Source organism: Zalophus californianus, chromosome X, assembly GCF_009762305.2.
Source record: "Zalophus californianus isolate mZalCal1 chromosome X, mZalCal1.pri.v2, whole genome shotgun sequence".
NCBI classification, from domain to species: Eukaryota; Metazoa; Chordata; class Mammalia; order Carnivora; family Otariidae; genus Zalophus; species Zalophus californianus.
The window spans coordinates 29,822,216-29,893,863 of record NC_045612.1 but is presented as its reverse complement, the minus strand read 5'-3'; the positions used below and the strand labels follow the sequence as shown (position 1 = coordinate 29,893,863).

The 71,648-nt window shown below is 43.2% G+C and overlaps 2 protein-coding genes across 5 annotated transcripts; one reads left to right on the top strand and one right to left on the bottom strand.

Annotated features, from left to right (window-relative positions):
* The first annotated feature begins 13,713 nt into the window (after positions 1-13,713).
* Positions 13,714-18,045, top strand: LOC113930895 (testis-expressed protein 13D-like). Of its 2 annotated transcripts, none has more exons than XM_027608501.1 (4): positions 13,714-13,763; positions 14,376-14,577; positions 15,103-16,127; positions 16,927-18,045. In XM_027608501.1, exons 3-4 carry the CDS (start codon positions 15,140-15,142, stop codon positions 16,977-16,979), a joined length of 1,041 nt encoding a protein of 346 aa, XP_027464302.1. In that variant the 5' UTR covers positions 13,714-13,763; positions 14,376-14,577; positions 15,103-15,139; the 3' UTR covers positions 16,980-18,045. The 2 variants fall into 2 exon arrangements, with proteins under 2 accessions (XP_027464302.1, XP_027464303.1); XM_027608502.1 differs by having other exon boundaries at positions 15,100-16,127.
* Positions 18,046-25,861: 7,816 nt separating this feature from the next.
* Positions 25,862-65,112, bottom strand: LAMP2 (lysosomal associated membrane protein 2). Of its 3 annotated transcripts, none has more exons than XM_027607730.2 (9): positions 64,874-65,112; positions 53,817-53,935; positions 52,952-53,168; positions 48,690-48,848; positions 47,590-47,777; positions 46,044-46,166; positions 41,976-42,039; positions 41,286-41,450; positions 25,862-28,641 (listed from the first exon to the last, which is right to left on the bottom strand). In XM_027607730.2, the coding sequence occupies exons 1-9, from the start codon at positions 64,935-64,937 to the stop codon at positions 28,499-28,501; spliced, it is 1,242 nt and encodes a 413-aa protein (XP_027463531.1). In that variant the 5' UTR covers positions 64,938-65,112; the 3' UTR covers positions 25,862-28,498. The 3 variants fall into 3 exon arrangements, with proteins under 3 accessions (XP_027463531.1, XP_027463528.1, XP_027463529.1); XM_027607727.1 differs by lacking the exon at positions 25,862-28,641 and adding an exon at positions 29,974-31,429 and having other exon boundaries at positions 64,874-65,109; XM_027607728.2 differs by lacking the exon at positions 25,862-28,641 and adding an exon at positions 36,002-38,549 and having other exon boundaries at positions 64,874-65,111.
* Positions 65,113-71,648: the final 6,536 nt, after the last annotated feature.

Genomic DNA, 71,648 nt, shown 5'->3' with positions numbered 1-71,648 from the left:
CTGTTACTATTTTTATTTAAACAATTGTTTTTTTAAAAGAGATTTAAATAATAAGAAAAAGAATCTTATATATTTAATCATGTAGTTACCACTTCCTAAGGCTCTTTATTCCTTTGTGTCCTAGGACCCTGGGATCATGACCTGAGCCAAAGGCAGATGCTTAACCGACTGAGCCACCCAAGGCGTCCCTTCCCCTCACTGTTGGTAAGATTTTATCTTTATCACTATTTCTTTTTTCAATATTTTATTTATTTATTTGATAGAGAGAGACACAGCGAGAGAGGGAACACAAGCAGGGAGAGTGGGAGAGGGAGGAGCAGGCTTCCCGCTGAGCAGGGAGCCTGACGCGGGGCTCAATCCCAGGACCCTGAGATCATGACCTGAGCCGAAGGCAGACGCTTAATGACTGAGCCACCCAGGCGCCCCTCTTTATCACTATTTCTAAGCAATTTGATATTCTGTGTTTGGCAGTTTTCATGCTCCTTGTGCTGGGAGTTCATTGATCTTCTTGGATCTGTGGGCTTCCTAAAATTTGGAAATAACTCAGCCATTATTTCTTCTTCAATTATTCTTTCAGCTACCATTCCCACCTCATCCTCTCCTTCAGGGACTCTGAATACATATATATATTGCGTTGCTTGAAATTTTCCCATAATTCATTGATACACTGATCTTGTTTCATTCATTTTCTATCTGCATTTCATTTCGACTATTTCTATTGTTGTATCTTTAAATACACTAATATTTTCCTCTACAACTGGTAATCTATCTTTAATCAAAAATACAGTGCTTATTTCATCTCAGATATTGTAGTTTTCATTTCCACAAGTTTGATTTGGGTCCTTTTTATATTTCCCATGTCTCTACCTATTATGTTCAATCTTTCTGTACTTTATTGAGGATGTTAAATACATTTATAATGACCTTTTAAAATATTTATTCATTTATTTATTTGAGAGACAGAGTGTGGGGTGAGGGGCAGAGGAAGAGGGAAAAAGAGACTCTCAAGTAGACTCTGCGTCGAGCACGGAGCCCTACTGGTTCCATAACATATGACACCCCCCAGAAAGCTGATATCCTGACAAAGTAATGGAATTGCCTGCTGAGGAACAGCTGAAGCACCAACTCAAAGTAAATACTTTGTGAGGACAGAATGCTGTTCTCCAGAATACATTAAATTCATTGAATCAAACATTTTTACATGGTGCGTATCCTCAATTAGGATACATGGGTTCAGGAGCCAAGGAGTGGAAGCAGGAATAGCCACACTTATCATCACTTCCAATGACACATTTGGGGGACTTTATGTTTGCCATCCCTGCAATTCTGAACTTTCTAAGGTCAGAGGTGCTAGCCCTGAAGGGAGCTCACTCTAGCCCAGGGTTTCTCAACCTTGCCACTAACGACACTTGGGGCTAGATAATTCTTTGTTTGCAGGGGCTGTCCTGTACATTATAGGATATTTAACAGCATCCCTGGCTAGACGCCAGTAGCACACTCTTCCCAGCTATGATGAATAAAAATGTCTCCAGATATTTCCAAATGTTCTCTGGGAGACTGAAGTGCCCCAAGTTGAGAATCACTGCTCTATCCAACAGAGGGGGGAAAAAGGTTCATATTGAACTATAATTTGTGGCTGCCACCTCGGCATTTTGATCTCCTTGTGTCCAGGGTCCAGCAGGCAAGAAGAGGAGTCACCATTTTAACTTGGTCAATTGACCCTGACTATCAGGAGATAGGGCTACTACTGTACAATGGGAATAGGGAAGAATGATTGGAGGATCAAGTAGTTCCTAAGCAGAAGCAGCCGCTAGGTTGGATTACCATTCTGTCAGAGATCTGTCCAGTAAGGAGAAAAGCCCAAATAGATACACACACTTGGTTACTTACATAGATAGCATAAGCAAGATCAGCACAGTGTCAGCTCCCCACATCCCTAATCTCACAGGATGACACCTGAACCACAGGGGTCAGATAACAGATTGATAGAGCACTCTGTTGTGGAGGAACCAATTCTAGACTGCAGCTAAGAAGTGTTAGAGCCTTTATCTATATGCTAAGGAAGCCAAGGTAGATAGTCCATGCCTCACCGGAACCAGGGAGGTAGATAAGAACCTGATCTGTGGCATCCTCCTGCAAGATAGGGAAGCTTACGAGAAATAGCCTTGCGACAGCTCCTCAGAAGATTGCTATCTTGCCATGTTCCTGGGAGGATCACAGGGTGTTCTGCCAAGACTTAGGTCAAAACAATTGAGCCTTGCCTATGCGGCCTACACAGATATATGAAGGTTGCCAGGGTGCCATCGTTCATCCATTTCCCTACAGGTACGTGTGTGGAACCCAGGTGATTCACTTGACTATTTCTAGGTACTACCTTTCCCAGTTATGACTATAAATGGACAGGTACAGCAACTTTGAACTAAGAAGGACGTGGTGAGGAGATTGAGGCCACTCAAGGACAAAGGTCTGGGTCACACCCCTAGGTAAGCCACTGAGAAAAGAGAGGTGGTAACTGGGGGTGAATGGAATTTAAAATGGATAGTAGAGGAAGGAGATTATGACTATCAGTTGTGAACCCAAGACCAACGTCTCTAGTGCTGCCTGTGTTTGTAACACTGACCTCCCTCTTCTGAGTTTCCCCTCAGGAAGAAAGACCTTATAGAGTCCTGTAGAATCTGCCCCCCAAATATATAGAAAGAAATGTATCCCAGTGGCACAAGTAGTATATTGTGGTAGACAAAGACATATACTACCTAGCTGCCTCTTTGAGGAAAAAGTTGCTGCTCAGCTCTGGGAAGGGCAGTCAGCAGACCCTAGGTAGCTGTCAGCATTTTCAGGGTGTGCCTCAGCTGCAGTCTCTCTTTGTCCAAGTCATACTCTTCCTGTGGCAGCCCACATCTAGTAACTGAGTGAATTTGACATGGGGCCATGCTGATTGGCAATATTCATTCCAAAGTCCTTTGCTGGATCACCAAAGTCTTTGTTTGGGCTATATCACATTTCAGTTTCTCCACTGGCCCAATCCTACTTCATCCGCCTTTCGTGGGTGTTGATCCCTGACAAACACCTAACTCCATTTCAGCATCTGTTTCTGGAGAACCCAAACTGGAACACCAATGATGATGTTTAGATCCAGGTTTAGAAGAAACAATATATCTTGATATGTCAAAATATACTCTGTATTGACATTTTTCTGGCATAAAGTTGTTCATAATATTTCCTTATAAGCCTTTTAATGTCTGTATGAATCTAGTGATGCACTGTCTCTCATTCCTTATATTGGTAATTTGTGTCTTTTCACTTTTTTCCCCCTAATGAGTCGGCCTGGAGGTTCATCAATTTCATTGATTTCCTTAAAGACCAGCTTTAGATTTCACTGATTTTCCTCTATTGTTTTACTGTTTTCTACCTCATTGATACATGTTCTGATTTTTAAAAATTATTTTGCATTTAATTAGCTCTTATATTTTTGGTTCTTAAAGTGGAAACTCAGGTCATTGAATTGGACCTTTCTTCTTTTCTAATATAAGATTTAGTTCTATAAATTTCCAAGTATGTTTAGATCTAAACAATACATTTAAAGATGTTTAAATTTTCCTCTAAGTGAGCTTATGCTTTAGCTACACCTCGATAATTCTGATATATTATGCTTTTATTTTATTTTAAAGATTTTATTTGTTTATTTGATAGAGAGACAAAGAGAGCGCACAAGTAGGCAGAGCGGCAGGCAGAGGGAGGAGGAGAAGCAGACTCCCCCTGAGCAGGGAGCCCGATGCAGGGCTTGATCCCAGGACACGGGGATCATGACCTGAGCCAAAGGCAGCTGCTTAACCAACGGAGCCATTCAGGTTGCCCCTATTGTGCTTTTATTTTAATTCCCTTCAAAACACTTTGTAATTTCCCATTTTATTTCTTCTTTAGCTCATGAAATATTTAGAAGTAATATTATTTAGTTTCCAAATATTTGGGGATTTACAGATATCTTTCTGTTATTGATTTCTAATTTAATTTTCCATTGAGGTAATACAACATACTTCATATCATCTAAATGATTCTAAATATATCGACTTGTTTTATAAGTCAGAATATTGTTTATCTTGGTAAATGATCACCTGAAATATGTATTCTGATGTTTGTGGGAATAGTGTTCTATAAATATCAATTAAGTCAAGTTGATTGACCATATTTTTTTTAATTGATCATTCCTTTCAAGTCTTGTGTTTGCTGTTCTGCTATCTACTTTGTTTGAAATTAAAGCCACCATTTCAGCTTTATTTCCATTAGTATTAGCAGGATGTATTTTTTTTCTATTCTTATACTTTAGCCTATTTGTGTCTTTATAACTAAGGTGCGTTTATTGTAGACCACACATATTTGGGTCTTGGGTTTTTTCTTATCCTGACAATCTCTACCATTTACTTGAGTTGTTTAGACTGTTTATAAATAACATTATTGATATGAGTTGTATTTAGATCTACCCTCTTGCTCTTCGTTTTCTGTTGGTCTTGTTTGTTCATTGTTCCCCTTTCTTCTTCTTTTCTGCCTTCTATTTGAATTAATTGGGTTTTAAAAATGATTCCACTTTATCCCCTTTGATTTATTAGCTATATTGCTTGGTTTATTTGGGGTTTTAAGACCTTGCTTTAGGGTTCATAGTAGATATTTTTAATATATCATTGTCTACCTTGAAGTCATATTATACCACTTCTTATATAGTATAGGAAATTTACAATATACTTCCATTTTCATCTTTGTGCTATCATCATACATTTTTCTTCTACATATATTATAAACACCACACTACATTGCTACTGTTAGCCTTAACCAATTACCTTTCTTTTTTGCAACATGATTTTTAATAACCAAATAGTATCATGTACTAATCATAGTATGATGCATCAAAATGTATTTAACCAATTCCAAATTGTGTATTCAAACTGTTACCACAGCCTCGGTTGGCCTCGGATAGCCGGTCCTCCGCCGTCCCCGCTGGCGTGCCCCGCCGCGCGTGGGGACCGGGGTCCGGTGCGGAGAGCCCCTCGTCCCGGGAAACAGGGCGCGGCCGGAAAAGGGGCCGCCCCCTCACCCGTCACGCAACGCACGTTCGTGGGGAACCTGGTGCCAAACCATTCGTAGACGACCTGCTTCTGGGTCAGGGTTTCGTATGTAGCAGAGCAGCTCCCTCGTTGCGATCTGTTGAAAGTCAGCCCTTGACACAAGGGTTTGTAATTATGAAAAAATTAAAAATAATAATAAAGTTGTTACCACACAAATTATATAGCAATAAACAGTCTTGCGCAAAAATCTCTTTGCACATTTCTGATTATTTCTTTAGGATAGTTTTTTATTGTGGTAAAAAAATACACATAACATAAAATTTACATCTTAACCATTTTTGGGGTCGCCTGGGTGGCTCAGTCAGTTAAGCATTTGCCTTGGCTCAGGTCAGGATCCCAGGGTTCTGGGATCGAGCCCCATGTCAGGCTCTCTGCTCAGTGCAGAGCCTGCTTCTCCCTCTCCCTCTGCCTGCCACTCCCCCTGCTTGTGCTCTCTCTCTCAAATAAATAAATAAATAATCTTAAAAAAACCATCCTAACCATTTTTAAGTGTATAGTTCAGTATACTTCCAGCTCTGTCTGTGTTCCAATCCTTTTGTGTGGTTAATTCCTTAGCCTTGGGTAGTTTCCTCAGATGTACGTGCATATTAGTACTAGGGGGAACCCTCTGTAGGTCTGTGGAGTCCTCTGTCTATACACCTTTCCTATCTAGTACTCTGTCTTGCAAACTCTAGCTGCCATAGTCTCCCTAGATTCTCCACTCCACCTTCTCAGTTTTTCAGGTTCCACCTGGGTTCCCTCTCCTTATGCCATGGCCTGGAAACTCACTCCAGACCATATGCTACACAAACATGGGGTTCACCTCATTTCTCAGGGATCACTGTCCTTTATTACTTAATGGCCAATGACTTTAAAACTGTTATTTCATATCTTTGTTCATTTATTAAAGTTCTTTTTTCTGGTGGGAGAGTAAATCCAGTCCCTATTATGTCATCTTGGCCAGTAGTGGAAATCTACCTCCTTTTTTGTTAAATTTTACTTCAAAGTGTGTCAGTCAGGCTTCAGTCAAAGTAGTAGAACTACTGTGTGTGTGTGCGTGCGAGAGAGAGTGTGCGTGCACGCAGGTGCACATAGGTGTATGCATGTAATTTATAAGGGATTTGCTACAGAGATTTTCCTTATACAATTGTGGGAACTGGTTAAGGAATCTCTGTAAAGCTGTTATCTTTACATCTGATGCTGAAACTTGAAGTCCACAGTGTAGGAAATCAGGAAGGCAAGAAGGACATAAATGTAAAGTGGGAGAGAACACAACCACAAGCATGAGCTGACACCCCCAAGGATAGACCGAAACCTTTGTCAGTTCTTATTTCTTCTGACCTTGGAATGGGTATCCTGCAGAGGCCAAGACACTTCATCACAGAACTAAATTCACACACCTGGCCCAGGAGTCAAGGAGCCAAAGGAGGATCCAGCAGGAGGTAGAGAATTTCCAAGCCCAGCTGCTGCCTTGTGTCAATAAGGTGAATCAACAAAAAAAAGCCACAATGTGTTCAAGCTACAAAATGGCCACCACTTCACTTTTGTCCTCCAAATCATCCACAATAAACTCACTTGTGTCCCACCCTAACTGCAAACATAAAGGAAAGTGAGTTCCCCCAATGTTTATAGCAGCAATGTCCACAATAATCAAAATATGGAAAGAGCCCAAATAGATGTCCATTGACAGATGAATGGATAAAGAAGATGTGGTATACATATACAATGGAATATTACCCAGCCATCAAAAAGAATGAAATCTTGCCATTTGCAATGACATAGATGGAACTAGAGGGTATTATGCTAAGTGAAATAAATCAGTCATAGAAAGACAAATATATGATTTCACTCATGTGGAATTTAAGAAAAAAAAACAGAGGATCATAGGGGAAGGGAAGGAAAAATAAAATAAGACAAAATCAGAGAGGGAGACAAACCATAAGAGACTCTTAATCTCAGGAAACAAACTGAGGGTTGCTGGAGGGGAGGTGGGTAGGGGGATGGGGTAAGTGGGTGATGGACATTAAGGAGGGCACTTGATGTAATGAGCACTGGGTGTTATATGCAACTGATGAATCACTAAACTCTACCCCTGAAACTAATAATACACTACATGTTAATTAAATTGAATTTTAAATAAAAATTTTCTTATATTTTTTCTTTTATTTTTTTATTATTATGTTCAATTAGCCAGCATATAGTACATCATTAGTTTTTGATGTAGTGTTCAACAATTCATTAGTTGAAAAAAAATTTTTTAAGTAAAAAAAGAGAGTTCTGGGAAATGTAACTGAAAAGATGGAAGGAAGGAAGAAAGGAAGAAAGGAAGGAAGGAAGGAAGGAAGGAAACCAGGAAGGAAGGAAGGAAACCAGGAAGGAAGGAAGGAAGAGAGGGAGGGAGGAATCGGACACAGGGGAGGAAACAAAACAATGAAACAGAGGTCCACAGTTTGACCCAATTGAAGATCCAAACTTTACTAAAAGAATTTATAAAACAAAAAGATAAAAGTGTGCTGATTTGCTTTTGCACCTCTACAACATAGCTTCTGAATTAACTTTAGTATCTGCTGAAATGCATCAACTGGCAAAACTTGATGGCCTTAATACTTGGGCTCAAATTATAGTGATACCTGAGGATCCATCTAAATTTGAACTCAACTCCTATAACCATAGGGAAGTTACTGTAACATAAAATAGAGGGCAGTTATGCCTCATCTTAACTATCAGGACAATAGCCTTGCCTAAATTCCCTGGGATGGTAGCACCCATTGCCCTAAAATATCCCGTAATAAGGACACAGATGCTCTAACCCAATGGGTAATAAATTAAGATTATATCTTTGGCACTTACAAATTGGCTTTAAAAAATGAGACCACATGGACCTTCTCCCCTCCACATACCTGTTAAAAAGCTAATAAGGTCCAATGTAAATTTAAATAGGGCCTTCAAGGATTGAAACCCATTATACAACACCTCTTTAGAGAAAGAGTGATTGTTAACCACTACTCCTCCCTTTAACAATTCAATTTGACCTGTTCTTAAACTTGGAAAGAACAAATGCTGCCCCACAGTAGATTACTGCAGCCTTGGTGCTGTGGTCCCATTCATTAAGGGCCCCCATACTCAAAATTATTGAAATTACTGACTCTATCTGATCAGCAACTGGTAAATACTTTTCCATAATAGATTTGGCTCATATGTTCTGTTTAGTGTCTATTCTACCAGCAGTTTTCCTTTACCTCCTAATGGACATGATACCCCTTTATCTGGTTATCTGTGGAGTACCACAATAGCCTGGCCATCGCACACAGTCTTTGCAGACATAATCTTAACTGCATCTAGAATTTCCCAGGGGCACATGTATAGCATTATATTCATGACACCCTCCCCTGAGGATATTCATTTGGCACACTTATTCAGGGCATACGAATACTCATAAGGAAGCTCGGCAAAGTGGATGGGCCATTGCCTCACACATAGTGCAAGGCCCTGCCACCTCTGTAAATTGCTGAAAATTATTTGGTAAACCAAGGGCCCCTCTATCCTCACACTGTCAAGAAACAGCTATTGACTCAACTCCCACAATATTAAAACAAGCCTGGGCCCCTGGGTGGCTCAGTCGGTTAAGCATCTGCCTTCGGCTCAGGTCATGATCCCAGAGTCCCTCATCAGGCACCCTGCTCAGCGGGGAGTCTGCTTCTCCCTCTGCCCCTCCCCCCCCGACCCCCGCTCTCATGCGTGTGCACGTGTGCGCACATGCAAAAATAAAAATAAATAAAATCTTAAAAAAAAACAAGCCCAACATCTTTTAGGCCTTTTGGGTTCTGTAGGCAACATATTCCTCACTTACAAATTTTCCTTAAGCCCATTTCTGCAGTTATTTGTAAATCAGTCCACCTTGAATGGACCCCCTTCCAACAAGAGGCTCTAGATTCTATCAAAATTGCATTACAACACCCACTCTCATTAATGCCCCTCCACCAGACTCCTTTCATGGTAGAAGCTTTAGCAACCTTCTCTCATGCCTCTTGGAATCTCTGGACCACCCATACTGGCCATAAGTTACCTATGGGCTTCTGGTGCAAAAAACTGTCCTCTGCAGCCCTATAGGATGCTATAGGAGAGGTAATTGCCAGCCACAATACTGGGCTTTCCTGGAAACAGAAGTCCCACAGGCTCTGAGCCCATGATCCTCTGTACCCAGCCACCCACTATGCATTGGGTCATGGAAGCAGCACCCATAAGTTTGCCATGACCACAAAGGCCTCCTTTGCTACAGGACAGAGCCAAACCAAGGGGGCACCTGGGTGGCTCAGTCGGTTAAGCATCTGCTTTCGGCTCAGGTCATGATCTCAGGGTCTTGGGGTCGAGTCCCATATCGGGCTCCCTGCTCAGCGGGGAGTCTGCTTCTCCCTTTCACTCTCCCTCTGTATTCTCTCTCTCTCTCTCAAATAAATAAATAAATAAGATCTTTTATTTATTTGAGAGAGAGAGACACAGTGAGAGAGGGAACACAAGCAGGGGGAGTGGGAGAGGGAGAAGCAGGCTTCCCGCAGAACACGGAGCCTGATACGGGACTCGATCCCAGGATCCTGGGATCATGACCCGAGCCAAAGGCAGACGCTTAACGACTGAGCCACCCAGGCGCCCCATAAATAAATAAAATCTTAAAAAAAAAAAGAAAGAAAGAAAGAACCAAACCTAGGCCCCCTGGCATATCCCATTTACAGGAGGGGTGGCCTTCCCTGTCCTCAGTTTTTTGCCAGATGGCATGGGGCTGGAAGAAGCCACCCCTCTACCAGACCCCTTGGCTACCTGGGAAGCCCCTTGGGATCAACTGAGTGAACAGTGGGAGCTTGTACATTTTACAAATGATAATGTCCATCACATGTGAGAGAAGTTCACTGGAGAGCTATTGTTTTCATCCCTTAACAAGGACATTCCTGATAAAGGATAAGACAGAAGAGTCAACACAATTGCCCAAATTTCAAGTCTGCATCTCAGAACTATTTTCCCTGGCCAAGAATCAGCCCCATCTGCACCATTTTATAAACTCGTAGACTGTTGCCAATGGTCTGGCTCTCTGGTCCAGCCAATGGCAGCAACAATAATTCTTTGCTGGAGTTTCCCCCCTTGGGGTAAAGAACTCTTGCCTCACAGATACCCCACATAAAATCAAGGTCACATATGCCTGTACATATACTGAAACCATAATATAAGGCCTTACCAAGACACTCTTTATCCCCTTTGGAGTTCCAAACATTACTGATAGTGACCAAGGCACTCATTTTGTTTCTCAGAATATAAAATACTGGGCTCTTGAACAAGATATTCAGTGAAACTTTCACTTTCCTTACAGGCTATAGGCTTCAGGCCTCATAGAGTGCCATAATGGCTTATTTAAACAAGTTCCGATTTGATTAAATGAAGCATGGTACATTTTTGTCATCACTCAAACATCCCGGGTGAATTATAATGAAGAGCCTGACTCCATTTTTTTGATGTTTGACTGCTGACAGCTTTTAAGCCTCAACCCTCACTCTCTCCCTGGGTCCCACATCTGGACAAGTTAATAAGAAAGCCTAAGTTCTTCCTCCTTTGGTGCTGACAGGAGTTTCAAACCACACAAGCCCCTGCCCCATCCAGGAACTATCTCCCCAGCCCTAACCTGAACCACCATTAAAATCCCAAACCAGTCTCCTTTCCTTACTGTCTTAAGCCATTTGTGGAGGCCTGGCTGCTCTCCCCAGACAGTCCCATTAGGTAAGTAATAAACATGTTCACACCCTCTTAGTGTGTATGTGGTGTCATCAGTCTTGACATCTGAACCAAATTTGGGGTGGGGATTCACCTTGTTTCTGCATGATGGTCACAACATATGTCTGCCATGTATCTCCTCATGGTCTCAAGGTCTAACAACAACACATCCTCATACCAGCATCCCAAGGATTGAGGGCTTGTGGTAAGGTTTTCACTTCATTGATCCTTTATCACAAAGGAGTATCTTTCGCTGAAACCACCAGCAAATTTTTTGTGTCTCCCTGACCAGCACAAGGTAACATACCCACTCCTAAACCAATCACTGACAAATGGAAACAAGATGGCTGAGACCAATCATGAGACATTGCCCATATCTCAACACATCACTGTCTAAGCAATGTAGAGGTTCTGTTAGCAGGTAAGAGAGTATGGCTTGCTGTTGGTTATTAACCAGCAATATCTGGCACAGGAATGTTGATACAGTCCTTTTTCAGATATTTAATGTAGAATTTTTACAGATGGGCCAGTATATTTTATACTATATTATTTTCTACACTATTTTTTCTGATTGGCTATTAAATTTTCTTGGCTTCACAAAATGAACTGGGGAGCTGTCCATCTTTTTCTATGATGTGGAATATACATCTTTAGCTTACAATACCCATCTTTAGCTTATCATAATATACCTTTAAGAGTTATTATACGCCTTCATAAATAATGCAAGAATCTCAAAACAGGAAATTGCTCTTGGATATTAACCAAAAGTAACACAGAAATGTTGGTACAATCTCTTTGCAGCTATATTTACAAATGAGATGGGTCAGTAGCACTCTTTTTGAGGTAATATATTTTTCTCATTGGATATTATATTATAATGGCTATACAAAATGATCTAGGGAGCTTTTCATATTTTTCTATGGCTGAAATGGCATATGTCATAATCATCTGATTTTAAAGGCTAAACAGGAATTAGCATGGAATCATGTTTTGTGCTTTTAAAAACTGACTACACTCAAACCATGCTTCTATAGGTTGGAATGCTCCAGGACTCGGTCCTCTGTTTTCTACTCATCTCTTTCCCTAGGGGATCTCATTCAAGTCCATGGTTGTTAAATACCATCAATTCACTGTTTTTTTCCCCAAATTTATATATCCAATCCAATTTCTCCCCTCTGCTCCAGATCTGTATATCCCAGAAGGTCTACTTGATATCTCTACCCTAGTCACGAACAGACATCATAAACCACATCTCTGAAAAAGTACTCTTGTTTTTTCCCTTCTTCCCCTGTTCTTCTCCATTTTGGAAGTGGTACCATCATCCACCCACTTGCTCAAGCCTAAAAACTAGGGGTCATCCTTATCTCCTTTCTTTCTCTCAATCTTTACAACGCCCATACAATCTAAAACTACCTGTCAATTTTACTTTTTTTAAAAAAAGATTTTATTTATCTGACAGAAAGAGAACACAAGCAGGGGGAGTGGCAGAGGGAGAGGGAAAAGCAGGCTCCCCGCTGAGCAGGGAGCCTGACGCGGTGCTAGATCCCAGGACCCTGGGATCATGACCTGAGCTGAAGGCAGACGCCCAACCGACTGAGCCACCCAGGCACTCCTCAATTTTACTTTAAAAATACATTCTCTCTTCCTGTGTCCATATCCATTAACAATACTTTAGACTAAGCCAAATCATGATTATTTCTTGCTTAATCCACTGCAACAGCTTCCAAACTGTTGTCCCTGTTTATATAATTTCATATAATGTCTATTCTGTAACATCCAGAGTGAAACTTTTTAGACCTGACAACACTACCACAGGAAATACTACAACATTGCTCCTTCATACTTAGAATAAAATCCAATCTTCTTAATATTGCTTCCAAGGCCATTGCAAGATGGCCCTTTTGTTTATGTTTCTAACATCATCTTATTCCACTCCCTCCCTAACTTACCAGGCTCTTGCCACACTTGGATCTCTTCTACTCCTTGAAGATTTGAAAATTTTCTGCACCAAGACTTCTGCCACTGGAATTCTGGGTCTCGGTTCAAATGTCCCCTTCTCATAGAGACCATCCCTAAACTCCTTATTCATAGGGGACAGTCTCAAACCCCTGTATAGTCTCTATCTCTCACATCAACTTATATATTAACTTGATAGCACATACCACAATTTACAATTCCTTTGCTTTATTTATTTACTTTCTTCATTTATTATTCCACCAGTGGGACATAAATAGCAGGAGGGCTGGGAATTTTTCAGTATTTTTCAGTTTTTGTCCAATGAGCCTATGTGTTTAATAATTATCTGTCAAAGGAAGAAAAATGTATGGATCTGATGATGAAAAGTCTAAGTTGGAAATACAGAGTTGTGATTTGAAGTAGTGTTTAAAATTATGGGAATGGATAAGCTCACCCGAAGAGGAGGAGTCTGAAGACAAAATTGGGAAAACACCAACTATGGGGCTGTGTGCTGAAGAACTGGCAGTTCAATGAAAGATAAGCGAGAGAGCTAAGAGGAACATCCGTAGAATTTGATATCACAGAAACCAAGACAGTATGGTGTCAAGGAGGGGAATGGTCAACAGAATTAAACACTGCTGAAAAATCATGTGAAAACTAACTTTCGGGGCACCTGGGTGGCTCAGTCGGTTAAGCGTCTGCCTTCAGCTCAGGTCACGATCCCGGGGTCCTGGGATGGAGCCCCGCCTCCTGCTTCCCGCTGAGCAGGGGGTCCGCTTCCCCCTCTCCCTCTGCTCCTCCCACTGCTCCTGCGTTCGCGCATGCGCAGGCGGTCTCTCTCTCGCACATAAATAATTTTTTTTTAAACTGACTTTCAAAGTATCCACTTGCTTTTGTGCTGAGGTAGGGACTGCTGGTGACCTTAATAGAGAATTTTCGCTGAGGTTTTGGGAGGTAAGAACCAATGTGCCGCAGGCTGGATGGTGAAAGCACGATGAAGTGGACAAGAGTGTGGACTATTCTCTAAGAGTCTAATAGGAGGAGAGAAAGGGTAGGATATAGGGTAGAGGGAGGAAATTATTCGAAGCACAGAGAGAACTTGAACAGGTTTACTGTACGGGAGAAAAAGATCCAGTAGCACAGGAGATGCTGGGAAATACGGGGGGCAGGGATAAGACGTACTGAAGTGTTTGGGGAAGTGGAACAGGAGCAACTAGAGTCTGGGGCAGGAAGACAGGGTTTAGCAAGGAAAGCTGACGGACTTCAGGGCTCAGTCACTTGATTTTCTCGATGACAGGAACTCCAAGGTCATCTTCTTAGGACGAGGAGGGAAGAGGGCGGACGGCTTGGGAATATAGGAAAGTTTGATATCGCACCCGAGAGTGATGGGAGAGGGCGCTAAACCATAAAGAGCCCCCCCACCCCCACACGCACTCACCGACCCCCAGGTCAGGAATTCATTCCACGCGCCTCTGGGTGCTGTCCTTCAGAAGCTCTCGGGAACGAGAGGCGCCTCGGGGCTCCCTGCAATTTCCAGCACAGTCACCTACCCCGCCCGCCCTGTAGGAGGTGTTTGCCAAGGAAAGGGAGCAGAGCCCAGGGGAGCCGCCAACCTGCCAGCCAAGCAGGGGGCTCTCTCCCGTGTGAGGCCGGTCCCAAGAGGCCTTGCGGCCGTGACTCAGAGCCTATATCTCTGACGCGCTCCTCCGTCGCCCCGAACGAGGTTGGTGTGTGAGTCGGCTTCACGCTTTGTCGAGAGAGCGAGTGGGTAAGAGAGGAAGCCGGCGGAAGGGGAGGCCGGGACTGGGCGAGGACTGACTGGACTGAGGCGGGGACGGCGGGGTGGGAGCTGGGGGCTGGGGGTGGTGGGGGGTGGCGGTTGGTGTGCGGGGCAGATCCGTAGGCCGCCATTGTTTTCGAGCAGCAGGGCGGCCGGGGAGGCTGACTAGGCCGCAGCCGCCATGGCCGTAGATTCCAGCGACCCCAACTGGGCGAGGACTGACTGGACTGAGGCGGGGACGGCGGGGTGGGAGCTGGGGGCTGGGGGTGGTGGGGGGTGGCGGTTGGTGTGCGGGGCAGATCCGTAGGCCGCCATTGTTTTCGAGCAGCAGGGCGGCCGGGGAGGCTGACTAGGCCGCAGCCGCCATGGCCGTAGATTCCAGCGACCCCAACTGGGCGAGGACTGACTGGACTGAGGCGGGGACGGCGGGGTGGGGGCTGGGGGCTGGGGGGTGGTGGGGGGTGGCGGTTGGTGTGCGGGGCAGATCCGTAGGCCGCCATTGTTTTCGAGCAGCAGGGCGGCCGGGGAGGCTGACTAGGCCGCAGCCGCCATGGCCGTAGATTCCAGCGACCCCAGGAGCGGCTTCCGCCACAACGAGGTGGTGGTGTTCATCAACGAAGAGGTGCTCAGTAACGGCGGCGGTCCCGACTTCTACCTGACCTTTTGCTCGAAGCCCTGGAACGAGATCGAGGACGAGCTGCTGTCCGTCGTGGCCGACCCTCAGGTGCCGCGCGCCCTCAAGAGGGCCTACTTCTGGAGCGCGCTGGCCTTGAGCGTGCGCGCGGCCGCGAGGCAGCAGGAGCATCAGGCCCACCGCGTGCGGCGGCTGCAGGAGCAGCTGCAAGCGCGAGAGACCACCACTTGGGCTCTGGCCTCCCAGCTGCAGCGGCTGCGCCAGGAGCATGAGCAGGTGGTCTCGCAGTTGCAAGGCATGCAGCACGACCTGCAGCGGGTGCTGGACGAGCGCGAGGCGCTGCGTGGCCAGCTGCTCCAGGCCCAGAGGCAGCCCCAGCAGGCCGGGTCTCGAGCACAGTGGCGGGCGACCGACGTGTGGCCCCTGAATGCAGTGGAGCACAACGAGGTGCTGGCCGCCACCGGGTCGCAGCGGGATGTGGAGAGCCAGAGAGAGGAGGCCCAGATGGCCTCCGCGACAACAGGTGTGCTGTACGGGTCAGGACCGCCGCCAACGCCGAGTCCCTGGGCCCAGGTTGTTCAACCCTCTCTGCCAGTGCCGTTCCCCATGCCATTCCAGGTGGCGTTCCCCTACCCACCACCTCCCCAACCCAGAGTAGTGGCAGAAGCAGCAGCCGGAGCAGCATTCCCACCCCAGATGCCTACTGGGGCCACCTACCCACCTGGCACGGGGCCTCTGTTGGGGTCCCAGGAGGGGATGGTCCCGCGGTGGGACCAGAGGAGCCAAGGCCAAGAGGAAGGTCCTGCAAGGCCCCCCTTTGGTGTAAACCCCTCAGGGCACAGCTGGAGCCAGGGAGAGGAGATGAAGCAACAGCCGCAGGGAGAGATGCCCAGGCAACCAAATGGTAAGAAAGCCTTTGAATCCCAGCAAAAGGACAAACCTGCCTCCGACCTGAGGAGGACGGGATTGGGACTGCCTGTGGTGTAGAGCATGATTAATTTTTCTGGACACTTGGCTTGTGATAAATGCAAAGAAAACAAAAAACAAAAACTACATGCTAACTTTGACCCCAAACAAGCTTCTCAGTGAATTTAGGCATGTAGAAAAGAATGGGGACAAATTCCAAAAAGAAATCAATTTCTGGAGGCCCTCTTCTGATCAAAAGCTCACTCTTTTATTTACAGCAGAGAAAAATCGAAAATGCCCCAAATTTTCAGTATCCTACCATCAGGCAATAACCATTTTTGGCACATTAATATAGCTATTTCCACAGGTGGATCTCTTTCCCCAGTTTCGTATCATACATGTTTATGTGTGTGTGTAATGTGTATTGCTTTAAAGAAAGATGAGACTGTAGCGAATATGTTAATGAATCGTTTAAAGGAAAATTTTTCCAACTGTGTTTAAGGTCACAGGTGGTGGACTCTGGATGGCTGCTACCAATTGGTTGACACCCTGGAGAGGCTGACATGATGAAACATTCTTTTTCTCTTTTCTGTATTCTCATTAACTTCTCTTCCACAATAGCAGGTCTTTGGCTAAGAAGAATCATGCTTTTAGAACATATGCACATTGTGTTCTAGGAACACCACTTTTCCTTGAGAATGCTATTGTTATGCTATAAACTGCAGCAGTGTTCATTTTGTTTCTTGATTTATTTTTACAAAATTCATAGCTAAGGGCCTGTTCTTTGTGTCTCTAAGCTCCAGGAACTTTGTATGAAGCTGAAGAAACTCCAGCTCCCAGTGCGGAATGAATCCTCACAAAATACCCTCTGGCTCTCAGCAGGCTTCACCTCAGTGAGACCTCAACTGTCTGGAGCTAGTAGAAGTGTGAAGAAATCAAGGAAAAGGAGACATTCTGGCACACATCCTGAAACAGGGGAAAGTAGACAGATTTTGTTGGAATTTGATCCTTCTGTTAGGGAAAAGGGATTGACAGCAGATTTCAAAGGGTGGATGGGAGGGTAGTATTAAATGTTAGAGGTTATAGCAAGTTTGTTGAATTTCGTTCATTAATTCATTGAACAAATAGTTATTGATTGCCCAGTATGTGTTAGGAACTACAGTTATATGTTATTATCTGGTGCATACATTATAGCCCAATTGGATGAGTTTGGTTAGATGACAGAAGAACCTAATTTGGGATACAGTGTACACCAGGGGTGTCTTTGCTTAGCAAGTAGTATGGCTTTCGGGTGAACCCAATTGAAATAACATCAAGACCCATTTCTGTGATTCTGGAGGCACCTTCATGCTTGAATGACTGAACTGCTCAGCACAGCAGTCCCAACGGAGACAAACAGGCAGTGGCAAAGATGGGGGAAAATCGCCTCACAAGAGTCAGGCGGGACTTTTCTGAGACTCCTGCTGATTTCCTCCCTTGAAAAGGACTGCTATTTTCCTGGTTGTCTGAAAGGCCACTGGGTTGTCTTGAAGAAGGAGAGTGTTGGCTACACACTCGAGCCCTCAGCTTTGGACCACCACCATCCCAAGCTCCTTTCCAGTCAAGATGGATGAAGAACAAAATGGATTCCAAGGGCGAACACCATGTTGTGGATGGTGCTTCTCTTGGGAAGACTAACTGGATTAAAAAGAGAACTGGACTGAGAGAAGCCCTTTTGGGAATGCCCCGGGCCCCTTCTCTCCCATTTGGTGTGTTCTCTGCAGGCTCTCTGCTCCCCCGAGACAGGTGGAGCCCAGGGGCTGGGAAGTTAGATGGTCTCCAGTCTGAATGAAAGGTGTTCTCAAGTTCCCCCATGAAATCCCAGCTCACCAAGCTCAGCCTCTGTCAGAGGTTTCCTGATTCTAGTAATAAAGAGTGTGCACTTGCCTGCTGTGTCTTCTGTGTGGTGTGCATCTCGGGGCAGGTTTGCTCCAGGGCGGCAGTTTAAACCCACATCTTCCCACCATCCCACTGAGGTGAAGGAAAGTTCGAGCTCATTCACTGAATAGAGGCCCTCTAATGAGGGCCTCTCCTCTTCCAGCAAGTTACCCAAGATGGGGAGGGGGAGGAGCTTCTATGGGGCCTTCAATCCACTGTGACTGTCCCTGCTCCCCTCACTGTCTGAGTCCACACGGTCCCTTGAAGGTGGGCACCTCCCCTGCTCTTAGGCCCATGGGGCACGAGAGGTGAGGTGGGGACGGGGCTTCTGTCTAGCCTGGGAACCCGGATGCCTGGTGTCCAGCCTCCCTATGTGCACCAAGAAGCCATTTCCCTGAGGCCCTGTCTCCCAGAGTCCCAGCAGAAATTTCCCTTCTGCATTTCTGCCCTGCAATGCACGGTCCCCTCCCTCCTATGCATAATCTCATGAAGGTGCTCAGCGTTCTGGGAAACAGGCAGGTTTAGACGGCCTGTTAGTAAGACAAATGTTCCCTGAGGCAAAGGGGGGGGTGGAACCTGGCTGCCTGCTCGGTGTAGGGAGAGGGGACGGGGCAGAGAACTGACCCTACCCCACCGGCTTTCTCCCTCTCCTCAGTCCCGGTAACCGGGAGGCCTTGCTTACTAGAGAGGAGCACTGGGGACGAAGAGGACCATCAGGGACATCGGCCTAAAGCTAGGTTTTCTGGGTCAGGGGCTGGTTTTGTGATACTCCTATGTGTGCCGATAGCTCCCTGGAATTTTGAGAGAATGGGGCACAGATGCGACTCGGGAATGTTATAGGATATTTTTATCTGATGGTTCTCAGCGTGGTTTCGGGACCAGCAGCATCAGGATCACCTGGGAACTTGTTACGAATGCAAATCCTCAGACCTGACTCCAGAAGTCCAGGGAGTGGAGCCTAACAGGTGTTTCTGATGCCCGCTGAAGTTCAAGAACGTTTGTTTGTAATCCATAGTGCAATGTGAACAAATCACCCAGGATTTCATTATGGTTGGTTCATTTAGGGTTTCACAACTCACTCTGATGTCCACTGGAATGTCCTTAGGGCTGTATGAAAGCAGACTCATCCCCGGGCATAGCTCTTCCACAGCCCAGTGTGATTACCCAATATTGCAAGGCTGACTTTTTTGATAAAAACCTTCATAAATCTTTGACCAGATTACTGAGGCTGGCTCTCAATTATCTCTTCATTCTGGGCTGGGCACATGGATGTAAAGCCAGTAAGTTTAGTTTAAGGGAAGAGCCTGGGCTTTGGAGCCAGAGAGACCTCGGTTCATAGATAACCTGTTCTGCCATTCACCAGCTGTGTGACCTTGAACAAACTCCTGGATTTCTCAGATCCCCAAAAAGTGTTGGCTCCCTTCTCCTACCCTTATCACTCTGCTCTGTGATGATGGGGTAATGGGCATAAAGGATACCCGCTGAGTGCCTACCACATGACACTTTGGCCATTATCCCACTGGTGACTGCCACAGCTCTGTGAAGTATAATAGAGTCCTCTATTAATAGTTCTTCAAGGAGGATATTGTACTCCCATTTTACAGCTGTGGCAACTCAATAACTTACCCCAAGTCATTCAGCTGGGTGTTGATGAAGCCTCGGTTCTCACCCCAATCTCCCCAGCACCAAATTCCATGCTCTTTCTACTGTAATGCCACAGTGCCTCAAACTTCTTTTTTTTTAAAGGTTCCAGTAGTCTCTTTTTTTTTTTTTAGATTTTATTTATTTATTTGAGAAAGCGAGAATGAGAGAGAGAGAGAGAGCACATGAGAGGGGGGAGGGTCAGAGGGAGGAGCAGACTCCCTGCTGAGCAGGGAGCCTGATGCGGGACTCAATCCCGGGACTCCAGGATCATGACCTGAGCCAAAGGCAGTTGCCAAACCAACTGAGCCACCCAGGCGCCCAGTGCCTCAAACTTCTACCCTTCCCCATTAATAGCAGTTAACAGGGTCTGTCAATGCCTTGACTGATAGAATTGACTCTAATGAAAGGACTCGAAGTCACAGAGGCAGTCTGGTGGGGAAGGAAGTGGGTGGAGATGGCAAGAGTCCAGCTTTCGTGGCCGGGGAGTGTTGGTGATAGAAGAGAAGGTACTGGAAGAAGAGGACCGCGGACATACCTCCTAGAGGCGTCAGGCTGATGGAACCTGCAGAGACCGAGGTACGGAAGATGGAGCAGCATGCAGTGGGGGACTCGTTCCCAACCCCACCTGCACGGAGCCCCTGGCCAGCTACACTTCTCCTCGCATTCACCTCCGCTGCAGAAGGAATGGCTCCAATCCCAGCCTTTCCTGTGGGGGCTTCTGCAGGCAGCATGTGGAAACGTGTAGAGATGGGGAGAAGCAGTTCTCGGATGGCACAGGAGGCAATGACAGGCCCGCGAGAAACGTGCCTCTGCATCACTCTGGGGGGTGGCAGAGCTGTGTACAGAGTATGGTTAAAGGCCAGGTGCCTGGACTAAGGAACAGTGTAAAATAAATGCATTTTTCTTTGAATTAAACATGCTTTAAGGGGCACCTGGGTGGCTCAGTCGGTGAAGCGTCTGCCTTCGGCTCAGGTCATGATCCTGGGGTCCTGGGATCGAGCCCTGCATCGGGCTCCTTGCTCAGTGGCGAGTCTGCTTCTCCCTCTCTCTCTGCCTCTCTCCCTGCTTGTGCTCTCTCCCTCTGACAAATAAATAAATAAAATCTTAAAAAAAAAAAAAAAACGTGCTTTAAATGAGGGGAAAGTCCTGGTAGGAGTGGAGGCTTTGTCCTCTCACAGAGCTAGCGCTCACCTCGGAGCAGACCGCCAGAGAGCACCACGGAGATTCCAGACCCACCCTCTGCGGGAATTACCTTCCTGAGGACCTTTCTGGTTATCAAAGCAAACTGGATTGGCCCAAACAGAAACATCAAAAGCCGTTAAAACCGCCCACAATCCCCAAACCTGGAGGTGACTGCTGGTTATACTTTCATGTATTTGTTTTATACCCATACAGGCATATGTACATGTCTGCACAAACAGATCTACCAAACAGGATAGGGTACATGCTTTTTTCTGCAGCCTCCTTGACTGCAGAAGTACTGGTTCCAATCCGGTCCCCTCTTGCGGGGGATTCTGCACCCAGTGTGGGGGAAGGTGGAAGAAAAGGGAGAAGCACGTCTTGGGGGGCAGAGGAGCAGTGATAAATACAGAGAGATAGATGTTTATTTACCAAAACAGAATCGTGGTACATCTTTCTTTCCAACATTTGTTTTTCACTTAACAACAGTAAGACATGAGCTGTCTCATATTCATATTGAGAATGTGATTTTAAATGGCCGTGTAACATTCTGTCACATCAATGTTTCAATGGACTTAACCGGTTCTGTCTTACTGGGCATTTACATTATTTTCAAATTTTTATTTTCACATTCAACATTAAATCAGTGTGCACAATTTTCTGTACCATGGCCAAGAGTGAATGCCACCATTAAAAATATCCTAAGCGGTTTGAAAGAGCTCCTGTTTTAATTTCTATTTCTTTGCCTACCTGGACGATGGAACCTTTTTTTGAAGTTACTTACTCAGTTTGTATTTCTTCTATCATGATTTAGCTGTTCATGTCCTTATTCAAGTTCACTCGTGGAATATTTATGTTATCTTGTTTTGTATTTGATAGTAAGGATATTAACCCAACCCTTTGTCATACTTAAGATTGCGAGTATTTTCCCTTGTTTGTAGTCTTTCTTTAAATTTGTGCCTGGTGGCATTTTGATGATCAGAAATATTACATTTTTATATACTGAGATTGTTTCCACTGGCATTTCTTTTTTTTTTTTTCCTTTATTCTTAAGAAGGTCTTCTTTACTGGGGCGCCTGGGTGGCTTAGTTGTTATGCATCTGCCTTCAGCTCAGGTCAGGGTCCCAGGGTCCTGGGACCGAGCCCCGCATCGGGCTCCCTGCTCAGCCAGGAGCCTGCTTCTCCCTCTCCCACTCCCCCTGCTTGTGTTCCCTCTCTCGCTGTGTCTCTCTCTCTGTGTCAAATAAATAAATAAAACCTTTAAAAAAAAAAGGTCTTCTTTATTTTGAGGTAAGATCTACAGCCATCTATACTTGATTCTATATCTTTTATAGTTTTCCAAAAATTTAAGTCTTTAATCAACCTTGAATTTATTTTGGTACCTATTGTGAGGTAGGTGTCTAAATGTAATTAACCCCGTGTCTCAGCTTCAATGTTTACTTTCCCCACTGATCTGAAAAGAACATCTTTATCAAACACACACACACACACACACACACACACACACACACACACACACACACACTGATGTTTGTATGTATGTTGCCTGTTAAAACTGCTGGTCTATTCTTATTCCCACCTAACATTTGATTCTGGCTTTATAACACATTTTAATAAATGCAGTGAAAGTTATCATTCATCTTTTTCTAAACTTTCCAGGGAGTCATCACCTGTATATTCTCTCAGTGGAAGCTTCATAGTTTAACGCTCTGTTCCTTTGAGTCCCGGATGTACTTCCTTCATTTAGACTGTGAGACTTACCCTATAACTTCATAATTCACTCCTTTTTAAACCTAGTTTGAGTGAATTTCCATTCCTAAGGTTTTATCTCAGCCCTAATCTCTCTTTACTTCCTGTGTCTGTGATCTTCTCTAAACATTCGACATCTATCATCTTTAGAAAGAAGATCTTGCTCTGTATCATTAAAAAAGCCCACGTTTATTGCCTTACTATGTATTTGGTGGCATTATGCTATTTAGTTTTCTTTAAAACCCTGCAAGAATGGGGGGTGCCTGGGTGGCTCGGTCAGTTAAGCGACCCCACGGTCCTGGGATGGAGCCCCATGTCAAGCTCTCTGCTCAGCGGGGAGCCTGCTTCTCCCTTTCCCTCTGCATGTTGCTCCACCTGCTTATGCTCTCTCTCTCTCTGTCAAATAAATAAATAAAATCTTAAAAAAAAACCCTACAAGATGGGTAACAGCATCATCTCCATTTTACACATGGAGAAACCTTGGCTTAGAGGTTAAGTCCAAGGTCATATCACCACTGTGTGGTAAGAGCCAGGATTCAAATTCTGTTCTCACACACCTGCCATGCTCTACCATACAGCATTTAAAAGAAAGGAAAGTGAAGGCTAAATATTGTTTGCTTTAAAAGTGAAAATTATAGCAACCAGAGAGACAGACTTCTGTTTTGGGAACTGAAAATGACACAAGAACCAGTACCAAAGGGAGGCTGCTATGGCAGAGCACTGCTTGGGTCTGAATCCCAGATGCGTTCAATGGATGGAAGGTAGATGGTCGAATCCACGTCCAGCACTCTCCCCAATGCCTGGCACATAGCAATTCTCAGATGTACATTTTTCATTTTTATACCTTTGAAACCAATGGGGTTCTCACAACCAGTTTAATTTTTTTTATTTTTTTCAAGATTTTTATTTATTTGAGAGAGAGAGCATGAGAGAGAGAGAATGGGAGAGAGAGAGAGCGCGAGAGAGAGAGAGAGAGAGAGAGAGCGCACAAGCAGGGGGAGGGACAGAGGGAGAAGCAGACTCCCCACTGAGCTGGGAACCTGATGCAGGGCTCGATCCCAGGACCCCGGGATCATGACCTGAGCTGAAGGCAGGCGCTTAACAACTGAGCCACTCAGGCAACCCCCCTCCAAGATGCCACTGGCATCTTAGAATTGAATAAATAAAGTATTAAGCGCTTAATAAATGTTTAGCTACGGCCCAAGATGACCACTCGTACACTCAGGAACTATTTATTCCGTGTGGACTATGTGCCAGGCACCATTCTCGGGACTGGGACAGAGTAGTAAACACAGCAAAAATTCCTGCTCTCAGGAAGTTTCCCTTGTAGGGGGAGCCATACATGAAACATAGATTCATAAGTAAAATGTGTGGTTTGTCAGATGGTGAGAGGAGATAAGCAGTAAGTTGAAGCAGAAGAAGGGGAGCGAAAAGCAGGGGTGGGAGTGGGGGTGCTATTTTAAAGACGGTGGTCAGGGAAGGCTGCACTGCCTGGGGGACATTTGAAAAGAGAACTGAGTGGGATGGCAGGGTGAGCCTTGACGAGAGCTAGGGGCAGATCTTTCCAGGTTAAGGCAGAGCAGGCATGGCGGCCTCGAGCACCCTCAGGGGCTTTGAGGAATAGCTGGAGGGCCAGTCTGGCTGGAGTGGCATGAGTACAGAAGAGCAGTGGATGAGGTAAGGGCTAGCATTGCAGATGCGGCTGGAAACTTTAAGTATATGGGTACAGATTTCCTGAAATCCTCTCAAAAAGGCTCTAGATCTGAGAGTAGGAATGGCATATCGGAGCTCAGAACCACCTAGCAAGGACCGCCGTGTGTCATGGCTACACTACACTTAGAGCTGGAAGAGGGCTCGGGGGAAGGATGGCATTAATTTAGGCAAAGTGAGGAGAGAGACAGTTCCATTTAGTCTCTTAAACACACTAATGCACAATCAAAATGATTCAGAACAGTGAGGGCAGAAATGATAACGATACGTGACCAGAATAACTAGATGAGGCTCTTCTGAAAAAAGTGACATTCAGGGCTTCCCATTACTGATGAGGCACAGCACAAACTGGCCTTGGCTTGATCTTTCAAAAGGCGTGTTGCCACAGAATCCGTCCGCCCCTCGAGTGGGCTGGACAGAACTCACGCTATTTTAAGAATATTGAAGAACATTTCGAGGATGACCACGCACAGGATAGAAGAGGAGAGAAGCCAGATTTCTGTAACCATTTAATATAAGGTATATGTGTGGGTCTTTTTTGTTGTTGTTGTTGTTGTTGTTAAATCTATTGTTTCTTAGAAACCAGAGTGCAGAGTGGTTAAGAGCATGGTCTTTGAAGGCAGACAGAGCTGAGCTCAAATGTCAGTTTCATCACTGACTTCCTGCGTGACTCTGGTTAAGTAGCCAAGCTAGACATGTCATCTGTGACCTGGGAACCATACCACACCACCTCGGAGAGAATGAAATGAAATAACATGTGTCAAGTGCACGGCTCTGTAACTGCTCACAGCCACTACAGCTGCTTTTTCCTACTAAAGATGCATCGTGTTGCACAAGGTCTCCTGTTTCTGATGCAGATCTCTTGAAACAAAGGGGCTCGAGTCTACGCTGCCATCAAAATACACACAGAGAGTAAGAGCAAAAAGAAGACATTTCCTCAGAGTTTGAAAGGCTGTTCTAGCATCCAGAGTAGACACACTGAGCGTAAAAAGATGAACCTCCACGTTGACTTTTTTTTTCCAAGTGGACTTTTTAGATACTTTTTAGCCCTCCCCGCCACGTGTAGAGAACCACTCTTCTCGCTGTCAGTCATGTTGAAGTGTTTGCTTCTTTTCAAGGCCCCTTGAGGTGCAGAATTGTGAAATATAGTTAGTGAAGAAGCTGAGACAAGAATGATGGCTTCTACTGGGAACCCCCTTGCCAGTCCCTCAAATGCAAGTAAGGCCTTTTTTTTTTTTTTAACTTAATTAACAGCCATTAAACGTCTAACAATCAGAAGGTGAAGTCCTATTACTCAGGAGCTATAGAGAGGGCCAATGTTCAATGCCATGTGCCACCCACAATGAGCCCTACATAAAAAGGAGTGTGTTGTCATTTGATCCAATGATAGAACATGTGAGCATTAGACTGGGTTATAAGGAATTTAAAGGAATCTGCAGAAAATGGGTTAGGCTCCTTCTCCGCCCCTGCCATATCCCTGAGGTATATCTTGCTCGGAATGGAATGAACTTCGACAATGAGTACAGTTCATCAAGGAAAAGCAGACACGTGCTGAAAGTCCATTTATTCAGAAGCTCTTACATTTGTTAGATTTCCATATTTTCTTTTCAGTGTTTTCTTGGAATTTTCACAACCACATAGGCCCCCACATTTGAATTGTCTGTACTAAAGATTCCTAATGCCTTCTTCCCAGTGGCACATGGTTAATTTGCAGAGCTATGAAATCACAGGATTCCTACTGACAACTCAAGAGACTAGAATTTGAGGAACTTAAATTATACAAATCAATCCAAGCTCTTAAGGCTGAGCACATGGAATAAAAATGAAGTTATCCATAGTGATACGGACTGTATAATCTTTATTATCTTTGAATCCACTGGTCTAAAAATCACACATATCAGATTAAACAGGAATACCACAGTATGTTTTATTTTGCAGGTATTGATTAGTTCACTAAATTGTTATGTCCAAAACTTTAGGTCGCAGCAAGCATCAGTTCTTCCAAAGAAGCTTAGGTGAAAAACAATCCTTTGTATCTGTGAGTTCAAAGTCCTACTGTCTGATCCACTGTTGTACTGACAGAAAAATGAACTCAGTGAGCAAAGCTAATTGAATCCTCAGTTCCTAGATTTGGGGCTTCCCATTCTTTATTGGAATTAAAGCAGCTTTTGTTTTAACCCTCCACAAATATTTTGTATTTTAATCTTCATTCTCAAACAAGAATTAAACACATCTGCTAATTATCTAAGATAAAGCCATGATACCTAATGATGAATTAGTGCTATTAGTCTCCTGCCCGGAAGGTAGAAAACTTCTAAGTGAAGCCTTAATTCTGAATGTATCTGAATTTCCAGTTCATATGCTTAGCAAGGTCACAAGCTGATTTACATCATCTGGCTTTCCAGACAATCATCTCAAAAATATTCATCGAAATTAAGCCACTGTTCGTTATGGTGTCATCATTTTGACTGAATAACAAAGAAGCAATTGTTTTCACAGGAGAACATTTTAAAAGAAAACTTTCTTTCTGTACTTAGCAAATAGAGGAGAGCTTGAATCTGCAAGTCAGAGCTAGAGAGTTCTAAGGGAGATGTAATTGAGCAATCTGACTCTATGCCACATTGGAATAGATGCTTTCGAGACGAACATATAGATAAGATAGTAAAGAAAGATCTTGATGAAGTCTCTTCCTTTTTAACAAAATTGTCTAATACCAGTTATTGGCAAAGAGTTCTGGCCTCAGTTAAAGGCAACAACACAGCTGCATTGTGCTAAGAGGTAGACTGGGACTTAATCCTTGGATTTAATAGCAAACTAACTTTATTTAAGGTTTAGGCTTCATTTTTTAATCCATGGAACACTTCTGAAGCGAAGGCAGATCTTTGGAGACTTTTGTTTTTAGTTAGAAAGAAAATAGCTTGGTAAAATAAACACCTGCCTTATGCTCATACCAGGTATGCAAAGTAGCCATTTGGGCCCTAGAGAAATACAACACTGTGCTTCCAAATCAAAGGGCAATTCAACAGCCTAGCCAACCAAGCAGGCCCTGGGATGAATGGTCTCTAGTACCTTACTCCAGAAGCCAGAGCCATGAGAGGTCCCTACAGGGATAGAAGTCTCTATCAAGATCAACAAATTTACAGTATAATCCCAGTACAGCTTTGGCTAGGCAGCCACCTGACTGATGATACTTCAGGGCCCACTAGCCTCTAGAGTTAGCACTTGCTGCTGCAAGAAAAAAGAAATCGATACATTAAAAAATGTCAATTAGAACTTATTCATGTAGGGAGTGGGAGAGTGCAGGAGGCCCACAAAGTATAGAAGTGGTTTTGGGCGTTTTTTTTGGTGGAGGATGAATTCACTTTCTGGACAAGTTAAGGCTCTAAGGAAAAAAAAAATTCTAAATTATAACCCTAAAAAACCATAACCCATCCTATATCAACACTTAAAAAAAAAGCTGAAGATCTTAATTCATTCTTCAGCATAAATATCAAGTCTGAGATAATCAATATATTCCAAATTCCAGGAGGCAAAAAGAAAAAAGACATCCTTATTAAAATACAGTTGCCACTAATGGTAATGAAGAAAACAGGCAGACTTTTGCTATTAAGCACATATTGTGAAGCCATTTCTTTCTCTCTTTTTTTTTTTTAACAGAAAAATACTAAACAGATTTAGATAATCCTGATCAGGAGGTGAGGAAAGGAAGTCTTATTATGAACCAAATTTTATGCTTGCCACCAATGAAAAGGAATTCATTGTTCTTGAATTTATTTCCCCAAGCAAGTTAAATTCTCTAACAGCTTTGATTTTGTAAATACTGTCAACCAAAGTAGCAAAATACAAGTAGCTGCAACATATAAAATTATTCTTTAGTAGAAATGCTTTCATAATTGAATCCAGAGGCTTAAAATCATTATTTAATAAAAACCATATTCTAAGCCACAATTTTTCTTCCAATTACACTTTAACAAAGGAAGAAAAAAAACAGAAAAAAAATTGGTCCTAATACATTGTTGTTTTTTTTTTTTTTAAATAAGAGCTATTCATGCCTAAGTTAGCCAGCAATTCACTGAGGTTAGTCTGCATATCTTAAACAGCATTTCCTGGCATCTAGCCAATGGAAATGTAACTTCTGATGGCAAAAAAAAAAGCACTAGATTTAATTGGTTACACAGACTGATAACCAGTACGACTTTTCCTTCTTCCAATCATATAGGAGATAAAGACAACAATTATAAGGAAGCCCAAGGCCACACCCACTGCAACAGGAATAAGAAAGTTGAGGTCAGAGTCAGCAGAACATTCTTCAGCTGTTAGAAAAGAAGAGACAGAGCAAGGAAATTAGTCAGGAAGGCAATTAAGCAGAAACAAGCCAACAAGAAACAAGCATTTCGAAAGTGAACATAGATTAGTCTTTAATAGCGTTACCTCTATGACCCTATTTTCTTGATATCCACCCAAATATTTCTAAGGAACCGATCCTCCAATATCTCCCATTATTATTTCATCTCAAATCACACCTAATTTCCTCAGTACAAAAAGCAGAAGTTAAGGGACGAACAAGAAAAGATTTGTGCTCACCTAACACAGGAAGATTTTATGTTTAATTGTCTAATGGCACCGGGGAAAAGAGCGATCAACTACACTTAACAGCCCGCCTGCGTGTTTTCCCGCTCCCTTTCTCCCTTGCCACAACTATCATCAACATATAAATAAGAATTCTGTAGGACTGATAAAATTTAAGTTAAAAAGGACTTAGGATCAAGAAAATGCAGTATAATATTTTTTTTTCCCACACAGGCATCAGGTTGTCAGGTTACACGTGATTACTTGTAGCTGAGCAGTGGCCTGGAAGAATAATAGAATCCAGTATATGGTAGTCCGTTCCAGGACTACCAGGAAGGCGGTGTGTATGTAGATTTTGAGCTTTGGACTCAGACAGAACTGACTTTGAATCTTGACTACTTCCCTAACTAGCTAAACGACTTTGGTCAAGTTATTTAAACCGGGCCACACGTTCCTCACCTGTAAAGGGGGGATAATCGTGCCCGTACTTAAGGTATTTGAGGACTAAATACAATTCTATTTCTAAAGCATCTGACATACATCAGGTGGTCAACAAGTGTTCATTCCCTTCTTTCCTGCCATGTCTGTGATCCCATGCAAGGGTCAGGTTTTGAAGTAGCAAATAGAGATCAAAAGTCAATATTCAGTACTTTCAAAAAAAATACTTAAAGTTGGCATCGAGTGTTAGTTATTGAAAGTAGTTAATACAGAAGCTCAAAGTGCCCCCTTCTGATCCCATAATTTCATGTTTAAACTAGTTTTACTAGTAAGTGATTAGATTTCCTTGGGACAATTGCTATCAAAATGCTAATAATGGTGTTACTGCCCACTAGATAGGTAACCTCAGCGAAGTCACTCCCTTTTCTGTGAAATTATAGGGTTAGAGTCAATAATCTTCAATGCCCTTTCCAGTATAAGCCCAATGCGATGAACAAGATGTGATATTTGGTGTGATTTATGATTGAGTGATAACTTGCACTTTTTCCTCTAATTTTATCTTTTGTTCCTTCTGCACTTTTGTCATTCATTAAAAACACAACACAACACAAAACAGAGTTGCTAAGGTTCCAAGTACATGGATTTCAGTAATGACCAGAGCCTTTATTGGAAGGATTCACCATATTTCACGGAAAGCCTTCAGAGACAGATAGCTGGGTACCAAGATACTGTAATCAGTGAGTTACAGAAATTCTGAACAAGCCAATATATACACAGAATGAATTAATGTAAGAATCACTTGGATGTGAATGTCTGCTCCAGTCCATTGATTAAGCTTCCTTCTTATTTGTCTATACATTCAATATCTGAGCTGCACATATGACAAGGAGTATGCTTCAATAGGGGCTGATTATCTAGCTCATTTTCATGCCAACAGCTTCTCTCTACCCGCCCCCCCCAATCTATGCTCTGCCCCACGGGGGCCTTCTTGAAGAAGCAAGAGCCTAGTTGCTATGCTTCACTGCCTCCCTTCTGAGATCGCTGTTAGCTTACATTTCATAAGTACCAGTCTGATGACAACACTAAATAGATTTTAATGCTCTAGAGATCAACAAGATGAGGTAGAGAAACACAACACAATCTGTCCTAATTAGTTCATAGAATATTTCTATCTTTCAATGCTAATCAGGCATCCAAAGAAGAGAAAAACACACGGGGAAAAAATAGGCAAGTGGTTAAATGTGCTTGAATCTTCTCAGTCTCTACTGCTGAAAAAGAAATAATTTTTCTAAAACTCTAATTCTGAAGCCAGTTTAAGTTCTCTTGTGGCCTCTTGGGGCTGTTTTTTACCTAGGGAAAAATCACAAGCCTGAGATACTGACTTCATCCTTAAATCGAACTCAAAGAAAACAGCAAAACCTAAAAAATCTTGATGGTCCTGAGGACATTCAACTGAAAACCAAGTCTGAGCGTATCTGATGGGCATTTATGTCACATCAATATGTATTAAATGAACTATACACAAAAGTACTGTGATGAGTTTAAATCAGAATAGTTCTTATACATTAAAACAGAACACTTGTAGTGAAATAATATTTATTAATTCCATTAAGAGACAACTGCATATTTTATTCTTGTAATGGCCATGTTAGTAAGTTTAAGGCATCTTAGGTTAGGGTCAAAATTTGGCCAAGGCCTCTAAGGATAGACCTCAACACACTGCAGCATACCGATGTGTTTTTAACCAGTTTGTCTTCAGGACCAGTGAATACAGTATTTAATTTTCAGACAAAAAAAGAGAACAGTTTTTATTCATAGAGACTTATCTCAAAATGCTGGGACTGATTCAAGAATTAACGTTTCGACATATCAATCTTAGCAACGTATTTCAAAATGGAGAGGCAAGAAAATCTCATGTGCGTGTATTTTTATATCATCGATCAGATTGCAGGTTCTAAAATTGCTCATATCCAGCGTGATGGCGCTTGAGACCAATAAAGTAAGCCAGCAAAACTAGAATAAGTACTCCTGCCAAGGCTGCTCCCACCACAATGGGCACAAGGAAGTTGTCGTCATCTGCACTGCAGTCTTGAGCTAGATGTGGAGAAAGGACAATTGAGAACAGAAACAATGACACAATTTCCAAGCCGCAAATATTAATACCCAGCCTTGCCTCTGACACCGTGGTCACCAGGCATTGGCATTCCTTACCAGCAAATGAGAGGTTCCACAAAAGTGATCCTCCAAGGAACCAAACCATACACTTTTAGGTACCCCGCCCCCCTCACCCCCACAAAACAAAGTCATTTTGGCTGAGAGAGAGATTAGCAACTGAACACCTACTTCCCAGATTTCTTAAACAGAAGATAATGGATAAATATAACGAATCTTCCCTTGATGATCAGGCTATGGGCTTTTGGGGGCAAACCGTTATCATGTAGAAGCAGGCACAGTGCCCAGAAGTATTAACAAAATGAACCGAACGGACAATGACATGAAGCGGATGCGCGAACTCCATGCAAGACACTCTGGGGTCCTTCGGTGGCAAAAAGAGAAAAGCCGGCATGGATGGCATGACTGTTGGCATCTAGCGTGAGTCAGACAAGAAAAGCAGTGGTTCTAATTTCGAAAGGTGCTGTCACAGGGGCGGGCAACGTGCAAAGTGTCACGGAAGCGTTCCAGAGACACACTCAACTCAGCCTTGTTACACAAGACGTACTTTGAAAGAGGTGACACTGGAGCTGAGTTGTTACGGATGAGCAGGAATTAACCGTGCAGGTGATGGGGGAAGGGCATTCCAGGCATAGGACACTGCACAGACCAAACTGTCTGGAGGGCAACCGAACACAGCACATGAGGGGAAATGCAGGCGGGCTGGCAGAGCGGGGACAGATCATAGCTGGAAAAGAGGCAGGAAGAATGTACTAGGGCCAGCGCACAAAGGCATCGTAGGCTCTAGGTGCTTCTGCCTTACACTGATGGAAGGAAAAAAAGAGTACGGTGGGATTTTAGGCAGGATATTTGTTGTAGAAGTCATGCCAACCGGAGACTGGCAGCGAGGAGGTGCCTCTACTGCTAGAGGCCAGAAGACCAATAATATGGTCCTGACCTGGGTGAACGAAGCACAGATGCAGAAAGGGACAGACTAGAGATCCAACGAGAAGGCAGAATTGACCTGATGGATATTGGGGGCGTGGTGGGAGGTAATAAAATGGCTTCCAATTCCCCGCTTGAGTGATTATGTAGATGCCGGTGCCATTCATCCCGACAGGGAATACAGGAGGGAGAATGTATGCATTCAGTTTTGTTGGTAGTTATTTGTGCGCACGCGCGCGTGTGTGTGTGTGTGTGTGATGGGTGGGGAGGGATTCATGGAAGAGGGAGACGTTCAGTTTTGGATCTTCTGGGTTTCAGATGCCTGTGTCCCAACCAAGTGGTAGTACAAAATGATGAACCTGAGTGGTAGTAAAAACCAAGGACACGTTTGTTTCTCAGCAAGGGGAAATAGAACCTAAAAAGGATCAGAGACAAAACCTTGGGAACACTCATATTTGAGGAATAAAGGAGCAAGAAAAAGAAAAAGGCAAGTAGACAACGGCGCCACAGAAGCCAAGGAAGGAACCAGTTTCGATTAGCATGGGAGAAGAGTGAGAACTATTAGAGAAGCCTATCGGATCCAGTGATATGGAGGGTGTTGGCTGTGAGGCAAATCGCTGCTGGTTTAGGAGCAAATGGGAAGTGATCGGTTAGGAGATCAAAAACTTGGGATGGGGAACATTCAGTGGTCATTCCAAGAAGTTTAGAAGAAGAGAGGGCATGAGGGAGGGAGTCAGAAGGCCAACAACAGGGTCAAGAAAGGGTATCTTCGGGGTAGAACAGACTTAAATGCGTTTGTAGAATGACGGCAAGAGCTGCGAACAATGGCCTGAAGCCAACAGTACGAGGTCTCCCGGGAGGTAGGTGAAATAGGATTCCAGAAGCCCGGACACAGAAAGGCAAAAGCCAGGGAGAGTGGAGTGGAGGAAGGGATGGTGCCTGCAGATGGAGGTCCATTTGCAGAGGGAAGGCAGCTGGGATGTTGAACCACCACTTCTGTTTCCCATTTCCTTGCCTCTTATTGCCCTAGTTCTCCTCCTAGCTCGCAATCTACCAGGGATGGAAAAATCAGATAATTAACACTTATTAGAATTATGTCAAAGTAAGAATGAATAGGCTGCCAGGCAATTCTGATTGTGCCCGCATTTAAGAAATGTGCCAGGCTTTTGCTAGCCTCTGGGGCAATAAATGGGAACAAGATGCAATCCTGGAGCTTATGGACTTTATGATATCGGCTTTGGCTGCCAGCTCAGTGAGCTTTTTTACTTGCTTCCTGGTTCTGTTAGAAATCCAGATAGCTGAGATTGCTAGATGTGACTTGGGAATACTTGGTGTTAAGAGCACCCAGTTAACTGACTCCTCCCCTTCAAGTTTCCCAAATTACCACCTGCCACATCAACTATTAGGTGACACGAACCATAAAGTATTATGCCTTGGATTTAATATAACTTGGTTTTTAAAAAATTCATTAGTAGATTAATTTCTTATTCTGGCAACAGATTCACAGTCCTCTCTTCCCCAAACTGGGTATTTGACCTAGTACTGAAACGACTTTCATAAATACTGCCAATAAGGCTTTCATGTAAGACAAATATTCCCAGAGTAGATCAAAAAGGCAATTCCACTAATACAAAGATCTTTCTAGATGCTGTCACTTACTTAAAATGCTCTCAATTAGTATGTGAAGTATTAATTTATAATAACTATTGATTTTATGAATTCAACCTTTAAAAATTCTTTAGGTAATGGAAAGACATTTTGGAAAACAGTAATTTTAATAGGATCACATCCTGAGGAAAAGAAAATCTCATTCTGTAAGTCATTTCGACCAGATTTATTTGCATAATGTACACTGGAAACCACACTGAAAATATTTGGGGGGAAGGAACAGTGTATTTGTGGAAGAACTTAATGATTAATTACAGAAGCAGTGAAGATTTTTTAAGATAAAAAGTTTCGTGGCCATTGAAATTTCAATGAAAAGTTCCATGTAAATTAAAAATACTGTTAATCCTCATTTTTCTGATAGCTCAGAAATTTTCCAGATACAATTTTCAGTGTGAGTTGGAAAGCTGAGATATACAGTTGTAATAAGAATTCATCTTAAAAACCAATTGTGTCAAAATTTCTCTCTGGAAGAATCACCATTAAGAATCATAGTCTTGGGGCGCCTGGGTGGCTCGGTTGTTAAGCGTCTGCCTTCAGCTCAGGTCATGGTCCCAGGGTCCTGGGATTGAGCCTCGCATCGGGCTCCCTGCTCAGCGGGAAGCCTCCTTCTCCCTCTCCCTCTGCCTCTCCCCTCTGCTTGGGCTCTCTTTCCCTCTCTCTCAAATGAATAAAATCTTAAAGAAAAAAATCATAGTCTTACGTGACATCTTATTGTCACGTAACTGATCTACCTTTTAGATGTACAAACTGAAGTGTATCATTTGAATCTGAAGATACACGAAACTACTCAGTATTACCCAAACATGTCTCTACTAGTTTCAAAAACAAGGTATGGTAATTACTGATGAAGAAAGTTAGTTCCCAGAGTAAAAGAGATGGGTGGGAGAGAGATGAGCCCAAGACAATATAACCTCATCTACTTAAAGACATAAGGATGAAATGCTACAATCTTAAAAATATCTGAGTCTTACAAGAATTCCTCCTGAAACATGCAAGAAACTTCAGCTGACACACTTTATACTGTATATAAAGTATATGTTCTTGACTGTAATGAGTAGCTTATCAGAGTCCTTCTAAAAATACTCAAATTGTCATTGAAATAGAAACTATCACTCACAGAAATTAAGAGGAACAGGATTTTAAAGCCCTCGGCCCCCAGATGAAGAAACCGAGACCCCAGAAGTAAGCAGCCTGGCCAAAGTCACATGGCAGCTAGCTGCAGAGCTGAGAGTTGTGATGATTAACTGGCGGTCACGTAGCTTAAGTAGGTAAGCCAGAGAAAAGTTACTAGCCAGGTTGCCAAGTTTCTGTGTGTGGGAAGCTATGGGAAAATTGGAAGGTTCGAGGATTTTAGGGTGATCTGACAGAGTGACTGCACACAATCCTATTTTGGTTCAGATCAATAGCTGGGTATGGCTGCAATGTACAGTTGCCATGGGTACCTATTAAGTTAACGATCAGCCTCAACTTAGAGGGGTTGAGAAAAAAGTGAACAGAGATAGTCTCAAGCTTTCCTATGAAATACAGATTGTAGATCACTGGTTCCCTGACTGGCTACGTACCAGATCCCACTGGGGAGTTTACACACCCACACACTCGCAGGCACAAGCGTGCACGCACACACACGCCCAGACCTGCTAAGTGAAATCCTCTAGGAATGGGGCCCCACATGTGGATTCTTCTAACAAGCTTCCCAGGTGATTCTTACTCTGTAGCCAGCCCAGCATCAGTACAGATCTATCTATGTATGGGACCACTCTTCCAGATGGTAATACACAGAATATTCTGGAAATAATTTAGTTTCACTTCTAAGCTTTTCTGAAGTTCTCCCTTTTGGAAGAAATTGTCATTATGCAGCATACAGAATTTTGACTTTAACCAACGGGAAGAAATGTGAGCAAATTTCCTTAAGAAATAAAAGAATCTTTATTGTTTGTTTTAGAAGCAATATGTTGAGCAAATGGACAGGCAAATATCTAAAGAGAAACACCATACATCGACTAGTGGTTTAAACATTTGAAAAAAAGAAAACACATGAAAAGTATTTACATGGACCAGTTTCTTTATACAAATGCTAAAACATGAAAAACACCCAGAACCAAATAGCAATGTTAGACCATCAAAGTGTAAACCCAGTAAAACGAACAAAACTACAAAAGGTACAAAGAACATGTGGCTATAGGAAATAATAGTGTAAATAGGAGTTTATAAACTGGCCCATGTAAAATACAAAAATATTCAATGAAGTCAGATTTTCTATAAAACAGTGCTAATTAGAGGTATTTTAATAGGAATTAGGTATATAATCTAAATGTAAAAACTTTTAGAAACATTAACAGCATTAAGCTCGTGCCACCCACTTGTGCTTCCAATTTTTATTTTCCAAATAAAAAAAGCTGCTTTGTTTTGACTCACGAGAAGTATCTAATGTCTATTTTCTTATAAGCATTATCCATTCATGTAAGGTTAACAATCCTACACTAGAACACTATTTAAGTAAAAAATAAGTTTTAAAAATCAGATTTATATTTAGTCCTCAAAAAGTGCCTTAAGCTGGCAATGCAGCTCAATGCAGCTTTAAGGGAGAGGCTGGTCAAGAATCTGATTCTGAGCCAGTAAGAGTTTCAGGCTACTCTAAGCAGAGGGCAAATTTAAGTGGGAGAAAATATTTACCACTCCAGTATAACTCGAAAGATACTTCAGACATACACATGCTAACAGGCAATTGCCTCAGCGTGTGCGTGGTGTGTAGAGCTAGACTACCAAATTAGTTCAACATCAATAATAGTTGGAACCCAGATGTCCCATTTTCTAGTGAATATGGGGGCACGTCTTCTCCCACCCCAAAAACACAAGAAGCTTCCATATATGGCTGCATACTAACAACTCTTTAATATTTACTCAGCCATTCCAATACCAAAAAAAAAAAAAGAAAAAAAGATCTGGAAGCAGCGAGAAATACTTGACGTGTTAACTATCAAGCTGAAATGTTTTGCTTTCTCATATAAACATTAGGTGGTGCACGGTAAATGGACAATTGGTGCATCTCCCCAGAGCACAAAACCGAACACAAAGTACATGAATTAATAATGATTCTAGCATAATGAACAATAATAACGTTAAGTTTTGATTAGCACAGAACTATTTAAATGTGAAAGCCAAATTAGTAAATGTTGTAAATATCAATGCAAGCCGGAAACAAAGAACAACTTTTTAATGGACTAAGAGAAGACCAAGACTTTTGGGTTAGGTGCAAGTTACTTGCCAAGTCTAAGTGCACTTCTTTACCTAGGTTCTAGGACATCCTGGCATTTCTTAAGAAAGAGAAAAGGAAAGGAGAGAAAAGGAAGAGAAAGGAAAGGAAAGGAAAGGAAAAAGAAAGAAGAAAAAGAAAAAAAAAAACACAAGAAAAGAACATAACATACTACCACCAACAAGGATACTGCAAGGCTAAAGAGAACCTACATTCATTTTAGCAGTGTACGTAGAGGCCAATTTACAGGTACAAAGGACTAATGCCCCAAATTGGCACGGCCTAGCAATTATCTCTAAAGCACCTAGAAAATGGATTGAAATGCCCAGTTGGAATAGTCTTGTGTCTTGCCATTTAAAAGACTGAAAAATCCAGTTTTTTTTAAAAAAAGGATTAAACAAGAAGATTAACACCTATTCCAAAATGTATACAGCTTTTGTACCTTTTGTCATTACAGCCACATTAAATACAAGTATATTCAAAAGGCATTAGAAAAGCATTCATTGCTAAGAACATACTACTAGACTCTGTTCAAATCTGCTGGCATATCTCTCATAGTTCAAATATGCAGCAATGCCAAAGTAGCTAAGTTAACCTGCAAACAAAAATCACAAAAAAAGTACAAAAGGAGCAAGTACAAATCCACTGTAGGATGCACGGTCTCAATTTTGACTACATGCAGGAAAAAAAAAAAAGCTCTTTTTGAAAACTGTTTTTCCTAAACTGTATTATTTCTAGTCAGAACACATAAAGTGAAAACACTGAAATACTAAATTCAAGATAATAGAATAGAACCAATAATCAGGTGATTTTACACATGCTTTTTGCCGTAGAAATAACAGTTTTAAATTCCTTGGTTGGGGAAACCAAAATCATGTGACTAATTTGTAGTTTATAGTTTTTAGAGTGTTTTTATTTATGTAAGTTTGAAATCCCCCACACCATCCACTCTAAAATCAGAATTACAACTAAATATACCTGAAATTGAACAGTATTGCATGTTGGAACTTGTACTTGCTTTATTATTTTATAACAGAGATCACGTATGGATTTAGTATTACAGAGTCTGATATCCGGCATAGCTTTTTCTTCTGCCAATTACGTAAGCAATCACTATAACGATAATCAAGCCTGAAAGACCAGCACCAACTATAATTGGTATTAGAATGGTGTCATCATCCAGCGAACACTCCTGGGCTGTAGGTGAGAAAAAGTGTGTAACAAATAATGAGTATAATCAAAAATGAATGTCCAAAAGTAAAAGATGTTGATTCAAAAGTCAGAAATGCTCTTACAAAATCAACTTTAAGTAATAAAGACAGGTATATTTTAGTGATAAAGCTACAGAAAACTATGGATTGCTCTAGAATTAAAATCCTAAAACTTATTTGCCTTTTCTTTTGTGTGTGTATGTATATTCACATGTATGAATACATACTCATTTATATCTATGAGTAAACACATATATATGTGTATGTGTTTCATATTTCAAGTCCTTTCTAAAATAGAGGAGTGAAGAGGGCCACCTGGGTGGCTCAGTCAGTTAAGCATCTAACTCTTGGTTTTGGCTCCAGTCATGTCTCAGGGTCCTGAGATGGAGCCCTGCGCTGGGCTCCACGCTCAGCACAGAGTCTGCTTGAGATTCTCTCTTTCTCCCTCTGCCCCTCCCCCAGCTTACATGCACACTCTCTCTCTCTCTCAAATATTTTATTTATTTATTTGAGAGAGACCAAGATAGCGACAGAGAGCACAAGGTGAGGAGGAGAGGGAGAAGCAGGCTCCCAGCTGTGCAGGGAGCCCAATCTGGGGCTCGATCCCAGGATTATGACCTGAGCCGAGGCAGACACTTAACCAACTGAGCCACCCAGGCGCCCCAATAAATAAATAAAATCTTTTTTTAAAAAAAGAAAAGAAATGAAGAGAGCTAATTCTAACCCATCTCTACATAGCCAGATTAGCCTCTTAGTGCTAGAGTGAATGTCTTTTGGGAAACTGAGAACAGATCAGAAAGGTTTAATCATGGGATTAGAACCACTGCTGGCTCTGGAATCTTTCAGTGCAGAGAGCAAACTATAGCCTGGAGGCCAAATCTGGCCCAAGAGCTAAAACTGGCTTTTCCACATTTTTAAATGGCAAAAAAAAACCCCAAAAAACAACAGAAATTTTGTGACACATGAGCATTATATGAAATTCAAATCTCAGTATCCATAAATAAAGTTCTATTGGAACCCAGCCACACTCATTTATTTATTGCCCATGGTTGTTTTCATGCTACAACAGGAGAGCTGAATAGTGGTGACAGAGCCCATATGGTCTCCAAACCTAAAACACTTACTGCCCGTGCCTTACAAACAAACTCTGCGCATCCCCGACCTAGAGTATATGATCCTAGTGGCTACAGAAGTCAAGAAGCTGGGACCTCTTACTGATGTGCGTGTGTTTACTACATTTATTAACCTGCCCAGGGCTGGCAGCCCACAGGGGGCTAGCTTTTCTATTTCCAGAGAGTAGTCTGATCCAGTAAAATCCATTCAACACTTTTTGACCTGACTGCAAGCCTACTTCCTCCTCCTGCACAGTCAAGTATTAGCAGTGTGTTGTATCTACAGGTACCCACAGTCAAGAACCTAGCTCCACAAACAGATTACACGTTCATTGCCAGTATTCAGTGTTGTGTATTCCTTTGGGTACCATTTTTAATTCAACATACACAAAAACCAAAGTTTCAAATTTGGGAAAGAATGCAGCTCATCGCTATTACAGCTGACTAGATAGAAAAACAGACTCGAGCTGGTATCACGCCGCAAATGATTTTCAATTCTAAACACCAATCTGGACCTAAAATTAGGGTAATAATGGAGGGGAGCTAGATAAAGACTCAAAAATAAAACTATGAAAGGATCAAAATAATTGTAGTACATAAGCAAAACTGACAAAAGGGAAAACGAATTCTTGAGAATAATTTCTAAGTGTGATTAACCTTTCTAGGCATGAGAATGGTAGGGTGAAGATCCCAACTTATTCTGGCCTAACCAAGTCAGGCTGGTGATCCAGCACCACTGCAAAAGCAGCTGAGTGGTTCAGGGCATATTCGCTTTTAAACACAGCTGCCACATTTCCTTCTAAACCACAGAATTAACTGTTAAAAAGGATGTGGATGGTTTGAATAGCTCTGCTCAGCAGAGCTGTGATCCACAAACCCCCAATTTTAAGTAATCAGTTTTAAAGGACAAGTCAATTAGGGAATTTTATGGACTTTTTTTTGCCTCCGTGCAAATTTTAACCTTGTAATGCCAAATGCATCTTTCACATTCATATAAACGCACTGCCATGAGCCCTCCACAAAAGGTTTCATTAAAAATCTGATAAATACCACCATGAGCCCCGAGCAGATCTTCCAAAAAGCCTCATGCACACTGGCATATGCTTTTAAAACGCTCCAAATCACTTCAGCTGGCCAAAACACTGTCCATGGTATTTGAGGCTTTGCCTAACCGTAATCTTCTGTCTTAACAAAATAAGACCAAACTGCTTTTATTTGTGTATGAAAATATTTCCAACGAGAAGATGGCCCCAAGAGAACAGATCCCAGATGCTCAAAGCTGCCATCCTTCCCACAAACTAAAACCTAGCAGGGACTGTCTATACCTTAAGCAAAGCTCACTGAATGCTTCCATCAGTTTTGAGTTTTAAGAACTTGGCTGCAAGTGGGTTTCAGATCCACACACAAAGAAATCTACTTTGAGCAAAATGATGGGCCAAATACAGAGTTCACAGAACTTGCTCAAGGCCATGCGAACTCTCCAACAGAGTCACAAGAGGTGAATTCATATTTCTCTATTTCAGTGCTTAAATTTCCATGAGTCAAAGGAAAAGCCACCTATTAGTCAACATAAGAACATAAATTATTGATAAAACTTGCTCGGTTCTTACCTGTAGAATATTTTCCTTCCATCACATTGAAAGGCTGAACCCTTAGATCAAAGGTATTTATCTGAAATGCTCCAGACACTGAAACAGTCTGCTCTTTGTTGCACATGTAAGAACTTCCCAGGGGGGCATCCCAGTAGCTCAGATTGTTATTTGCGATGCTAAAAACTTCAAAGAAAACAAACATGTTAGGAGCTTTTTTTTTTTTTTCCAAGTAGGCTCTACACCCAACATGGGGCTCGAACTTTCAACCCAGAGATCAAGAGTCGCATGTTCTACCGACTGAGCCAGCCAGGGGCCCCTGTTAGTAACTTCTTATTCTATCAACATAAGAAATGGGACAGTCCTCAGAATTTTTCAGTGAAGTAAGGGACCCTGGGGTACAGGGTCTACCAAAAAAAAAAAAGCAATTCTTAGGATCACTAAGTTTCCTATCTTCCTATAGATGTTTCTGTGGTCTAAAAATCAGTCACATCCTTAACTATTATCCACCCTACTTGAAAACGAGGGAGACTGAAAAGATAAAAACACTATAGTTCTCAATTACTGATTTTCAGTTGTGGTCAAGGTATAATTTTCACACAGATTCTTCTGTTCCATTAAATAAAAGGCACTATTTGGTAACAAAACAACTGTGGTTTCTATTCCTTCAGTGTAACCCACTCTTTTCCCCAAGGCCAATGCTTTGCTTACCGGAGCCATTAACCAAGTACATGCTGACATTCACTTCCTTCAGATAGAATCGGTTTTCATTTTTCTGTTAGAAAAAGAGCTTCCAGTTAATCAACACACCACACCTGTCTAAAGGTACAGTTAATATCTACAGATGAAAAGCAATCTAATCCTATTACCCAGAAGATAAAACCATGGATTAGACCCGGACCAACAGAATAAACTGCAGCTAAGGAAAATGTGACAGAATCCTTTCTCCTCCGCATTTTGTTTCCAATTTTTGGACCAACGGTGTAGTCACGTGGTTCTTCAACACTCAACAATTCATTCCCTCATTTTATTCCTCCTGTCACTTGCTAAGCCCCCACCTCCTCTAGCTTGGATCATGACAGTCTCTTAACTGGGCTCCCTCCCCGCCTTTCAGCCTCTCCAGCTGGGAGCTTTCCTTTGCCACGATTATCTTTGTGAAGCATGCATCTATCAGCCAGTCATTCTAATTATGTTAGTGCTTAGCATGTACAAGGCAACATATCTAAGTGCTCCAGGGAGCTAGCCAAATGAACCGGGCTTGGATCCTGCCCCCACCGTGTTTGCAATCTGCCAGGGAAGATAAGATAAATACATAAAGAAATAACCATACTGCAAAAAAGACAGCGATAAATTATAAAAATTAAAAGGAGATAGACGACTTCTAAGTAGGGGAGAAGCAGAGTGATACGAGCTTAGGGATGCGCCATTTGAACTGGGTCGAATTCAATGAGGAAACAAGCAGAAAAGGGTATTCAGGAAGGCAAGTGCATGAATAAAGGTAGCCAGAAAATAAGCACCATCACAAGTACGCCAGCATTTGAAAACTTAGTGCCAAGTGACATTCTTAAAACTTCACATGCGAGGGTGCCTGGGTGGCTCAGTTGGTGAAGCATCTGCCTTCGGCTCAGGTCATGATCCCAGGGTTCTGGGATCGAGCCCCGCATCGGGCTCCCTGCTCAGTGGGGAGTCTGCTTCTCACTCTCCCTCTGCCTGCCTCTCTGTGTCAAATAAATAAATAAAATCTTAAACATTTTTTTACAGGTGAGGTGTCATTGAATAATCGTAACACCCCATTCTGGGATGGGGTGCTCGAGGTATGGCGATGTTAAGTGATTTTCCCCAAGGCCATATGGTTAGTGGTCAGTGAGGCAGGATTAGAACCCTGGAAGTCTGGCTGCAGAGCCGAGGCGCTGGTTGCTACTGCGCTCTCCTACCTCACAGAACACAGGCTTCATGAGAAGGGAAAGGAGGAGACACAAAGCCAGATATGCAGGTTACGCAGGTTCCATTGCATGGCAGGGGCGGGGGGCAGTGTGGGGGAGAGACTTAAACTACCCTGCCATGGAAGTTAGAGGTTACCTTGTTGGTAAAACAGAACCGCTGAAGCTTTCTGAGGAGGAGCTGTGCTTCCAGGAGATTAAGCGGATGCAGAAGAACACCGAGGGAGGAGAGGAAGAAGGACTAGTTGGGAGGCTGGGAGGTAAGAGGTCATGCAGGCTGGACTCAGGGCAGAGGCCGTGGGGAACAAAAACGGAGGGGACAGATGCAGAGAAATGTCAGGAGGAAGCACAAAGGAGGACTTGACCACCTCATTACACCTCTCCTCGCCTTAGGCTGTCTCGCCTTGGCATTCAAGGCTCCCCACAATTTGTCCCAACTACTTTCCCATGCCTGTCTTTCCCTCAACATGCCACGTGCCTCATTCTCCAGCTGGTCTTGATTGCGTTCCTTTTTCCAGAAATAACGTGTACTTTTCCGCTTACTCCCCTTATCTCCACGTGTACAAACCTGACCCACCCTTGAAGGTCCAGCTCAAATGTCATCTCTTCCATGAAACCTTGCTGAGTCTCCTCCACCCAGAATTAACCACTGCCTCCTCCATACTCTCACAGACTTTGTATTTTCTCCTGGCCTATCACTCATCCCACCTGGAATGCACCTTCCAATGGTGCTCTAATTGCCCACAGAATCCAGTTCAAAAGCCTTAGTGTAGTATTCAAGGCCTTCCACAAAAACGGTCATTTGTCTATTTTTATCTTTACCACTAAACTGTGGGCTCCTTCTTAGTAGAGGTCTTCTTCTTTGAATCCCACCATGGCACCCTGTACTCAACACACTCGAATTCAATAAATTCTCCTTCGAAGCGTCTATCATGACAGGGTTGAAGATGGGCCCCAGTGAAGTCTGGTGGTATTACAGGTGTTTCTTGATTTTTCGAAGTGCCTATAGCATGGTTAAAATGTCACTATTTTTTTTATTTTTTTTTTAAAAGATTTTATTTATTTGAGAGAGAGAGGCAGAGATAGAGAGAGAGAGCACAAGCGGGAAACAGAGTCATGATCTCAGGGTCCTAGGATCGTGCGCCACATTGCATCGGGCTCCCTGCTCAGTGGGGAGCTTGCTTCTCCTTCTCCCTCTGCCTGCCACTCCCCCTGCTTGTGCTCTCTCTCTGTCAAATAAGTAAATAAAATCTTAAAAAAAAAAAAGTCTGTTGGGCTAATCAGATATTATAATTATTAAATATTTCCCCGTAAGAGTTAGAAGAAATCATGTTCCTTTTAGGACCCGACCACAGCTAGAAAGATCAAAACTCAATCACTCCAAAGGGAAGGAACCTAAAATATTACTTTATTCATTCTTACTGATAGTATAATCCCTAGGAGATACCTTTAAAAGAATATGTCTGGGGAGGCCTGCTTTACCGCATCGAAGAGGACCAGCCTGACCAGACCTTTTTAATACTAATCCTCTGGTCATATGTGTACTGTAACAGAGGAATGATTTCAATGCTGGTAAAGGGAAGATTTTTATAAACCTCTCTAAGATATAATTGCCTGATATAATCCTCAATTACTCTGCGTACATTCCATAGAGAAAAAGGGCTTTAGACTAAAGATACCAAGTTCGGACTTGAAACAAACACCACACATCTAATTTTTTTATGTATCAGATGTTGAGAGTATTTCGCCATCCCTAGATATTGTAATCTTATTTAAAAGCAGAACTGGTTTTTAACCTACCTATACAATAACCCTTAGTTTGAGAACTGCTGGTGGCTTAACATTTTCCCTCATTGATGGCTGTCCCCTCTTTCCCATTCCCATTTGCCAGAACACACACACACACACACACACACACACACACACACACACACACACACACACACACACACACACCCCAAAAATTATGAGGGTAATAACTGCTTCTGAGAAGGTAGAAATAAAAGTCCTCGGAACACACACACACACACACACACACACACACACACACACACACACACACACACACACACACACACACACACACACACACACACCCCAAAAATTATGAGGGTAATAACTGCTTCTGAGAAGGTAGAAATAAAAGTCCTCGGTGATGAATTTACACCAGCAAGAAGCAGAGCATGTATGCTTAACCTGGAACCTTCTCTTTGGGGTTCAGCCCTTCATACAAGCATGAACAACAAAAATCCGAATGCTACCATTATACGCTATCTTGATTTAATGAGTTTATGCATGTTAAGTACTTACACAGTCTTGTAGATGGCAAGTACTCGATAAATGTTAGCTATTATTATTACTGATACTATGACAAACAGTATAGCCTCCCAAAAACCTAAAATATTAGAGTAAACAAACACGAGTTTTCCAACCAGTAATAGAGAAACATATTATGGAAATTACTTTTTATCTTTTGCAATATATAATATATAAATATATATACTTTATTATTAAATATTTCTGTATCGGTTAGATTAGAGAGGTTTTGTTTTTGTTTTTGTTTTTTTTTGATGTGCGTTAATTCTTGCCCCTACCGTGAAGTCTATATAATGGCCGAATACTCGCTTTTGGTGAACATGAATATTAAGAATCCAGCCCACAGATCACTGAGGTGACTCTGAGGGATTAAGAGGGGCCGATGGACTACACTTTATAACTCAGTAGTGCTGAAATGGAAAACAGAGCTAAATCCACCCCTCTACACACACACATAGCTATTTAGCCTTTCAGATGTGTTTCTAAGAAAACGAACTTAATCTTAGAGAAATCTGTTACTCACCACAGCGAAGACAAAGTCAAGATACTTGATGTTGCTGCAGTTCAGCCTAAGCAGGGCAGTCTGAGGCTGACAGCTCCCGGTGAAGTCAGTCGTATTGGGGTTGATGTTAATAACTGAAACAACCTGTAGGGGAAGAACAGAGAGAAAGGTACAGCTTAACCATACGCGTCCACAGCAAAAACCTTATACTCTAATGAGCAACTTCAGTGGAGAACAAAAAATCCTTTTGTCTGCATACTTAAGGTTATGGTGTCTTACTTTCAAAGTTGGCCCAGGCCCTCAAGCTATGACTCAGACAACTTAAAAAAAAAAAAAGAAAAAGAAAATGAAAAGAAAAACAAGAGGGAAGCTTCCTCAGTAATAAGCCAAATGAAAAGACACATTTTGGGCGCCTGGGTGGCTCAGTCGTGAAGCGTCTGCCTTCAGCTCAGGTCATGATTTCTGGGTCCTAGGATCGAGCCCCGCATCGGGCTCCCTGCTCGGCGGGAAGCCTGCTTCTCCCTCTCCCACTCCCACTCCCCCTGCTTGTGTTCCCTCTCTCGCTGTGTCTCTCTCTGTCAAATAAATAAATAAAATCTTAAAAAAAAAAAAGACACATTTTATGGAGCACAAGAGCCATCTGTCTAGCTTATTGAAGTCGCAAGACTCTGGAAGTGGGATCTGCCCATCGGCACGCCCCCTGGAGGCTCAGAGGAACACTGCAACCACAACTGGCGCCAAGTACTGGAGCCCTGAGCACATCGCTACCATCGGAGTCATTGTGGAGAAACAGTGGCACGTTCCCAAACATCAACCTACACTGTGTTTCAGATACAAATGTGAAGGAGTTATATTTTAAACTGACTGAAATAAAAATCACCTGTGTGTACTCTGATCTACTGATGGTAAATAGAATCTAAACCTCAAAGAGTCCCTGAAACGGCTAGGTTTCCTGCTGGCCAAGACAACCCCTTGACACAGACATTAACTCTTCGTGGTTACAGTAACTCCAAATTTATCAGACCTCAACAAGTGAACATCAAATCTCCATTCAAAAGGGGCACCTGGGTGGCCGCTCAGTCGGTGAAGCGTCTGCCTTCTGCCTTCCGCTCAGGTCATGATCCTGGGGGTGCTGGGATCGAGCCCCACGTCAGCTCCCTGCTCAGCGGGGAGCCTGCTTCTCCCTCTGCCTCTCCCCCTGCTCGTGCTCTCTCTCTCTCTCTCAAATAAATAAATTTTTAAAAAATCTTTAAAACAGAGGCGCCTGGGTGGCTCAGTTGTTAAACGTCTGCCTTCGGCTCAGGTCATGGTCCCAGGGTCCTGGGATCGAGCCCCGCATCGGGCTCCCTGCTCGGCGGGAAGCCTGCTTCTTCCTCTCCCACTTCCCCTGCTTGTGTTCCCTCTCTCACTGTGTCTCTCTCTGCCAAATAAATAAATAAAATATTTTTTAAAAAATTTCTTTAAAACAGAACCAGTCTAGCAACACTACTCTTGGGCCAGAGATAGGATATACCATATTTGAAAGGAGATACGAGAAGAACGTATCAATAAAAACAGAGAACTATACCTTATCGTGAGTGAAGTTCAGCTGCAGCCCCATGGTAGCCAGAAGGCAAGTACCATTGCTATTATTAACCGAGTAGGATCCCACCTCTGGTTTTTCCTTTGGAGTGGGTGTTGTAGTAGGGGGTGGTGCAGTGGTGGGGGTGATGGGCACCACAGTGGTTATAGTTTTATCTTTTTCACACAGAAACTCTAAAGAAACAAACAAAGGACAAAATAAATTCAAGTGGCCTTTTTCTTAATACATTAAGGCCAGGAAAGAACCAAATATTTCTCACAATGGAAGTCCAAAGGGTTATATTAGGGGAATTGGGCAGAGGGGTTCCCAAACTGCTGCTTCGGATGCCGACAATCTCTAACAGTTATGACCCACCAGACACATACCAACGCTTTCTCTACTTCATACTTTATCTACCACACACTCATCTTTTTAGACCCTGAAGTCCCTTTATTCCCAAAGAATGTCACCTGCCTCTGATGTGAAAATGAAAGATTTAAGTTTGAAAACATTTCACTCCTGCCCTCTTCTTTCCCACATACAACCACTAGAAGGAAGGACAGTGTTAACCAGGAAAAACGTTCAGAAATCATTAAAGGGTTTAAATACAAATGAACCTTTTATTTGTACCATTATTTGTATCACCCCTTCAAAAAATCAGAGGCATTTCAACCTCTCCTTAGGAAGGGCTGGTAGGTTTTCAGAGCTGGTGAATGAGAAATTTTGACATTTCCATAAAGTCATATATGTTACAAAAGCAGTTTGTAAAATTCAAGATTCAAACACAAAAATCTCATTCCTAAGCTAAAGAGCTGATGATCAAGCTATTTGAGGATCTGTTCAAACAAAGATTAGGTTTGATCAACTGAAAACCCTACAGGTCAAGCATTTGTAAAAAGCCATCGTACAACGTGTACCTCATCAACTTGAAATCACAAGTTCCACAAGAACAAGAATTGTGGTTATTTACAAAAACTTTATAGTCCAGTGTAAGCTACGAACAAGGCTTAGTATAGAAATGCTTCCAGATAACAACGTCAATGAAAGCCAGCTGGTATACTCTAATCTTAAATTAGGATCCAAGTATATACACTGGAAGAACTCACCTTTTGTGCTCACTGTGCCATTCTGGACAAAAGCCTGTACGTGAACATCCCAGTAGGACTGGACGACACCATTCTTCTCTAAAGTTGATAAACTATTGCATCTGAAGATGTTGTTCAAAGGAATTCTGAATCCCACAGCGTCATGGACGGTCAAAATTCCTACAAAACAAGATTAACACTAGCTGTTCCCGAAAAGGTAGTTCTCAAAGTGATCACATAAATTTATCTGTAGACTTTCTTCTCCTTCTGCTCGCCTGCCTCATCCCATCCTCAGGTGACAGAACACATGGCACGTTCAAGAAATGACAAATTCACTGGGACTGAAACACAGGGAGTAAGAGGAAAGACATGATGGCAGTTAGGAGGGACAGACGAGTCGCAAGTGGCCATGCACCGATGGAACCTGGAGGAGGGCAGGTTAGGTTTTTATTCTGTATAGCAGCGGAAGGTTAGTCTCAGTTTTTAAAGCTGGAAATAAGTAACACACATTTAGTTTATTCTAAGGGAGATGGCAAAATTGTGGGGGCTAGGCAGGGGAAAAAAACTTTTAAGGGAAGTCATTTAAGAGGGAAAGTAGTTAGAAGGCTATCGCTCTGGCTGAGGCAAAAGGGGAGGGGGTTGCCTAAATGAAGATGGTGAGAGGCAGTCGAAAGAGAGCAGAGACCAAACTGAAAACACAGCTCAGGTACGATCAACAGGGCTTTGTAACCAAAGAAGGAAGGAAGATGGAGCCATCAAGGACTTTAGAGTAAATCCTTATTTTTGTGCTACTATCCCAAAGTATAAAATGAGCTTTTGGAACCTCTTCCTGGATAACATTTCAAGACTATTCCATCTTAAGAAATCTTCAGAATGTGAAAAGAGTAAGTTACAGTCAGTCTGTACGGAGTTTTTATTACCATGCCTATGGTGAAACCTCAAAAGACTATGATCACAATTATCCACCCAAATGGCTTAGTTTCTTTCGGAGAAGCAGCAAGGAAGGAAGGGATACAAGGTCCTTAATAGGGGCTGCCTTCGGGGCCTCTCCATCATGTAGCAAGGCAGCCAATTAATGCTGTCTTGGCACCCCCTAATGGCCAGAGGGAAAAAAAAAATTTAAACCAAAGAACCAGAACATTTTTCCACAAAACGGTTTCTCACTGTTAACATAAGTGAATCGGTATTTGAACTGTCTTATAGAGAAAGACCTCAGAAACAATCTATAGACATACTGGAGCTCTACTATGAAATGATAATTTTTTAAACTATATTATTTATGAATGTGTACAGATTAGTCAAATATAAACACACCGATAAGAAGGCTCCACCCCAAATTCCTAAGAGTGGCTGCCTCTTGGGAGGCAGAAAGGGAAGCTCTGGGGAGTGAGTACAGAGGAAACCTCAAATGTATCTGTAAGGTTTTATTTATTTTTTTTAAGATTTTATTTATTTATTTGACAGAGAGAGACACAGCGAGAGAGGAAACACAAGCAGGGGAAGTGGGAGGGGGAGAAGCAGGCTTCCCGCCGAGCAGGGAGCCTGACGCGGGGCTCTCATGACCTGAGCCGAAGGCAGACGCTTAACGACTGAGCCACCCAGGCGCCCCTATTTCTTTAAATAAATAAAAAGATGAGGCAAGGGCGCCTGGGTGGCTCAGTCGGTTAAGCGACTGCCTTTGGCTCAGGTCATGATCCCGGAGTCCCGGGATCGAGTCCCACATCAGGCTCCCTCCTCGGCGGAGGAGTCTGCTTCTCCCTCTGACCCTCTTCCCTCTCATGCTCTGTCTCTCATTAAAATAAAAAAAGAAAAAAGAAAAAAAAAGATGAGGCAAATATGAAAAAAAATGGCACTTATAAATTCCAGGTAACAGATACATGTAGGTCTATTATATTATTCTCTGGACTTTTCTGTATTTTAATCATGAAAAAAAACTTTTAAAAGAAAATAGCAGCTTTCAAAGTTACTTCGATTAACAGATGGCTAAAAATAAAACACTAAATTATTTCAAAAACAACAGTCCATTTAAGGAAGCCATTTTAAATTCCAAATAGTTTCACGTAACTTCTTACATAGACGCTAGTAATAAAAAAAAACTGCATCCGCCCCTCGTTTAAAATAAAAAGGAGAGTGAGATGTTAATGTTAGAGTCCATAGTTTTTCCATTCAAATCTGTCAGATTTGTCCTTTTACCCGCCACCCCCTTGGTCTAGGCACGCGCTGCATCATCCCTTGGTTACTCTAATAGCCTCTTAAAGCTGCCAGATCTCTGCCTGCAGTCTCTTCACTTCCAAATTAATCCTGCAGAACATTCTTTATGAACTACTGTCTCTGCTTTTGTTATGTCATTCTCCTGCTTAAAAACCTAAAATGGTTCCCCAGTGTCTACCCCATCAAGCTAAATGCCTTTCCTTGGCTTCCAAGGCCCCCTATCATTTAGACCCGCTGCACCCAGCCCCCTTGATTTTCCTTCTGCTACACACACGGCCTCTATTTTCATCAGGCAGCTCTCCAGCTACCGCTGCACATACTATGCTTCCCCCTGCTGGAAATCCTCTGCTCAATCTCTCCGCCTGACTCAAGCTCCATTAGCCACTCCACCATTCAGCTCAGGTCCCTCCCTACACCAAGATTTCTCACTCCTCCAACGCCCGCTGACCTCTCCTTTCTCTCTGCTCCCAAGCAGACCACCGGTGAGGACACACTCAGACCAGCACTCACAGACGGGCTCAGGAAGTATATGCCATCCGCAACGTTTACTCTGCACCCTGAGAGAGACGGTCGACAGGCTTCCCCACCAAACAAAACCCCGGAACAACAACAACAAATCACACTGATCTCCAGCACTTTCTACTTTTGCCATCTAACTTGGAAAAACAATTTTGCTTTGTCTCCCCAACTTGTTTTAGAACTCCTTGAAGGTGAGGGGCAAATCGTAGACTAGTTCTAGATGACAATGCAGGGCACAAAGCTAAATATATCAAGTAAACCAATAACAGTCTTGCTTTAGCCATCCTCTCAAACGAAGAGATTAGGAAAGAGAAAATTAGGATTGATTTCCAAGTCTCTGCCCGTGTTACCGCCCAGGTTTTGCATGAACGAATTCATCTCTGGGTCCCGAAAATAGGATCTTTCGATATCCATACCTCCAAATTAGTCATTCATCCCCAGGGCTTGCAACTGAAGCCTATCTGCCTGTGTTTCTGGGGTCGGAACGAAATACTATCTGTGAAAAATGCTAAGCTACTTACAGACACCATGTTAACCCAAACCTCAATAGAAGGGCAAGAAAGGAGAGTTATAGCCCTGACAAAATTGAAATCTTCACTATCCATGCCTTCAAAATATTTAGTACATAAAAAAAAAAAATCTAGTATGCATTTCGGTTCTAAGAGGGACAAGAACGCCTTATTGCCAGCCAATGGTTTTCCAAGTTCGTTTTGACCTGAAATTGTCTCAAAATAGCAACAAATGTTGACTTCAGTCATTTTGCCTTTAATCATTTACTTTCCAGTTCAAACCCTATCTAAATGGTAAAAAGATCTGAAGATGAAGCATTTCTGCCGAGCTCAGGTTACTGAACTTGTGCAGATTTAAAATAGCTATCAGTAAAGGATTTTCTCATTCATCCAGCATTTGCTGACTACCCACTAATTGAATGAAATAAAAAATAATAGTGAAGTGCATGAACTCTGTAAGCTTAACAGACTTGAGTTCAAACACCAGCTCACCCACTGACGAGCTGTGTGACCTCCAGGGAAGTCATTTATTGCATCAAGCCTCATTCCCTTTACCTATAAAGCTGGGATAGTATCTACTTCCCTATTATGGACTGAGATGCAGCTAGTCACACACTCAGGGTACTCTGTGGTACAAAGTAAAGCACTCAAACAATGACTGCAAATACTACCACCGTGTCGAACACTGCTGTACGTGGGGGGTGAGGATACAAAGAATGAACTTTCTGTTCTAGTTAGGAAGACAGACATGCATGCAGATGATTTCTCACATTATTTACATTTATATCAATATAAAGCAAGAGAAGGGTGCCTGGGTGGTGCAGTCGGTTAAGTGTCCCACTACTGGTTTCAGCTCACGTTGTGATCTCAGGGTCATGAGATCGAGCCCCCGCGTGGGAGCAGGGAGTCTGCTTGGGTTTCTCTCTCTCTCCCTCTGCCCCTCCCCCTGTGCGCACGCGCTGTCTCTCTCTTTCAAATTAATAGATAAAATCTTTAAAAAAAAAGAGCAAGAGAACATAACACAAATCTAATTTGTAAGCTTACCTTTATCTTTAGCATCAGGAAATGTCGTGTTATCGCTAATGTTGTAGGAAAACGAGATGCCATCAATTGAGTAAGTAGACGACGCCTCCTTCGTAAAATTCACAGTCCAGGAAAAACCAGATCCAAACTGCACCGCTATTTTGGGATTGTTCTGGCCATCCCCACAAATGCTTCCATTATATGTTGCAGTGCTAAAGTTTGAAATGGTTACAGTTTTCTAAAAGAAAAAGAAGTTCGGGGGTAAGGAGCAAACAGGGAGTAATGAGCACCAAGCATTTGCAGAGGATGTGCCAATTCAGTCTCTGTCACACCCCCTCCCCCATAGCCAGGTTGCCCTTGGCCTGGCCCGTTGTGTAAACCAGTCTCAGATTCTTTACCTACACACCAGTCCTCTGGACAAATTCATGTATGTCGAAAAGGAAAAGGAAAATTGGCCTGAACTTCTATTCTTGATTAAAAAAAAAAATCAGGTTATAAGGAGGCAGGACCTTAACTAAAAGAAAACAAGAAGGCAAAAGGGTTGGGAGGATACCACCCCAAGGATATTTTAACAGCAAACTATTAAAAATGGGAAAGCTTTGATGTGCACATGTTAAAGCATTACAGATGTAGTCAGACCTAAACGCCACAGTCTTCGGATCATTTGCCCTTAATCAACTGCAAGAACTCCAAAGAACCCATGAAATAAGATATTCCTTCCAACACTAAACAAAATACCTTCAAGTATGTATGTTTTTGGAAACCCACAGAATTTAAGTGTTAAGTCAGTTAACATATGAAATCTTATTTACATAAATGTATACAAAGGATAAAGGGTAGAACTGAGTTCCTACTGTAAAACTCAAGGAAAAAGAAAAGCACTTACGTAAGTTTTGCTTGTGGTCTCATAGCGTATTGTGAAATTCATCTGCCATTTTGCATAAAGGCAAGTGGCTTTTTCTGAGTCTGTCACATTAAGTTCCAAGGCATAAGATGAGACCGCTCCTAGATTAGAAAGAGTAAGACTGTAAAATTGTACCACAAAAACATATCTGAAACAAAAAGCTCTATCCACCACTGAAATTCAACCAGCTCTAAAATGAAACAAAATACTTTGAAAATATATGGTATCTTGGCGATGGTTTTTCTTTGTATTTTTAGCGGAGTCCTATTGATAAAATTAGCATCACCCCTTCTAGAAGGAATGGTTACTTGACCTAGGGTGCTTAGGTAAGGGCACAGACCGGTGACATTTGCCTTTTGCCTCCTAATAGCCATACCCACATTCATCTGTGCCTTGCTAGTTTTGCCTGTCAGGACTTTTGTTAAGGTAAATGAGCTTACGGGAAGCTTGGGGGGGGGGGGTGTTAAACTGTCTCTCTCATTTGCAACAAGGATGGAACTAGAGGGTATTATGAGAAGTAATGTAAGTCAGAGAAAGACAAATACCATATGATCTCACTCATGTGTGGAATTTAAGAAACAAAACAGATGAACATAGGGGAAGGGAGGAAAAAATAAAATAAGATGAAATCAGAGAGGGAGACAAACCATAAGAGACTCTTCACTGTAGGAAACAAACTGAGGGTGGCTGGAGGGGAGGGGGGTGGGGGGATGGGGTGACTGGGTGATGGGCGTGAAGGAGGGCACGTGATGGAATGAGCACTGGGTGTGAGACGCAACTGATGAATCACTAAATTCTACCCCTGAAACTAATAATACACTGTATGTTAATTAACTGATTTTAAATAAAAAAACAAAAACAACAACAAAAAACCCTGTCTCCCTCAAACCAGCTGGTGGAACTTTCTCTGTCAAAATAATGATAGATCGGATGTTCTATGGTCTTGCTTTCAATCCTGTCACAAGCTATGTGACCCATGACACATGGATGTCTTGGCAAACTATTTTATTCTGATATGAAGGTGTGGGATAGCTCTTTGTAAGCATGTGTACCATGTGACCAAAAGAACAGTTTCAAAGGCTGTTAGGTCTAAAAGCAAAAGGTTAATTTTTTATAAATGTAACATTCATCACTTTGGTTTATTTTAAAAATCCAATCGATTAGGAAGGCTGATGAATCTTCTGACATGGACTCAAAGTCACTTCCTATGTTCTGAACCTGCTACCTCTTTAGGCAGAGAAACCTTACAGGGACAGAAAAGCCTTGGGACTTTTGAGCTAACTTGGCTCTGATCTACACAGGGACATCACCTATTAAACTGAGGAGCCCAAGGACTCCAAATACTATGTGCCAGCAAACACACCAGCAGTATAAATGACTGACAACCATTTAAGATGGTTGTCTTTTCTTCACCGTCTCACACATTACCCAAGGGGTGAGCTGTTTCCTGTTAAGACAGATGCGTATCCTTTAATGATACTTGAGCAACCCAGCGTCATCTACAAGTAGGGACATGCTATTGACTGTACAGCACAAAGCCCTAAGAGGAATACCAAGGAGGCGTGCCTCAGCAATAGCTTTCAAGTTGTACACGGACGCCGACCGTCGTGATGCTCCAGAGACCAAGCTGCCTCACAGGCCTGAATATTCTGCTGAAGCTTGTGGTTACTGAGTACTCAATGTATTGGTTAAGGCTTGAAAAGACCTCGTGAGGCCTAAGTAGATTTCATAGCCGTTCTTTTCTAAGTACAATATGGAATGGAGGAGCTTGTCATCCCTGACCCAAGGCTACCCTGTAGTGGTGCTGGGGACTCTGTCTTCTAATGTTTCCAATCGACTGGAGGCCTGCTTTTTATATTTAAAGTCCCTAGCTTTAACATAACCTCCTTGTATTCAAAGGCTTCAAAACAGCTGGAAATAACCAAGAAAAGCTTCACATGAATTAATCATTTACTTTCCAAAGATACTAAAGTAACAGAAAAAAAAATGGCAAAAGATGGTAACAGCCCCGACGTGCCCACGTGGGAGACCTCAAACGTCATGCAGCAGAAGGCACAAGTTGTGGTTCAAATTTACCACTACGGTAAATTCAAGATAGTCTAGCTGCCGACCTGAAAATGAGAACTGAGAAATGCCCTGAGGGCTCCAGCCCTTTCTGTTCTGGTGCCTTCACCACCTTTCTCCCAGTGAGAGCTGTTCTTTTCACAGAGCTTCCCCGCTTCCTTCCTCTCTACCTCTCCCAACTGCACCGGAAACCACTTTCACTCAATCGCTATCAACCTCACACTCAACAATTCCAAAACGAAAATTCACTCTAAACTGGTCCCCTTCTCGGCCTCTCTAGCTCTCAAGGAGAGGTGGGACCCAGTACAGTCACTCAGGCTCACAAGTTTGGGAATTAGCTTCTACTTCATTCCCTTCGTGAAGTCCTACTGGGTTTTTTCCCCCCGTCAAATCCTCTCTTAAATCCAATCTTGGCCTTTTATTTCTATTCCCAATCCACTGTCCCACCCCTAAATTACTACAGATGCCTCCTAGCTGTCCCTCAGAAATGCTCCCTGTTTAATGGTCCTTAAATACCTCTTCCTCTCTGGACCTAGCTCCAAAACTCCCTTATTAAATTTAAGTTCCTCCACCTGACTTTCAAAGTAATCCTTAATCTCATCCCACCCTCTTCCTTCAACTTCTCTCAAACCATTTTCCCAGAACACACCCTTTAATCCGGTTAAACTTGTTCCACTGGACCCAAATGCCATGCTCTATACTCAATTTCTACCCCTAGGCTTCACTGTCCCTAACAATTGAAATTCACGGTTTTTCCACTGACCTCAGTGTTCACCTCAGGAAGGATCTCCCTCTCTGTCTGGCAGCTGCCCCCAAATCTAAAACACCCCCCCCCCGCCGCCGACTCTGCCTCTTCCTAATAATTTCTGGCCTATCTCCACCCACTGTAAAAGCTGAAAACGTCAGACATCTGCTGTCCGGACCTCCCTGGCAGCAGGGATGGGCACCTGTGCTTGGCTCCGCCGGACAGAGGCATCCACCCCAGATTTCAGATAGGAGGGCAACGGAATGGAGCCGTGAACGGAAGCTGCTGCAGGCAGGGTCAAGGTCCCAGGCAACAAGCCCTGCCAAGCTGGTGGCAGGGGCCCGGAGCAGGCAGACTGAAGTGTCACGCTTGGCGCTGTTAGTGCGGCTCAGGGGCGTGATTTCGGAAACACAACCAGGCTTCGAGATACACAGCCAGGAGCTCTGGTAATTCTGAGTTACCGGATACACATTTTTTCATAAAGTAAAATTGTATTGATGTGCAACACACATACAGAAGAGTGCACACTATAACACACGAAAGGGAAAAGCGCACGTAACGTGAAGCAGACAGTTCAAAGAATTTCCACAAGCTGAGTCCACTTGCGTCAAGAAACAGTACATTCCAAGTTCCCCTGAAGCCCCCGCTATTCCCCGTTCCAGATACCTTTTTCCCCTCCCAAGGGCAACCCCTATCCTGACTTCTAACTGTATAGATTAATTTTGCCTGATTTTCAACTTGATACCAATGGAATCACTCACTATGTTCTTTTGTGTCTGGCTTCTTGCACCGCAGGTTATGTTTGTGAGGTTCACCCAGGATGGTGTGTGTAACTGCAGTTTGTCCGAACTCACTCTGTATGTGTAGCTTTCTGTTATTGCGTAAACACTCCACTACTGATCTATGGTAGATCGTAGATGGCATATGGACAGTTTCCAGTTTGGTCCTACTATGCATGGACACACTGGCGAACACACGTGGATGTGTACCTGTTGGGTATATACCTAGGAATGAAATGGTGGGATCGAAGCCTACGCATATGCCCTGATATCTTTTTAATAAATTCCTTTTCTGCTTAAAATCGATCAGATTTTACTTCAGGTGCTTACAATTAAGAACCTGGACTGGGGGGCACCTGGGTGGCTCAGCTGGTTAAGTGTCTGCCTTCGGCTCAGGTCATGATCCCGGGGTCCTGGGATGGAGCCCTGCACTGGGCACTCTGTTCAGCAGGGAGTCTGGTTCTCCCTCTGACCCTCCTCCCTCTCATGCTCTCTCTCAAATAAATAAAATCTTAAAAAAAAAAAAAAAAAGAACCTGGGGGCACCTGGGTGGCTCAGCTGGTTGGGCATCTACCTTCGGCTTGGGTCATGATCCCAGGGTCCTGGGATCGGGTCCTGGGATCGAGCCCCGCGTCGGGCTCCCTGCTCAGTGGGGAGCCTGCTTCTCCCTCTCCCTCTGCCTGCCACTCTGCCTACTTATGCTCTGTCAAGTAAACAAATAAAATCTTAAAAAAAAAAAAAAAAGAACCTGGACTGATAAGCTACCCATTTTTCAACAGCCAAGTATCTCTACCAAGGTCTCCTTAACTGTTAAAAGCCTCGAGGAGCTGTCACACATGGCCCTTACCCCCACCTTTCTGTATATTGTATACTATCCTGAATTATTCAGTTATTTTATGCCTGTAAATCCTGACTCCTATGTTGTCACAAGCTCTGAAACAGCAGTTTTCAACTGTAACTTCACAACAAACTGATGTGTCATGGTAAATTATAGTATACAGCAGGTAATTTGTTAACTAATAAAAAAAGGACCTGAGTCTGTGAATGAATGATATATATGGATTCAAGATTCCCCTTTGATAATGTCTCTGCCACTCATTTGAATTCCAATATTCTCCCTTACCAACAGATGATCCAATCTATGCCGCAGCCCCTAGGAGGGTGCCTCTTATATGAACGTCATCCATCACGGGTGCCATGGTTGGGGAGACCATGTCTATTACTTTCCCTCCATCTCCTATCATTCCTAATAGTGTGGAAACTCCTGGCTGATCATATCAAGGTAAAAATACCCTGCAATAAGGACCTGAAATATAGTTTAATTACAAAAAGACCAGTTTTTTAGCTCTTCCCAATCATGAACCTAACCTATCTGGCTTCTAGATACTCCCTGAACCCCCAAGTCAGTTTTCACCTCAATAAATTTTGACATGAATTTCAAGCTAGGAATAATGTATTTTCCATAAGGCAAGTTGACAGTTGAAACATTTACACTTTGCTAAAAAAGTCTCCGGCAAACCATTTCCATCCTTATTGCTGTATTTGATTTTAGCATAGCTAAACCATTTTTGTTTGAAAGTCTTTATGACATTAAAAACAAAAACCCACAGCTGTGTCAACTATACTCAAATTTAAAAAAAATAATTAAGTTTAGTTAAATAATGTTTTTCAAGAGAAACCCCACACAGCTGAATATATCCTAGTGTGTGTAATTATAGAGCTGAGAGTTTATTCTCCAAAGAAAAAGGCACGCCTCAAAATCTACTTTTTCAAATTTAAATATCCTCTCAATCTTATTTCCAAAAAGTTCATTTACAGGTTCTTTTAGAACTCACAACTTAGTTCACCAAGCATGACATGCCGCAAAAAGTGGCTAGGTTTTTACAAGTCTATCTGACCTGAAGTGTAGTAGAAAAATATACATTTGCAGGGGCGCCTGGGTGGCTCAGTCGTTAGGTGTCTGCCTTCCACTGAGGTCATGATCCCAGGATCCTGGGATCGAGCCCCGCATCAGGCTCCTTGCTCCGCGGGAAGCCTGCTTCTCCCTCTCCCACTCCCCCTGCTTGTGTTCCCTCTCTCTCTGTCAAATAAATAAATAAAATCTTTAAATATATATGTACATTTGCAAACAAAAGGAGGGTGGGGTGGGAACATAATAGTAGTGGTAAAACAAAACCAATAAAAAACAATGATCTAAGAGGCAATATAATGAGGCGATTAAGAGCCCCATCCCTGGCACTGAAAAGCTAGAATTCAAATCAAGTCAGCCCAATTTACTAGCTGTGAGACTCTAGGCAAGTTATCCTCAACTAAGAATTGAAGTACTTCTCCAACAGGTTCTTCGAAAGCTTGCAAGCCCTTCAGAGCTAAGAGAAATTTGCCAAGCAAATTGGATATTCCAGCTTACAAGTTTCCCTTCTAGTAAATCGAGCACCTAAAGGAATCCTTCCTAAATTTTAATTCTATGTTTACTTTCATCATGTTAAGTTATAAACTCCTGAACTCAAACTCGTCAGTTCAGAATGATGTTGGGCAAAGGGTCTTAAAAAAAACAACAACAACAAAAACACGACATAGGCATACAGTACCTATTTATTCTTTCTTTGCTGTTCATAGGTTTAATAAATCAGATTAACTGTTCCTCACTTATTAAGTCCTCATTTATGCTTCCTAATATAGGTACAACCACCCATTCAGTTGCTGATACTCTCAATTTCTGGTAAATCTCTTTTAAAAAGAAAAGTAATAAAATGATTTTAAGCTACAAAATAATTTAAGATCAGGCAGTGGGTAAGGAAGTGAGCTTCAACACTATTCAACTAATGGAAAATGCTTATTGCTGAGTGAGTGGTGTTTGGCAGACCTCCAGAATTCTTTTGCAACGCACAGCAAGATAACAACAAGCACTTACAGGGTACACTTTTGGATCTGAGGCGATCTCTGATCACTTTAATAAGAAATTATGATCGGAATGCTTTTGTCACTACAGGAGGAAGAGCAGGCTTCCTGCACCAAGTGATCACTTAAGTCAGCTACACTGCTATGAAATCATTGTCAATCGCAAATTCCACTCAAGGATATGGAAGAAAGCTGCGCTCCTGGGAAATATTTGAATATCTATAATCCTATCAGATGTGATAACCAATGACTAATGGACAAATAATAAGCCTGTCCTTTCAAGTATCTCTACTATAGCTAAAAATAATTTTAGCAGAACCTTGAAATCAAAGTTATCAGCTTAACGAATGTGGTTAAGGTTACAGAGAGATCTCCTGCTCTCTCTTTCAGATCACCTCCAAAGGGAGGGAGATTGGTTCTTTGTGAAAACCTTATTCTCCTTCCCACCGAGGCCTTCCTAGTTCTCCATGTTAACCCTGCCTACTATGGAGGTATATCTGAAGGGGTACGAGTGAGATACTAGCATTATGATATGGGATTGTACATCAGTAAAATGGTTTATAATTATCTGCACTGCTTAGCACTGATCTTGAAGTTCTCAATACAAAGACACAAAAAACACCTCTTGCGAAACATAATTTAAGGTTCACGGAAGAAAAAGGAGACCAAGTTGGTCTAATTTACAGTCATATCCCCAGTGCCCACCAATGAATACCCTCAACAAAAATCTCAGGGTTAACCATGTACCAGGTGCTGTGCTAAGTAGGCAATTAGAAATAACAGTGCATAAGATAGTCTTGGCTCTCAGAGACTAATGCCTTAGGGGAGATCTGACTGGCAATGGGATTTTTTTTTTTTTTAAGGATTTATTTATTCGACAGAGAGAGACACAGCCAGAGAGCGAACGCAAGCAGGGGGAGTGGGAGAGGGAGAAGCAGGCTTCCTGCCGAAGAGGGAGCCCGATGCGGGGCTCAATCCCAGGACCCTGGGATCATGACCTGAGCCGAAGGCAGTCATCCAACGACTGAGCCACCCAGGTGCCCCTGGCAATGGGATTTTTAAAAAGAGTGGAAAATAGGCTAGCCTAATAAGCTAAGAGTTTGGGAATGACAAGATTTACTCCTATTCCTCCAGATGGTCACCTGGCTGGCCTCCCTGCAACACTCAGGTCTCCACTCACCGGGTAATCGATAGATAACCATTTGTGGGAGGGGGCCTCCTACCAGTGAAGCACACTCAGGATATTTATATGAGGTTTCTCCCACCCAGAAAAGCACCAAGAAGTCAAACTAGTTGTAAAAAAAATCTATGACAACAGAAGATTTCTGAAATCTATGACATCACAAAGAAAAAACACTTACGCAACGATGCTAGGAAATGATTTTTAGCCACTACTCTCTTTATAATGCATCTATATAGCTTTTCTTCAGAAAACTCACAGAGCTTTTCTTCAGAAAGTTCTCTAGTCAGTTATAATTCATTCAAATAAAGAGCATAACTTAATCTCTGTGAAAAGGACCAATAATAATACATAACCCCTAAGAACTCTCCTCTATACTTGCTCTAAAGCAGCTATTTTTAAAAAGTTTCTGGGGAGCCAGAATAGTTATAAAGTTCCAAAGTGAAACTGGCACAGCTTGAGCCCTCGAGCTAATGAGACTATAAATTCAGGACAGATCCCCCTTCAGTGGTACCCCGGAAGAGCACGATTCACAGCAGCTCCTTTACAAATACTTACGGAGTTCTTAAAAACCTTATTCCTGGTATCCACTGTGATGTATGCAAAACCCACCAAGCAACTCAAGATGGGCTCAAGTCTTAAGAGAGAAAGCCGCATGGAAGGAGTCTGAGCTCCACCCTGAACATGCAGTTGCCAGAAAAAGCTGTATCAAAGAGATGATTTCTATTTCACCCTGACATCGTCTGAAAAATCTAGTCTAGGTACATTATGAACTTCTACTCCTCCAAATCCTGTTCTAAACCTGGAAGTGGAGGAAATCGACCTTGGAAATCTTCCAAGAAGATGAATCTAGTTAGTCCCGATCAATAAATTTAGGCAAACTAGCAGATGAGCTGACGGGTTCTTTTATGTGCTTCTTTTTGCCTGTTTATTTTCTGCAATGAGCAAGCATTGCTTTTGTAAAAACAAAACAAAAAAGCTTTCATTAAAAAAAAAAATCTAATGACACGAAAGCCAACAAGCAGGACAGCTATTATTTTTTTTTCACTTTCTCTAAACAATAACCGTGTTGTGTTTGTGCAGATTCAATTGGCAGTGCACTACTGATTAACAGATGCCTCAGTCAGATGTGTTCTAGCCACTGATAAGGTGCTTTTCGTTGTAAACAATCCTCTCCTAGGGTCACCGGCTCCTCAGTAAGTGCTTCACAGCAGTGTTAGAGCTTCGAATTGTGTTTGAGCAGTCTCCAAGGCCCCCTCTCAGAAGGGCTATGGAGGCGTCTCCTGCCTATTTGGAGAGCTGCACTAGTTCGGGGAGTCCGAAACGTTTGGTATCAGGACCCCTTACTCTCTTACCCACTGAGGACTTCAAAGAGCTTTGGTTTACGTGCGTTCTATCTATTGGTATTTGCAATGCTCGAAATTAAAAATGAGAAGTGAATAAAACACAACATCAGAGCCATCAGAGTGGTGATGTCATCACACAGGATGAAGCCTCTGGAAAACTCCACTGTACACTGGTGAGAGTGCGAGTGAAAAAGACAAAATAACTTCTTGGTATTCTTTTAGAAATAAGTTTTATCTGACAGGCACCCCCTCAAAAAGATCCTTGAGAATCACTAGATCAGATCATCAAGAACCCTTCCAGCGCTATCACTCTGGAGCAAGACTGCTCAACTTCGGCACTACTGACATTTTGAGGTGGATAATTCTTTGTTGGGGGGACACTATTTTGTGTACTGTAGGATATTTAGCAGAATCCCCAGCCTCTACCCACCAGATGCCGAACGCAATCCCCTGTTGCGACAACCAAAAATGTCTCCAGATATTGCCAAATGCCCCTTTTTTGAGAATCCACTATTTTAGGGTGCTGATTTTATGCTACTGAAATGTGAATTACAGCATGTGCACCTCTCACTGCCTTCTCGGACCCCTATTATCTCTATTTACTCGCCACTCCCATCTGGGTCTGTTCCTTCTGGGTTTTTTCTTTCTTTTTTTTTTTTTTTTTTTTTGGTCACAAACAGCAAGTCGGTGGATAGCAACAAGCACAGGATGAATGAGGTCAGGAAGAGACCTTCTGGTCAAAGTTCACCTTTCAGACATTACAGCCCTCGGGGACCCAGTGATCTTTGGGGGAGGGGGTATAAAACAGTCAGCCAACATTCATCCAGCCATTCTTATGACTTGGTAACAACCCAGTCTTTAACAAGTTACCTATCTTTCTCCTCCAAAAATGAAAAAAATGGCCAGCTGTGCCACTGAGAAGGAGCTTCTGAAGGCAGAGAGGCAGCGTACACGACTCCGACCACCACCCCCAAAACCTCACATCTGGGAGGCCCTCCCAACCGAAATACCTGGAGGTTGTTTTTAAGTCTTTTTAAACGGACATCCTACTACGCCTGGGTGGCTCAGTTGGTTAAACGACTGCCTTTGGCTCAGGTCATGATCGTGGAGTCCTGAGATTGAGCCCCGCATTGGGCTCCCTGCTCAGCAGGGAGTCTGCTTCTCCCTCTGACCCTCCCCCCTCTCATGTGCTCTCTCATTCTCTCTCTTAAATAAATAAATAAAATCTTAAAAAAGAAAAGGAAACCGACATCCTCAACACCTCCAAGTCAGATCTTCACTCCCCACCAAAGTTCCCCCTCTTCCTTTTAGTCTCCAGAGATTAGGTCTGAGTTTTCTCGCCTGGAAATTGCCCCGGGCCACCTTAGGTCCCTACCCCTCAAAACTCCAACTACCAAACTCAAATCCAGCATCATTCCTCATCTCTTTACTCACCCTTCCTCCTGGGCCTCAAATTCCCACCCACAAACCGCCCCCCTAGCCTCCTCGCTGTGCCCCAGACTCTACGGTCATATCTGCCCCTACCCCCCACCCTTCCCCCAAGCTTCTTCACGCAGGCGACAGTCTCTTCCCTCCCCAATTTTCGCTCTCATCCCATAATTTTCCACCATCTTCAAAACTCTTCCCTGATCCTAAGAAACCAGGACTCTAATTGTCTCTGCCACCCCAGAATCGCACGTACGTCCCTCCTACGACTCACTCCTCAGTATCTTCCCCAAGTTACTCTTCCTACCCAGATCGGCTCCACTCCTCACTCTTCCCCACCTACTCCCTCGGCGCCACCCCCCCCCCCGCGCTTACTTGCCCCTTCTCACTCCCACGGGCCCTTCTTCCCCGCCATCCCTCGGTCAGGCCTTCTCTAGGTCACGGCTCGCCTCCCCGGGCCAAGCGCCGCCGCCCAGTGTCAGCCGCTCAGCCTCTCAACCCACCCCCCCCCTTCTCCCGGACCAGTCTTTCAGGTTGTGGCCTTTGAACTGGGCTCCCCGGGCCCAGGCTGAGGGACAGAGCAGGAGGGCCCGACAACTCACCCAGGACAAGGCAGAGCAGAACGAGCCCCGAGCCCGGAACCGGGGAGAGGCGGAAGCACACCATGATTCCGCAAAGCAGGCGGCGGCGGCGGCTGCTCGGGGTGGAGGTGGCGGCGACGGTGGCAACGGCAGCAGCAACACCAGCGAAAAGGCTTTGAGGAACCGGGCCAAGAGGAGCGCGGACCACCGACCACAGCCCCGCAAACGCCAAGATTCGGCGCTTCTGTGCGGGTCATAAGACTAGGGGCGGGGCTCGTTCTTGCCTTTAGCCAATCTCCGCGCTTGAAAGCGGCGCGAGGGGTGGTGATGTAGGAGCCGGTGGGCGGGGCGACCACGCCCTGGCTTTTTGGTTCACAATCATTCTTATGAGCCTAAGAGCTCTGTGCGGTCGGCTTTTTCTAAGGCTTAAAAGAGAGGATTCAAGTTTCCGGGGTGTACGTAGTAGAGTTCATTTCAGTTCCAACTCCTTGAGGAGGAAGAGAATAATTTTGTTGAATTAAAAAGGTTGCTAAGCATCACAACGTAATATATATAAAAATAATACACAATTGTTCTAGGAACACTGTTGTTACCCCTGCTGTTCACGTGACTGATAATGGATAAGGGAGCTAGGGGGTAATATGGTGTCGCGGATCGCCAGAGCAAGACGTGGCCTTGAAGTTCGCCTAGTTACAATACCCTGTTTTTCGGATGGAGGAATTGAACTCAGAAAGAGGAAGAATCTTCTTTAAATACAGAAAGAAAGAAAATAGGAAAGAGAAAAATAAAATAGGAAGATAAAGGGGGAAAAATAAAGCTCATCCATATTCCCACTACCCAGAGACAGATGGTTATCTAGCTATCCTTCCAGTTGCTTTTCCTATGCATATCCACATGTGAATATTCTTTAATGAATTCATACTAAACATACTATTTGGTATACTTAACAATTGAACAGATGAAACCTAAAATAGTCAACAGAGGAAAGCATTCAAAAACTATAAAAAAATCTCAAGTTGGGATAAAGCACTAATTCTCAAATGTTAGTGTCAGAAAGGATCATCTAGGGAGTTTTAATATCATACAGACTCCTATACCTCATTCGCAGAGATTCTGAAACAGTAGGTCTCTGGCTGCCCTTGGAGTCCGCTTTTTGAACAAACACCCCAGGTGATTCCGATTTCTGTGGTTCCCGGACTACACTTTGGAGAAACATTAAAAAATAGAGCTCCAAAGGCGTCTAGCCCCAGAGATCTTAATCTGGTGTCAATGGATGAACTTGCTGGGGGTGGGCGAGGGTGGAGGGGACTGTCTGTGAATCTCCAGGAATTACTTGCAACGTTTATGTATGTGTATTTTTCAGGGGGTGAGGGGCTGTAGCTTTTACCTGTTCTCAAATGGGACCTGTGAGTCCTCATCCTACAACCACCCCTGCTCAAAAATTAGGAGTCATTGGTATATCCTGTCATTTGCTTTAATATGATTAATTCCTGAAAGTGAGAACACTTATTCATGACTTCTTCATAGGTGCAACTGAGTCACGAGCAGCTGACTTGCTCTATGAGGAACTAATATACGCTATAGTATTAGACAATGCTTTTAGCAAAAGAAGGTCATTTGACTGTCCTACCACCAATACGACTTGAAAGGAGCCATGTCCTGGAGAATCCTTGATTGAGTTGAGTCCTTACAAGTTTCCCCACCCATCCTTACTGATGGACTCTGTCCCTTCTCCCTCAACTGTAAATCACCTAACTATAATGTTCAGCGAAACCCTAAGTTCTAGAAGAAGACGCAAAAAGAGCATAGTGGAAAGAACATTGGATGGGCAGTCAGAAAAGTTAGATACCGTTTATTGGCAGCGTGACCTTGGGCAAAATCACTTCAACTCTTTTAGTATATGTGCTGCCAAAGTGGGTGCAAGTCACTTCATCTCTTTAACTTCTGTATTTTTATCCATAAAATAAAAGGAGACCAGAGCAGTTTCTCAATCCTGGCTGCACTGGAATAACTGGTGGGACCTTAAAACTGGCATTGTGGGCGCCTGGGTGGCTCAGTCGGTTGGGCAGCTGCCTTCGGCTCAGGTCATGATCCTGGGGTCCTGGGATCAAGCCCCACGTCCGGCTCCCTGCTTGGCGGGGAGCCTGCTTCTCCCTCTCCCTCTGCCTGCCACTCTGCCTACTTGTGCTATCTCTCTGTCAAATAAATAAATAAAATATAAAAAAAAAACTAACATTACCCCTTGGTCCCAGCCCTTGAGGTTCTGGTTCAGCTGGTAGGGAGTGGGGCCTGGGCATTATATTTTTCTCTAAACTCCCCAAGACAATGTTAACAGGCCAGCGATGATCTCTAAGGTGGTCCCCAGCTAGGATTCTATAAGAATAAATGTTCATTTATTGAAAATATAAGGAAACAGCATCACAGTTAGTGAAATGTCCAGCTTAATACATTGTTGCCCTTAACTTTCTGCAGGTATCATCAAATAAAAAAAATGGAAGACAGTAAGATATAAACAGATTGGTAAGCTAAATCTCCCTATCACAACCTTTTCCCCTGACCAAAAACAAACACTAGCTCCCTGACTGGGACGGGAACCTCAGGAGACAGAATGTTTTTGAAGCGGTAAGTAAATGGTGGGTGTGTTGTTAGAATGAATCGATTAAACATTCTCAAATCTTTGTTTGGTCTGAGCTTCCATACTCACCACCATTTCGTGAGAACCAGTCCCTTTGGCAGGCAGTGTCCCATGACCCCAGCACGGTCAAAGGAGCTTAGCACAAGCTCTTCTGTATTGGAGGCAGATGTGTACGTGTGGGACCAGCATCCATGTTTGAGAAACTCTGTGGGATCCCCTCCCCTCTGAGCTTCACATCCGGTGTCTTGATGGTTGCTGCTGCTGCATCCAGAGTGCTTTTAAGTGCACCTCCTCTCTCCTAGCACACCACCTACCTCCCCGGTGTGCAGAAGTCCTCAGCACACCCCGTCCCCACCCTCTACCCCCATAGGTAGTTTATGACTTTTTTTTAAAGTTTTTATTTATTTATTCATTTAAGCAAGCTTTACATCCAACGGGGGGCTCGAACTCACGACCCTGAAATCAAGAGCTGCACGCTCAACCGAGCCAGCCAGCATCCCCTGTTTATGACTCTTTAAAAAAAAAAATTTTTTTTTTAAGTAATCTCTACACCCAATGTGGGGCTCGAACCCACAACTCCGAGATCAAGAGTCTCACACTCCACTGACTGAGCCAGCCAGGGGCCCCTGTGACTCTTTTGAGCGGCTTTGCGAGCTCATGACTTTTTGGCCAGGGAGCGGGAAATTGCTGGCAAACACATCCCTAAATGTGAACACTCTGAATGGCGTGAGAAATAATGGTCCTATCAGATTTGGTAAATGAAAGACAATGAAATGTGTGGGTCAGAGGGGGGAAAGGGACATAAAGATACAGAGATTTAGAATGAGAACGTGATAATGCTTACGAAACATAAGGGGTACAGTTGATGGTATTGTAATCATGTTGTACTGTGACGGATGGTAGCTATGCTCGTGGTGAGTGTAGCATAACATATAGATTTGTCCAGTTGCTACGTTGTACACCGGAAACCAATGTAAATTGTGTGTCAACTATACCTCAGTTTAAAAAAAGAAAAGTTTTGGGGCGCCTGGGTGGCTCAGTCGGTTGGGCAGCTGCCTTCGGCTCAGGTCATGATCCTGGGATCGAGCTTTTCTCACTTAGTGGCATATCTTGAAGATATTTCTTAAAAGCCATATAGCTTTACCTCATCCTTTCAAATGGCTGCTTAATATTTAATTGTGTAGCTATATCATAATTCGTAAAAACACAAATATCCTTAAACCACTCCTTTCAAACAAATCCCTAGATCTGTCTGCAGCACCACCTTGTGGTGCACATAGAAATTTCATCACAGAACAGCATCACTATAAAGGAATTTTAAAAAACCATTTAGAGTGAAGTCGCTGGTTTGAAAATTGGGCGCTTAGCACAGGATAAACTTTGCTGGCGTGGCCAGAGCAAAGTGGGGTCCAGAAGTTGTGATGCTGAAATGGGTTTTTGGAACGCATTCAGCCATCAGATTATCATGCAACCTTCGGAAAATCACTTCATGCTTTGTGCATCTGATATCCCTCTCCACGCCCAAATGAAGACTCTCCCCTCTTCCCCCCTCCCCAAGCCCGACTTGGAGGAGACAGAAGCATAGTCAGCTGACTGCAAGAAGTTGCTTCTTAGAAGAGGGGGAAGTTAAAACACTAGTTCGTCTCCTGTGCGTATCGCTTTAGTCTCTTACAGAGGGGTCCCACAGCCTAGTAGGGAAGAGCCCAAGCTCGGGCCTCAGACTGCCTCTATTTGATTCCCATTTCTTCCACTTCCTAATTGTGTGACTTCTGGGCCTCTGTTTCCTCATCTGTAAAATGGAGGTGATAACAGTAGTATCTATCATGTAGGATTATTGTAAGGATTAAGTGAGGTACGTGGAAAGTGCTCACATATAGAAAGAAATTAACAAATATTTCCAATGCTGTGATCGGTCGTGGTCATTATAGTGTCCCCTTTGCCCTCTGTCAGCATGTCACAGACCTAAGGAAGTTCTCATTGGTGCTCACTGATTAAGGGAGGGCCGTTGTTAACCTTTAAATTCTAAAATTCCTTCTATATTAATGTAATATATTTCCAGTGAAGAATATTTGTAAAACACTGCTAAGCACAAAGAAAAAAAATTTTAAAGCCCGTAGTCCTCCTTCTGCCTAGACCTTTCCTTCTTTTCCACCTCCTCCAACAGCAGGCTGGCTTCTGCTTCTCCAGGTGACATGATTTTCTCAGAAGAAACCTTCTTTAACCAGCCAAGGCTGAATTAGGGGGGGTTTCACCAACGGGTTCCCCCCAATACCCTGGACTTCCCTCATCATGGCATTCATCACACTGTAATTGTCTGTTCACTGGCCCAGACCCCAGAGTAGCCTGTGAGCTTCCTTAGGGCAGAGGACGTGGCCATTTTTTTTTTTTTTTTTTTTTACCAATCTCTTCTCATAGTAAGTGCTCGGTAAATGTATATTGGATTAATGAATGAATAACAGATCTAAGAATAGGATCTGGCTTTTGGAGACTATATGACCTAAGTGCTGAGCTGGAAGAATGGTCTCCCCAGCAGAATATTTCCCCAGTTTTTTCCATCTGAGTCACATCAGGGAAAGTGGCAGACTATATGCCTTCTTTCCACTGGACCAACCAGCTGACCATTGACAAACATCTGCCTTCCACCTCTACCACTTTCTCCTCGTCTCTTCGTCTCTCTCTCTCTCTCTCTCTCTTTCTGAGTCTCATTCTCTCTCTGTCTCTCTCTCTCTCTCGGTCTCTCTCTCTCTCTCTCTCTCTCTCTCTCTCTCTCACACACACACACACACACACACACACACACACACACACTTGCATGCCAACCTTACTTATACCTCCCCCATGACCCCCACATTCTCTTTCAACACAACAGATTATGCGGGAGAATGATCCCAGGACAGTACGACCCACAAACTGTGAAATAATGTCCCATTTCCCTTCCTTTGCAGTAGGGGTTTGGAGGAGAGGGTTCACCTTCAGAAATCCTTAACCCCACCTGGTGACGGTATTCATGATGACGATAACCTGACTCGGCAGATACAACTGAGAAGGCCGCAGCCAGCTCTTTGGCACAAGATGGTGGCCCCTTGTTGCAGACCCTTGATTTGAAGCGATGGACATGTTCAAATCAGAAGAGCCCTTGTCCGCTTCAACCTCTCCATTTTGCCCAGGGAGCTCAACTTACTTGCCCAAGTGGGCAGGCAAACGGAGACTAGAATTCTCATCTCTGTACTTCTCGTCTAGTGCTCTATTCTTGGTTAGCTCCAAGCCTGGGCTCTAAAAGGCCCCACTCATCAAAGTGTCCTGTCAGTGAGAGAGGCCGGGAAAACCCCGAGGGCGCTGTTCAGCGCTGGTGCAGAACTGATCAGGCGCAGACCTTAGCACTCTTAGGAACTGAACTGTGGGAGTTTCCTAGCAACATCCCTCTTCCGGATGTTATTTCCTCCCTTTGGCAGCTGACTGTTCACCTAAGCACTTGGTGGCTCTACTTCGGGCTTTAAGGAAGGACAGCCCATCGGCCAACCACTTTATTAGGGATTTAACAGAAGTTGAGAAAAACAAGTCCACATCCTTTGATGCCATCCCTTTCTTTCCATGGGCGTCTCTCCATCCTTTCTCCCCAGACACAGCCAGGGTGGCCCCCCCGGGGGTAGGCACGTCTACCTGAAGACCTGTAAAGCAGGATGAAGACAACAACCCTCCAGGTAAAACCTAAATGATGGGCTTGGCAGGGCCTCTCGGAGGTTTGGCCATAATGCCCCATCTAGCCCCCTGCTCCCACCGCACATTCGCTCACTCTCCTCAGCTTACAAACCAGGGAAGCTGCTTTCTGATCCCGGTTTGGCCACTACTCACTCTGTGGCCTCTTTAGGCTGCTTCATCTCTTTGGCCACTTAATCACACTTTACCGTCTAAGTAAGTGTTTGAACTCCCGTCAGTGTTTCTCAAAGTATGTTCCATGGGTCCTTGGGGTCAGGGGAGGTATCTCAGAGCGAGTAAAGAAGACAATGGCTCCAGTTTTCTTTGTTTTAGAGCATAAGTTTTCGTGGCTCTGTCGCTAAAAAAAAAAGTACAAGAAACATTGGACGAGAAAATCGCCATGTTCACTTTTAGCTGTACTAATCTAAAACCCTAGGTTTTTTCTCAGTGCCCAAGATAGGCCTG

What these genes read in the sequence shown, in the direction of transcription:
- LOC113930895 (XM_027608501.1), top strand. Translation starts at nt 15,140, where the DNA reads ATGGCCGTAGATTCCAGCGACCCCAGGAGCGGCTTCCGCCACAACGAG. An exon ending in GATGCCCAGGCAACCAAATG is followed by an intron (nt 16,128 to 16,926) that starts GTAAGAAAGCCT and finishes TGTGTCTCTAAG; the next exon opens with CTCCAGGAACTTTGTATGAA.
- LAMP2 (XM_027607730.2), bottom strand. Translation starts at nt 64,937, where the DNA reads ATGGTGTGCTTCCGCCTCTCCCCGGTTCCGGGCTCGGGGCTCGTTCTG. An exon ending in AGACCACAAGCAAAACTTAC is followed by an intron (nt 53,169 to 53,816) that starts GTAAGTGCTTTT and finishes TTTTTCTTTTAG; the next exon opens with AAAACTGTAACCATTTCAAA. An exon ending in TGGCACAGTGAGCACAAAAG is followed by an intron (nt 47,778 to 48,689) that starts GTGAGTTCTTCC and finishes TTGTTTCTTTAG; the next exon opens with AGTTTCTGTGTGAAAAAGAT.